At 44.9% G+C, this 63699-nt stretch overlaps 5 protein-coding genes and 1 non-coding gene across 9 annotated transcripts; 5 read left to right on the plus strand and 1 right to left on the minus strand.

The window, feature by feature from the left end:
• The first annotated feature begins 4334 nt into the window (after positions 1-4334).
• On the plus strand, positions 4335-7394 carry LOC115902596 (protein PET117 homolog, mitochondrial). Its single transcript, XM_030946227.1, has 2 exons — positions 4335-4481; positions 7209-7394. Exons 1-2 carry the CDS (start codon positions 4386-4388, stop codon positions 7356-7358), a joined length of 246 nt encoding a protein of 81 aa, XP_030802087.1. The 5' UTR covers positions 4335-4385; the 3' UTR covers positions 7359-7394.
• A 202-nt stretch (positions 7395-7596) lies between these two features.
• Positions 7597-25854, plus strand: KAT14 (lysine acetyltransferase 14). Of its 2 annotated transcripts, none has more exons than XM_030946225.1 (10): positions 7597-7875; positions 9578-9696; positions 12207-12328; positions 13988-14169; positions 14693-15112; positions 16437-17008; positions 17510-17646; positions 18157-18332; positions 21431-21621; positions 24101-25854. In XM_030946225.1, the coding sequence occupies exons 1-10, from the start codon at positions 7620-7622 to the stop codon at positions 24272-24274; spliced, it is 2349 nt and encodes a 782-aa protein (XP_030802085.1). In that variant the 5' UTR covers positions 7597-7619; the 3' UTR covers positions 24275-25854. The 2 variants fall into 2 exon arrangements, with proteins under 2 accessions (XP_030802085.1, XP_030802086.1); XM_030946226.1 differs by having other exon boundaries at positions 14696-15112.
• On the plus strand, positions 21114-21270 carry LOC115902854. Its single transcript, XR_004060648.1, has one exon. It is a non-coding gene; the product is annotated as a U1 spliceosomal RNA (small nuclear RNA).
• Positions 25855-26566: 712 nt separating the features above from the next.
• Positions 26567-28100, plus strand: LOC115902696 (baculoviral IAP repeat-containing protein 5-like). Its single transcript, XM_030946403.1, has 4 exons — positions 26567-26748; positions 26836-26945; positions 27082-27199; positions 27428-28100. The coding sequence occupies exons 1-4, from the start codon at positions 26635-26637 to the stop codon at positions 27506-27508; spliced, it is 423 nt and encodes a 140-aa protein (XP_030802263.1). The 5' UTR covers positions 26567-26634; the 3' UTR covers positions 27509-28100.
• Positions 28101-28366: 266 nt separating this feature from the next.
• DZANK1 (double zinc ribbon and ankyrin repeat domains 1) lies at positions 28367-51351 on the minus strand. Of its 3 annotated transcripts, none has more exons than XM_030946401.1 (21): positions 51259-51351; positions 48647-48771; positions 47856-48009; positions 46688-46805; positions 46302-46398; positions 45433-45545; positions 44784-44869; positions 43378-43495; positions 42601-42714; positions 41551-41643; positions 39531-39653; positions 38631-38792; positions 37800-38028; positions 34211-34314; positions 32969-33040; positions 31958-32054; positions 31064-31152; positions 29921-30001; positions 29256-29383; positions 28842-28916; positions 28367-28681 (listed from the first exon to the last, which is right to left on the minus strand). In XM_030946401.1, exons 2-21 carry the CDS (start codon positions 48753-48755, stop codon positions 28561-28563), a joined length of 2283 nt encoding a protein of 760 aa, XP_030802261.1. In that variant the 5' UTR covers positions 48756-48771; positions 51259-51351; the 3' UTR covers positions 28367-28560. The 3 variants fall into 3 exon arrangements, with proteins under 3 accessions (XP_030802261.1, XP_030802260.1, XP_030802262.1); XM_030946400.1 differs by having other exon boundaries at positions 48647-48786; positions 51259-51322; XM_030946402.1 differs by lacking the exons at positions 28367-28681; positions 28842-28916; positions 29256-29383 and having other exon boundaries at positions 31064-31148; positions 48647-48786; positions 51259-51322.
• Positions 51352-51440: 89 nt separating this feature from the next.
• POLR3F (RNA polymerase III subunit F) lies at positions 51441-58330 on the plus strand. The gene is made up of 9 exons (XM_030945547.1): positions 51441-51516; positions 51945-52062; positions 52910-52977; positions 53121-53188; positions 53462-53574; positions 54089-54232; positions 56099-56206; positions 56920-57111; positions 57674-58330. The coding sequence occupies exons 1-9, from the start codon at positions 51461-51463 to the stop codon at positions 57749-57751; spliced, it is 945 nt and encodes a 314-aa protein (XP_030801407.1). The 5' UTR covers positions 51441-51460; the 3' UTR covers positions 57752-58330.
• Positions 58331-63699: the final 5369 nt, after the last annotated feature.

Consider the following 63699-nt stretch of genomic DNA (forward strand, 5'->3'; position numbering starts at 1 on the left):
GTTAGAGATGCACCTTTCCTGCTCCTTGTCCTGGTGCCGGGACAGGGCTGCTGCTTCCAACGGGGACCCAGCGCTGCTGCTGGAGAGTCCCTGCCTGTCCCGGTGTGCTATGGCAGAGCGTGTGCTCCTACACGCCCAGGAGGAGCACACACACACACGGACACACAGACACACAGACACACACACTGCTGGGAATGGCCATGGGAGCGCAGTGGAGCCGCTCCCAGCTGGGCCCCTTTCCTTACAGCTCTGGTTTGGCCGCCGAGGGGGCTCAGAGCTGGCTGCAGCACCCGTGGGTGCCTCTGGCCCCTCCACACACACCCAGATGAGCTCCCCTCTCCCTGCTGCTTCATGGCTGCAGCCCCAGAACCCCTGCTGCCCATGGGAGAGCCCTGGCAGGGTGTGAGCTGGGGGTGCAGCTCACCCTGCTCTGGGGCCAGGACCCCCCACACCTTCCTGAGTTGCTGCAGCGTTAGCCTGCCAGCACTTTGGGTTCTGTGCACAACGGTTTTGATCTCCCAGTGCCTTTGACAATGATTTCCAGGAGAGAACAAGCCCAGCCCTAAGCCAGCAACACCCCTGCCCTCAGTTCCCAGCAGCGCCGCCGCCGTTCCCACCTCCCGTGGGCAAGGGTCTGTGCAATTAGCACCAATATAATGATTACTGCTGGGGTTACATCCTCTCCCGGCTCCCGAGCAGGCAGACTTTGGCCTCTGCCTGCCTTTCATCCCCCTCTCAGGGGAAGCACTGCAGGAGGCAGCCAGGCTGCACTCCCTGGGCTGGGTACCCTCTGCAGCACCCCTAAACGAGGGGCAGGGACCCGCTGTGCCATGGGGAAATCGGGGAGGGATATGGTGGGGAGGCACATCCAGACCCTCCTCCCCACTCCCTCATGCCAGGGAAGGAGCGTGGCGTGCCTGGGGGTCCCTTTCCCCCTCTGGCCAGGGCAATATGAGGCGCTGGTGCTCAGTGGCAGCCCCACAGCTCAGCTGGTTTAGCTGGAGGTGACCCCGGGGCTGGCTGCCCCACTGCAATCACACCAGCCCGGCTGTAAAAGCGGCTCCAGCAGCCCGGAGCTCCTGCCCTCTCGGCTGGAAGGAGGAAGTGCAGGCGGAATTTAAAATCCAAAGTAACTGTTTCAAACTGTTTCACAGGCTGCCCTGCAAATGGAAGGAAAGTTTCAGCGCGCCTCGCTCGTAAAGGATTCTGCCACCTCCCCCCCAAATTTATCTTTACTGCATCATTCAAATCTCAGGACAATCAGATTTTCTTCCCTCCAGCTCCCTGAGAAGAACTATCAGAGAGCCCTGGGGCTTGTCTGAATGGGAGGAGCAACGAAATTCATCCAAATTGCTGGTGAGAACAGGTTCACAGAGCAAGTGCTGAGGGGGTGAGTTCCAAGGGCTTTCACTTCATTCGTGCCCATCAAAAAATAAAACCCACCCAAGCCAGGCAAGCCTCCACCTGCCCAGAAAGGAGGCTGACCTGGTCAAAATAAAGCATTTTTAACACATACATTTCATGAATTTAAACTACTTTTAGTGTTTCTGCGCACAGAGAAGCCTCTGAATTACAGAGGAGGGACACAAAAAGTTACACATTACAATTTTTTCCTCTGCATAATGCACTTTTGATTATAAACAACACCACCCTGGCCAGCAAATCCTACAGAAACATCTCCTGCAGGGCCAGGGTGGCTGCACCTGGGCCACCAGTGCCTGCACCACCACAGGCAGGTCCGTCCCTGCTGCGGAGGGATGGAATAATTCTGTTTCTGGGAGGGGAAAAGGTATCACGGTGAGATAAAAGTGCCTACAACACGGCAATTAGCTCTTTTTGCTGCTATAATTAGCGCTGCCATAAGGAGAAAATCAATGCTAACAGCGGCAGGCACAGCCTGCTCCCCTCCCCAGCTCTGCCTCTTACCCCAGAGCTTGGCAGAGCCGTGCAGGCACCCACACCCACACCCGCACTCAGCCACGCTCAGCTTCACAGGGCAAATGCAATTTGCTGAATTCGGGTTTTGGGTTTTTTTGTCTTTGCCACTGAGGCAGGTGAGCCCCTGTGTCCCAGTGGAGAGCTCTGGGTGTGTGCAAAGTCCCCCGTGTGAGCACACAGACACACAGACAGACACACACTGGGAGGGAGAGCTGCCTCTGCAGAGAGGGAAGGACAGCCAGCAGCTCACCAGAACGCTGAGGGAAAACCCAGAAAGCTTTGTGAAAACGTGCCTTTTAGGACGGTTTTGGAATTTTTTATTATTATTTTTTGTTAGTTTGCAGTTTGATAAGAGAGATTGGTTCCTCACATTACACAGGACAAAGGGAGCAGGAGGGGGCTGTGGTTCAGGACCAAACCTGGAAATATGGGCTGTGCTTGAACTTTTCTCCCTCCCCTTCCACATCTTGCTGGGTTTCCTTAGGCTTCAGTCCTTTTTCTTTTACCACAAGTGAGCAGCCTGTTTTCTGGATTCTCTGGTGGCTCATACAGCCTTGAGCTGACACTGCCACCCCTTCTCCTCACAAAGTGACCACCCCTGACCCAAAGCCTGGCCAGAACTCCTCCTCATCCATCAGAACGGCTGGAACAGGGAAAGCAACATGGAAGTCTTGCTGAGACAGGGCCTGCAATGCCGGGTCACCCTTATCAAAGAGGGTGCCAAACGCCTGTGACAGAGCGTGGAGGGTGGATGAGGCACACGGCGGTTGCACAAGCTGAATTTTCTTTGAAATCCAGGATGGAAATGCCCCCTAAGGATGGACTGCAGATGTTATCCGAGATCATTATCCAGATCTGAGCTGTTTGCCCAGGGGAAAAATGGCCTTGAGCTTTCCAGTCTCCTTCAGGTGTGACCCAACCCTTTTCCGCCCGGCGCTTGGCCCCACCTCCGTGCGCGCCGCTATTCCCAGCTAAGGAGGAGCCAGGCACGGGAAAGAGGGCACCAAAGCTCTGGGCACAGCACAGGTTTCCCCAGCACAGAAACCCTCCTGAGCCGCCTCTCCCTCAGCTTGAGCCCATCCTCTCCCTCTCTGTTTGGGAGTCTCATGGACACAGCCACCAGGCTTGTGTTTGTCGGGCTGAATTCTTCTCTCGTGTCCTGCCCATCGGCAGCTGGGAAGGTTTTTCCCAGCAGGAAAACATCCCCCATTGGTGCACATCCATCCCCTCTGGGCTCCCCTGCCCTCCCACCTCCATCACACCACTTCCCTGCCCCTGCAGCCGGGCTCCGAGAAAGGAAAATGGGATTTAAACCAGACCAGCTGCTAATCTGGGCTTGGGAAAGGTCCCCTCTCATCCCAGAGCATGGAAAAGGGGCAAAGCAGAGGAGCAGGGTCAGGGCAGAGGAGCTGAGCCCTTGGGAGAACGGGAAGGGCAGGGGCACCTGAACCAGCAGGGCAGAAAGTGAGATTGTGAAAGCGCAGCCTGAATGCTCCCTGCTCCCTGGGGATTTTAGCCCCTCCAGGGATTAATGACAGGGTTGGGTAGAGTTGGGGGAGCCGCACCCTTCCCCAGTGCCAGGGCATCTGTGCTGGCTCCCATCCACCAGGCTCGACCCCGTTCCTGGCACTCCAGTGGCCTTGGACCCCTCACAAGCACTTAGGCACAAACCTTAATGAGGGCAAACACAGCACAGCCATGAGACTCCATTGGATATTACCATCCCCACTAATTTCACCTTGCATTTTAATCACGTTCATTCAGCAGAGAGATGGAAAAGATTATAATGAGGAGGGATCAGCCTGACATGTTTGATTTCCCTCTTCCACTGCAGGCAGGGCCGGGGATGGAATAATTCTGTCTTCAGAGCACGAAAACCTGGCAAACACGAGGCCTGCAGGCCACACACTGAACAATGACAAACCAAACAATTGAAGAGCAGCTTTCTCCAGCTGCTTCTCCCATGCAATTCGGGATTTCTGGGCGAGGACAGCGCAGGACTGGTGGTCTTCACTCGACAAAACCAGAAATGTTCTTGCACGCACAAGAAAATTCCATTTTTTCGTGTTGGCCGCCAGGAACCTCCAGGGAGCAGCCCCTGGAGACGCGGGCACAGCTGGTCACCCAATCAATCCCCAGCGGCGCTGAGGGAACAAAGGCCCATTTTTTGGGGTTTCTGGCCGGCAGAGTGCGAGTTTAGCACCCATGGCAGGGTTTCTGGCCGGCAGGGTGCGAGTTTAGCACCCATGGTAGAATTTCTGCCCGGTCCCGCAGCGGCATCTCCGGGAGCCGCTCTCGCCGCCCCGCCCCGCATCGGCGCTCGGCTGCTCGGGCCTGGCTCTCTGCGCTCGGCGCTCGGCAGGGGCGGGGCGCGCCGCCTCACGCTCTCCCGCTCCCCCGGCCGCCCGGCGCTTCCCCCGCCGCGGCCCCGCGCCGCCCCGCCGGCCATGTCGCGGGGCTCCCGCCTGGCGCTGGCCGTGTCCGCGCTGCTCTCCGCCGCCATCGTGGCGGCCGTGCACATCCAGCAGCGCCGGGAGCTGGAGGTGAGTGCGCGCCGCGGGCCGCGGGGGGGAAGAGGCGAGCGGGGCCCTGCGCCGGCCCTCAGTGCGGCCCCGCCCCTCGGCCGGGCAGGCCACGCCCCCTGCGCTCAGACCACGCCCTCTCACCTGGCGGCCCGGCAGGCCCCGCCCCCACCTGCGGGCTCAGCGCTGAGCCACGCCCACTGCGAAAAGCCACGCCCACCGCCAAGCCCCGCCCCGTGCGCGCACCTGAGCCCACGTGTCCCTGCTCCATCCCTCCATCCATCCTTCCTCCGTTCCTCCATCCTTCCTCCCATCCCTCCATCCCTCCCCGCAGCTCCGTGCCCTGCCCACGCCTGAGCTGTGCCCCAGCTTGTGTGAAGCTGTGCTGTGTGGGCAGTGAGTGTGCTGGTTTGGACCCTGCTGATGAGCTCAGGGTTATGTGAGGGCACACAGCTGATCCTTCTCCACTTACATTCAAAAAAAATAAATCTACAAAATGCACACAGAAACAGCCTGTGTTAAATGGCACTGAGGCAGTCACAAGTTACAGAACATCAGAGTTCAGCTTCCCAATCCATAGCTCAGCTGGCTGTTGCTTGGACTTTATGCTGCATTCTGTAATTAGAGGATTATATTTTGTTCCCTTGAAGGGATTGTGTTTGTCAGTGCTTGAGAGGGAGGGAATTTGGAAGATGAGGCTGGTCTGGGTAAGGAAGGAGGCAGGTTTGTGTGAGCAGGAGTTGGAGAACACTCTGAAGGGCACAGGCAGGAGCAAGGAGAGGATGGCTGGGATCTGGAGTGGCAGCCAGCAATGGCTCTGCACTTCCAGAGCTGATGGATGTGCTGGGTGGATCACCTAGCATATTTTGGGTAGATCACATCACATTTTTGTAGCTGGCTGCTCTCTGATTCAGTGTGCCTGCCTTGAGGCACTGAGGATCTGGCAGGAATAGCTGCTAAATGCTCCTAAACCGAGCTGCAGCTGCAATTAATGCAGCTGTACTTTGAACATGTGCAGAATAAACATCACCCTTGGGTGCTTCATGGGACACCTAAACCTCGTGGAACTTTTTGACCTAAATCCCACTATAGGCTAATACCTGTTCAGAAGGTCCAAGGCTCAAAGCTTATGTTTTGTAAATTAAAGCTGAGATTTGCTTTTTATAATTCTTCATGGCCAAGTCAAGCAGTAGTGGCTTCATGTTCAACAGATCCAGTTATTTAGATAACATAATGGAAATAAATAATGTGGATATTTTACAGTCCTGATGTAGAGATTATTTCAAGTTTATTCTTATGCAGATTAATAAAGGTTTGACTTTTATAAATTGATGTGCCAGGCCCAGAGTGCTTTGGGCTTGCACATGCTTTTCATGCCTGCAGAAGACAAGGAGGGCCAACTTCCAAGAACAGAGGAAGATGAGAAGATTAAATTTTTTATTTCAAGTCTTTGTCTCAAATTCTAAAGGTGTCTTTTGCAAAATGTGCATTTTCAAAGTAAATACATCCACCATCTGAAAGATTGCAGTGTTTTGTGGAGGAAAAAGGATTTACATTCTTGGTGCAGTTGATCAGTTAGCTTGTATCTCCTCAAATCTTCATTGTTATTAACTTATAGTAACATAATAATAAGTTTATGAACTTTGTGTTCAGTTTCAAATTACTGATATGTAGTAATCAGTGATTACTGTAATTTGTAGCCTGAGTTCAGTTGATGGAAGCTGGTGAGAAGGAGCTGGTTTTATTAGATTAATTTCTGGAGAGTTTTGATTATTGGCAGACACACGTGGCTGTGCATTTTCTTAACAAGATAAAATTATTTCTTAAACGAAACCTTTCTGTTTTGATCTTGACAGGAGAAATGATTTGAAGCGTGCAGTCATTGGCATGCTAGGTGAGGAATTAAACCCTGTGATAACTTGTTGAATAATAGTCACAGACATCCTCTCAAGTGACTTCAGGGTCAGCTTTCAAATAAATTATTTGCAGGTGCATTTTGGCATCGTTCAGATGGGTCAAAAAATTATTGATCTTTCACCTAATTATTAAAGTATCAGTGTGAGTAAAAATGTCCAGGTAAGAGAGAGAGAAGCAGCTGGGAATTTCTTAGGGCTTTTTCCACCCATTGAGGGGTGGCAGCCGAGATTGAAAGCTGCTGGTGTTGTTGTTGCACGTGATGTATTTATTTATTTATGTGTTATATATTTACATGATTTAGAATGAACATTTTAGGTAGAGGGGATATTTGTGAAGCAAGTGCTTTGCTTTTTCAAGAGTTTGCCATAAGCAGGCTGTGGGTATTTTTTTAAGGTTAAGACACGAGCAGAAAAAGCAAAATGAAGACACATGCCAATTTTTCTTAAAATAGTTTCGAATTTGTCACAAAATTGCCTCTGAGCAGAGGAGTTTTGAGGAGCTTATTCTGATTTGGTAAAGATTTAGGTCAGAGATGACAGGGATTTTTTAGATCACTTCCATCCTGCGTGGCTTGGGAATTACAGGCTCCGAGCATTTATTTGCTCAATAACTTTGTCACTTAGTAAACCCAACCATCTGAAGTGAGTGCAAATAAAGCACTTTTTGGTGTAGTGGTTCTGGATATTGGTGGAGTGATTCTGGATATCCTGAAGATTCCAGCCACGGTGGGTTGCTGTGGGAAGAGCCTTGCGGGAGGGGTGGAGCCCGGGTAGGGTTGGTCCCAGTCTGCGTCCCCCGGGCTTTGATAAACCCTGTCCTTTGTTTTTTCAGAGGCTGCGAAGTGGCGTGGTCAGAGATCTTGAGCGTCAGAATCAGAAAAAGGAGAACGTTCGCCTGTTGGAAGAGCAGATTGCTCTGACAAAGCGGCTCATTGAAGAGAGAGACAAGGCGCTAATGGAAAAACGTTCCCAGCAGCCCTAGGCACTGGCCTGGCTCCTTAGAGGTTTGATTAAAGACGTTTGAAGGTCGTTTGCATCTCGCTCCTTGCAGGTGTTGTAACAAACAGAGGTAATCTGTGAAAGACTGCTTATTTTGTATAAATTATAATCCAGCCTCTGCAGCTTTAGGGCAGGAACACAAACCCCATTTCGTCTGTGATTGGTACTCGCACTGTGGGGGCTTGGCTGTGCCACGTCTGAGGCTGGGGAAGAACAGCTCCTTGAGGGACAGGCTCCTTCTAGGATGGCCAACAACGTTCACATGGGTGGGCTGCTCAGCCGCCACGACGATGAAGCCACCAGGACCTCCACCTCCGAGGGCCTGGAGGAGGGCGAGGTGGAAGGGGAGACTCTCCTGATCGTGGAGTCCGAGGACCAGGCTTCCGTGGATTTATCGCACGACCAGAGCGGGGACTCCCTGAACAGCGACGAGGGGGAAACGTCCTGGATGGAGGAGATGTCCTATTACTGTGAGAAGTGCCAGAAGTGGATCCCAGCAAGTAAGACTGTGTTGTGCTGGCCGTGGTGGTGTTTGCGAGGTGTTTGTGCTGTCCTGCGTTCCTGTTTCACACCTTGGTGGGCTGCTCCCCGTCCTGCCTCGGTGGGTGATGCCTGCTGGCTGGGGCTGTGTTAGACGCTGCAGTCCCAGAGCTGGTGCTTTCCCGAGGAAGTCAAACTGTGTTCTTCAATCACCAGAGAACATCAAAGTTCAGAAATGTGCCCACACTCACAATTCTTGCAGCTGTTTAAGGGCTTGGGCCAAGCGACCCGGCCTCTCGGCTCACTCAGATAATGACCCTTGCTGTAAAGCTCAGGGGAGGAAAAGGACTTTGTGTGTTACTTTCTTTCCCTCCCTGTTGATTTGTCACATCTGTGGAGCATATGGCTTAATCTCAACCTTAATGTTTTCCCAATAATGTGAATTTAAATTCACTTAGAAACATGCCCAGCCTTCAGCAGCCAGCTCTGGGGGGTGTTAGGAGCAAGCTGCAGACTTTGGTGCCTCTCCTCTGGCACTTGACATAAGATATATGCTGTTAGCAGTGTAACAGACAGCTTTACATTCTAAATTCTGGATCATCTGGTCTATTATTACATCTAAGAGCCAGATATTGCTAAACACCTTGACTTTGGTTTTGGTGCTTTTTTTTTTGTTTGTTTGTTTGATTTGATTTGGGGGTTTTGTGGGGTCTGTTTATTTATTTGTGGTTAGAAATAAGGAACTTTTTAGGTGGCACCTGCCTTGCAGATATGTCAGAGCTGCCCTTTTTGCCTTCTTAGGATTTGCCAAAATTTACAGTGTAAAACTCTCCTCTCAAGACGTGTTAGTGAATGTTTAGGTGTTGATGTAATGTAACCAGCATCAAACTATTTAATTACTGCACAGTAAAGGGAAATATTAAATTGAAATGTATTAATAAAAAAAATGAAGCAGAGTTAAAGGTAGCATGAACTATCTCACGTGGAGCACTTGATTTAACACTCTCACTTGCTTTAACACTCAACTTGTTTTATTTTACAAACATGCTCCTCTCTGCAGTTGCTGTGGAACAAATCCAAGGAGCAGAAAAGGCCAGTTGCAAAGCAACGGTAGCCACATACAAATGTGCAGAGTAAACGAGCTGCCAAAGGGAGATACTGTGCTCTTTCCTAATCATTCAGTTCTAGGGAGTTCACATGTCTCATGTGAAAATGGCCAACGTGCTCAGGCAAATAATCACTTTTTTACATTGAATTGCCACTTAGAAATTCTCTTAATTTACCAGATGTGAGGGGTTTTCCCCCAATCAGATGCAGTTGCAACCTGAAGTCTGTAATTCAGTATGGAAGCAGGGTATCCATATGTTAAAAATTATAAAATTATTCAGTAAAAGAGATTACATCCTTGTAGAGAAACATCTTTTGAGTGTGACTTTCCAGAAACACTCTAGTCTTAACATTGTTTCCCTGTCCTCCGGTGTAATTTTTCAATTGTTCATGTTTGTGTAAATTAACTCCTGGTGAGTTTAGAAGCCCTGATTTCCTTTTCCTCTGCTGTAGAAACATGGAATTAAAACCTGTAACTTTGGGTACATGGGGGTTTACAGGTGGTTCTGTCATTTTTGTTCGGACAAGCCTGATTTTGGAAGAAATCCAAATTTTCTTTGCAGCACTTTTTCCTACAACAGAGCAAAAAGATTGATTTCGACCTTTTCATTTTAGGTCAACTGAGAGAACAGCTCAGCTACCTCAAAGGAGATAACTTTTTCAGATTTACTTGCTCTGATTGCTCAGAAGATGGGAAGGAGCAATTTGAACGCCTGAGATTAACATGGCAACAAGTAAGTGAAATGTTTGTGCCATCAGAACAACCGTGGGACTTTCTGAAATTGGTTGTTGTGTACATGCTACCTGGAAAAGGAGGATCAGGTATTGGTAACAAAGGAGCATTTGCATGAACTGCAGAAATTAATTAGCTGAGGATTGCCTGCACATGAGAACTTCGGCATTTGGCAGGGAAATTGAAAGATAATCATACAAACCACATTCCTTTTCTTTTTTTTTTTTGTTCCTTCCCCTTATGTTGCTCATGAGTTCATGGCTTCAAGCAGGTTTGGAAAAGCAAAATAAATGCAATTTGGCTTCTAGGCATGAACAGTGTTTTGTGTCTAAGAAAATGTAAAACTGGTGAGGTGGCAACATAGAAACAGAAAGCTTGCCAGCTCCCTGGGTACAAAGCTCCAACCTGGATGCCTGTGCACTTGCTGGAATTCACTGTTCCAATCATTTGCACACCTGAGCAATCAAAATAACATCTGTTTGCATTCTTTGGGCCTGTCATGGTGTGCTGTCTCATAGAATATCACAGAATCAGCTAGGATGGAAAAGACCTTTGAGATCATGAAATCCACCCCGTGACCTAACACCACCTTGTCAACCAGACCATGGCACTGAGTGCAACATTCAGGGTTTCCTTAAACACCTCCAGGGATGGTGACTCCACCAGCTCCCTGGACAGCCCATCTCAATGCCCAGTCACTCTTTTTGTGAAGAAATTCTTCCTGATATCCAGCCTGAACAGATCATCTGGGGACCTGCCCCTCCTGAGTCCATGCTGTAGGTGCCAAGTGATGGCACTCAGGATGATCTGTTCCATAACCTTGCCAGGCACTGAGGTCAGGCTGGCAGATCTGGAGCTCCCTGGATCCTCCTTCCAGCCCTTCTTAGGGATGGCTGCCACCCTGGCCAACCTCCAGCCATCAGGTACCCTCTTGGTGAGCCAGGATTGATGCTAAATGATGGAGAGCAGCTTGGTGAGCTCTTCTGCCAGCTCCCTCAGCACTTAGGATGGATCCCATCTGGTCCATAGACTTGTGAGCCTCTAAGAGGCTCAGCAGGTCACCAGCTGCTTCCTCCTGAATAACAGGATTATTATTCTGCTCCCTGTCCCCTTCTTCCAGCTCAAGAGGCCACTTGTCCTGAGGACAAGCTGTCAGACTGTTGAAAATATCAGCCTTGTTGGCTTTTCCTTGATTCTTACCCATAGGCACTCAGCCTTATTGTCATGTAAGATAATTTGGGACACTGATTGTAACTCCTGCACTGCTTTCTTGTGGTACCAGTGCAGGGGAGAAGGTTGGTTTAGGCAGGGGTCTGTGCTGGCAGACTGGCAGAGTTTCACCAGGTTCCAGACTGGGAAAGCAAAGGCTGTTGGCATTGCCCAGGTCTCTTCAGAGTGCCATGGGGAAGGGGCAGACAAAATGAAAATGGGTGAGGAGGAAAGCTGTGACCACCTCCATGGGCTTCCAGCAGCCAGAGCTGCTGCTGCTTCTGGGTAAGTGGAATTGAGAGAAATGGTCAAACTAACTTACCTGAAGCAGGAAGAATGGGGACAGTGATTTCTGATTTTTTTTCAGTGTGTGGCCTCAACAGATCCATATCTTTAGTCAGTTGAAAAGAGAATTATTTTTGACATCCTGAGACGTTGTTCCATGTGATTTAAAACCCACAAAATCCTAGTTATCAAACTGAGAGGGGTTGTGAGGTAGAAATATGGTGAAGGAGACATTAAAGCTGTCCATGTTTACTCATTTTGACATCTTTAACAATGCATCCCAGAAAGCCAAGGTCCACTGTCAGGAGACCCATCTCCCTAGGAAAAGCAGATTTCAGGCTCCTCTGAGGGTGAAATGCAAGTTGTGTTTGGAAGTAGTGCCAAACCAAGGCTGTGTCATTGCTGAAAGATGATCCCAGCCTAGCTGATTTTAGTTCTGTTCTAATAAATTAATTGAAATCAATTAAGTAAATGTAATTAACAGTTGGTCACCCAGGATTTACTTGAAGGAGGTAAGATGTTTTTTCAAAGCTGCCCTTTAGTTTGGGTATGTAACAGGTCTGAGTGAATTTGGTTGTGAAGTGTGTGCAAGACCATTGTCACAGTGTTTCTGATGTATTGGATAGCAGGATTACTTGTGACTTTTTTTTTTTTATTTATTTGAAAGACTGTTTCCCTACCTCCACATTACATGCAGACCCCAGCTGTACTGGAATTCATTTATACAATTAATTTATGCACAATTCTTGTGCCTCAGCACAAACCTGCATAACTAGGCAGCTTGTTATTCCCCTGGGATGGAGAAATCTCTGGAAGAATGTGCATCTAACAATAGGAAGACAAGAACAGGCAGCACAAAACCAGGAAGAAGATGGATTGCAGAAGTTGCCTATGAAATGTTGCAAAAATAAGATATTTATGAGGGAGCAAAGATCTGTGTGTGTGTGGCAGCTGTGGGGGTCTGTTCAGCAGAAAAAGCAGAAGGGATTCACTGGTGTCCAACACTTTTTGTTCCAGGTTGTCATGTTGGCAATGTACAACTTGTCTCTGGAAGGAACAGGCCGTCAGGGGTACTTCAGATGGAAAGAAGACATTTGTGCTTTTATTGAGAAACACTGGACTTTCTTATTAGGGAACAGGTAAAGACATGATGTTTTCCTGAGGGTCTGGTTGGTGGGCCAAAGGAATTAAAGCTTGTTATACAGATGGACAAGAATCCTGGTTAATTTGGTGACATCTCTGTTGAGCCTTAAAAGTGATAAAAAGGGAGGATTTAATATTGAAAATCTGAATGCAGGCATGGGGGTACACTTGAGAAAGAATCAGCATTTCTTACTGGGGAAAAACAACCCCAGGAGTGTCACAGGAAAGCAATACAAATGCATGTATTTTGGATTATTTCTTATCTTCCTTTAGGCACCGTATGAACCTGCAAAGAATTGAGTTTTTCTAAACAGTTACAATGGCTGGGCTGATCCTGGTATTGACAAGCTTTAGGGACAGAAATGTGATCCAGCAAAGTTCCTTGTCTATGAAGCTTGCAAAGGACCAAATTCTTCAGAAGAGCTGAGCCTCACCTTTTAGATTGTTTCAGATCTTAATGAAATGGCTCTTATATAGTAGGTGTTAAACAACTGAAACGTTTTTCACACTGTCAAGAGTAGGAGCCTCTCTGGTAGAGGGCAGCCTTCATTTTCCAGGTGAACAGCACATTTCTTCTGAGTGTGCTGAGGCTGTCAAACCCAAGCCTCACTGTTAATGTGTGCTGTGGAGGCGGGGAAGGAACTGAGCAATCCTTGGAAGTTGTAGATTTGATTGGCTTCCCAGCTTCTTTCCTTCCCCAGGGAAATCCCTGGGGGATCTCTGTTGCAAGATCTGGCCTTTCTTCCTAACCAGATTTGGTCTTTGGATTTGCTTTCAGTGCTTGTCTGTGCCTGCTTGCTCTGTTCTCAGAAATGTTAGCATTTTCATCTCTGGAAGCCACAGGGACCCTGACAGGAGGGCAGCTGGTGGCCCATTGTCCCTCATTCAGGGAACCAATGCCTCCCAGAGTTTGCTGCTGCCTTTTGAGACTTGTCCTGGGAACTGGGCGCTCCTTGCTGTGATTAAAATTCAGAGAGTGATTCCTGGCCTCAGACACAGCCTTCCCGCTTGCCTGGACAAGCCACTGAAGGAACAGAGACAACTGAATCGTGTGTGCAGCAGTACAAACTGTGCAAAGATCTTCCTTGGCATATTGAAGTGCAGCTTATCCAGATTTACTGTAACACTCCAGACTCTGAGCTGCAGCAGCTGGGTTTGATCCCCCACCTTTGAGGTTCAGTACCTCAAAATGTGTAAGGGCAGCACCTGGGCAGCAGCGAACACCAACTCAGCCAAGCCTTGGCAAGGACAGAAGTTTCTGCATGAAGGCAAGAAGAAATCCTGAGATTCTGGGCAACTGAGGTTAAACTCTGCTCCATGAACCTGGCTCTCCAGAGTCCAAGGGAGTACCTCGGTTATTGGCTACAAGGGCAATTCTTCAGTTTTTCTCCTCAGCTGTTCCCTAAGTGACGTCTTAGTTAGCCCTGTCCCCAGTTCCTAAAGGAACAAAAAATGCTCAGGTGCTCAGTAAGAGTGCACTGCCCAGCAGAGGGAAAGGCTTAAGTGCAGCTCCCTGCCTCCAAAGAGCCAAATAAATGCTTCAGGAGTAGTTCAGTGATTGTGTGTCAGTGCCTCTGGCAGAAACACTCTGTCCAGGATGGAAGCACAGCTGGTGAGTGGAGACCTAACCCTTGTTTTCCTCTCTCCCACCACAGGAAAAAGACCTCAACATGGTGGAGCACAGTTGCTGGCTGTCTCTCTGTGGGGAGCCCCTTGTTTTTCCGCTCGGGGGCACAGGAATTTGGAGAACCGGGATGGTGGAAGCTGGTTCATAACAAACCCCCAACACTGAAACCTGAAGGAGAGAAGCTGTCAGCATCTGCACTGAAGGCAAAAGGTAACTCTGTCCCCAGTAGTGTGTAGATTCCTTGCTGGGCCAGAGCTGGGAGACGTGAGAAAAGTTCAGTTAAAACCAGTTTGTGTGAATGGACAGCTCCTTAGTTTTGTTCTGCTGTAATGGCTGACTGAAGAGAACTATGGTGCATATACTGTAGTGTGAGAAGCCTGTTATATTTTATTACCCTTTTCCATTGTGCTGACTTACAAGGTTTGAGGCTTGTGCAGAGTGGTTTTCGTTGGGTTATTTTAGCTGAAATCCACAATTTTCCCACTTCTCTTTACCCTGGGAAATGTCTTTTATCTTTTGTCACTAGATGCAAATTCTCCTCTATGTGGAGGAACAAAATTTGGGCTTTAACAAGGCTTTAGTCATACACTGGCTTAATGCTACATGTCCCAGAGTGAATTTCTTGGTCACTTTGAAAACCCCATCTTTTAAGCTCTGTAGTCAGTGTGATTTTGACTGCACAATGTGAATCCAGTGACTGCAGGAGCTCAGAATAAGCAAACTCCTTCTGCAGCAGCTTCCAAGCCCCCGCTGGATCCCATCATTACCGTGGAAGGCCTTCGGAAGCGCGTGAGCCGCAATCCCGTGGAGTCAGCCATGGAGCTGAAGGAGAAGAGGTCCCGCACTCAGGAAGCCAAGGACATTCGGAGAGCCCAGAAGGAGGCGGCCGGCTTCCTGGACCGCAGCACCTCCTCCACTCCCGTCAAGTTCAGCAGCCGCTGCCGCCGGCCCGACATCGTCCTGGAGAAGGGCGAGGTCATCGACTTCTCCTCGCTGAGCTCGTCCGACCGCACGCCTCTGACGAGCCCCTCGCCGTCCCCGTCCCTGGACTTCTCTGCTCCCGGCACGCCCGCCTCGCACTCGGCCACTCCCAGCCTGCTCTCGGAAGCAGATCTCATCCCCGACGTCATGCCACCACAGGCGCTCTTCCATGGTAAGAGCCGCCATGGGTTTCCTGCGGTGATGAACTGTGTGCGGTTTTCTAGGAGTATATTGTAAAAAAGAAGCTCCCAATGAGGTGCAGGATCCTTTCAGGTTGAGATGGAAAGTAACTGGCAGTATTCTGTTGTCTTAGTTGAGAGTGAGAATTGACTGGTTGTCTGTTGCAGCCTGGATAGCTGCTAGCATATTCCAGTTGTGGTGTTACGTTTTAGTTAAGTGGTTTGCTGTGTCTCACCCCTTGAAAATGTACAGTTTATTCCAAGCCTGTGATCCTCCCTTGAAGTATCATGTATCTGTAATCCCAATGGCCCAAGTCTTATTCTGTGCCCACTTTGAATCTCCTGTTAAGCTGTGCAAGGGAGATGAGAAGCCTCTTAGCCCTTCGCTCTCTCTTGGCCCCTTTTCCCCCTAGGTTTTCCCTCTCTCCCTCCCCCTTCCCCTTCCCCCCTTTTCCCTCAGAAACCATGCTGCTCCTGGGGTGGGACCCCCAATAAACCCTCATCTAATTAGCACCCTCAGAAGCTGTGGGGAATCTCCTTGCCTGCCTGCTGCTACTGGCAAACATACAGCTCAGGGAGCCCCCCCACAACGAACTGCATCAGTTTTCCATAGTTTTATCACCAGCTTCTAAGGCCAGAGGAAACCCCCATTGTTGTTTTCTGAGACATCCTGAATAAACAGTGGGTAGACTTCACACAGCAACTGCTGGACCACTCAGCGTAAGAATTTCACTGCAACACAGATAACACTGTTATGTAGCAAGTCTAGTTTTGTCTCAAATGTTTTTCATTGGAGAAATTTTATTCCCATGGTAATATCCCAGTATTTTATAAGTTTGATTGTGCTGATTAATGGATGCTAAATTTCAGTGAGATTGCAGGACAGTGATGCAGGCTGAATTCTCTTAGTTCCTTAAGGAGCCAGTCTTCTGGGTGACAGGAAGAATAGTTGAGGGTATGCTAGCTGAAGATACAGCTCAGCAGCTTGACTTTTTGATTTCCCAACCTTTGGGATGTTTCAGCAGCTTAATTTTCCTCAAACAACATGTGCTTGCAGTTCAAGAGGGGCACTGTTTCCAGATGCCAAACTACAAGACAATTTAGGAGCAGGATTGATTCTGTGTCTTGAAATTGGACTCTTTTCAGCATCTCCCATCCAAAATCAGGAGATCTGGCAGTACACAGAAAATGAAATGTGTTGGTAAACCCACATTATTGTTCCTTAGCAGGAAAATGCTGTGATAACCATTTTGAAGTGGGATTTTGATGTTTAAATTATTTTTTCTTTCCCCTGGATTATTTTGATCTGTTCCACAGATGATGAGGAAATGGAAGGAGATGGAGTCATAGACCCAGGAATAGAGTATGTGCCCCCACCCAGTGGGACAGCTGGTGCTGGCACCATGATAGCAAGCAGGAAAAAAGTGAAGACAGCCGAGCAGATCAAGCAAGAGGTGGAGAGTGAAGAAGAAAAAACAGAACGTATGGAAGGTGACAGTGAAGATCCTGAAGAGTCAAACACACCCTTGCAGGTGAGAGGACGAGACAAGGGGAAGTCACAGCTGGAGAAGGATGCTAAACCCAGAGTTCCCAAGCACACCTCAGTTAGCATCTATGAGGAGAAGCTGCTGCTGAAGAGACTGGAAGCCTGTCCCAATGCTTTGAGCATGACCCCCGAGGCCCGGAGGCTGAGGCGCAAGCTGCTGGTCAGGCAGGCCAAGAGGGAGAGAGGGCTCCCACTCTTTGACCTGGACCAGGTTGTGAATGCTGCACTGCTCCTGGTTGATGGGATTTATGGAGCCAAAGAAGGTGCTGTCTCCAGGTCCCCAGTAGGGCAAGCAACATACAGAACTACTAGCCAGGACTTCAGGATCTTGGACAGATACCAGGTGGGTGTTCCCAAATCTAAGTTAGCTTTTGGCACTGGTTATTTTAAAGCTTTTGCTGCAGCCAGCAGTGTCACATTGAGGTTATCTAACACCTAAAGTGAAAAGGATCATGTGAACAAGACTAGTTTTGGCTTGGGGCTGTGTCCCCACCAATGCTCTCCTAAATCCCTTTCTTCTTGGGACATGCTGGTTCAGCACTGCTATCTGTCAGTGTCAGCACCACAAATGTCACTGTGTTTGTACTCCAGCCCTGCCCAAATGCTGGTGCTGGAGGCCTGGAAGTACCCAGACAGGTGGGTGCTCTTTCATGTGTGTAGGAGGGAGATGACCTGCAGCACTTCTAGGTTTGGGCACCAAATTTGGGAGTGCCCAGCAGAGTCCACAGGTGGCACCACTGTTGTCCAGTCCACCCTGTCACACTGAGAGGCCCTAACTCTCCCTCCATATGTTCAATCTCTGCCTGACCTCCCTGCAATTGTTGTGCATTTTGTGTGCATGCAGACGATGCTGCCCGCCACGAAGGGATACCGCCAGCAGACAAGCAAGTTCCTGTACCGCCTGGTAGGCTCGGAGGAGCTGCTGGCAGACCACAGTATTGTCAGCCCTTACACCTCCCGTGTCCTTAAGCCTTACATCAGGTACAGAGGCTCTGAGCTTGCTCTTGGCTTGTGCACCGCCAGCCCACGGAGAGGACACCTTTCTTGGGCAGTGCTCCTCACTCCTCCTCAAAGTACAACCCAGTGCACCATGGTAACCCTGGAGGGATAGTGTTGGATTTAGCTGAGTAGTGAAATGGATTGCATTGGGAAGGGGACTCTCCAAGAGGGGGCAAGGGCAGAGAGAGCATTGCTGTAGCCATTTAAAGCAAGTTGCACCTGCTCTTGGGTCAGAGCTGCAATTTCCTTGCTCATGCTGTAAGGAAAGACTGGCTGGACATGCTGTGGGTCTGGAAAGTGTCTTGGCCTCTAGGACAAGGGTGTTTTGGCTGAGCGTGGGGCTGCTTCCCCAGCATGTGAATAGAAGACTGTTCTTTATTTCCCTAAAGTTGGGCATGTCAGAATATATTTCATGGGCACTACCCATTTAGCTGCAGTGCAAGTTCTTGTTGCTCACTTGCTTTTTGTGTTTCCTTTTCACGTTCCTGGCAGGCGTGATTATGAGACAAAGCCTCCAAAACTCAGGCTGCTGGCAGAAATCCGGGCAAATCCACACAGGAATGATCTCAACTGGAAGGCTGAGCCAGAAGCACCCATTGATTACTGCTACGTTCGCCCTAATCACATCCCCACTATAAACTCCATGTGCCACGAATTCTTCTGGCCTGGTAAGATTCCTCCAGTGCTTGGCTTTCCAAGAAAGAAGTGGTATTGTTCAGAAAAAAAAATGTTCTTGGGCCAGATTTTATTTCAGTTGGTGTCTGGCTGGTTCTTAGAAACCCATTATCTGATGTTACAGGAATGTATTTGGGGTGGAGGCGTGGGTTTGGTGTCTTTGTCTCTTGAGATTGTATAAAACTGGGCAATTAGGCCCTAATTAGCACAGCACTTACAAAAATAGGTGCTAATAGGAGTAGTAGGTAGGTTTGTAGTTAACTAAGCTTAAGCATCCAGTGAAATGTTTTGCAAGAATCAGGGGTTGAAATAAACAGTTTTATACCAGAGATTACCGGTCATTAACTCTGTGAGAAAGTTTCTTCCTAGCAGCCATAAGCTGCATATTTCAGAGTGAAAGTTGGGAGGTCGTAGGAGGAGTGGCTGAGGTCACTCGGTCTGTTCAGCCTGGAGAGGAGGAGACTGAGGGGAGATCTCATCGTGGGCTGCAGCTCCCTCGGGAGGGGAAGCAGAGGGGCAGGCACCAATCTCTTCTCTGTGATGACAGGGCCCAATAGAACGGCTCTGAAGGTGTGTTAGGGCAGGCGTAGGTTGGGGGTGAGGAAAAGGTTCTTCCCCCAGAGGGTGGTTGGGCACTGGAACAGCCTTCCCAGGGCAGTGGTCACAGCTCCAAGCCTGCCCCCGAGGAGTCTGGACAACACTCTCAGGCCCATGGTGTGATCCTTGCAGTGGTCCTGTGCAGGGCCAGGAACTGGACTGGATGATCCTTGAGGGTCCCTTCCAATTCAGCTTATTCTGTGATTCAGTGAATTGCTTTTACAACTGTAGGGTCTGCTGTGATGTCCTTTATTTCTTCAAGCCTCAGTATTTACAAGGCATGGGAAAGGTTAGGTTTGTATTTTTCTGTGTCCTTTCTGGAACTGCAGGTTCTTTGGGGACAATGGCCACCCTTTCTGGGGGTGGTTACGAGGCTGCACTCTTTAGTTCTTCTGAAATAATAACAGGGATGTTCATCTGCTGCATGCATCAGCTTCTGATCAGCAAACAACGCAGCAGACTAATTTAGAAAAGACCAGTGCAAACAGTACACACCTTTATTCCAGGTAACTGCTGGCGTTGTGTTTTGGTTTGCTGATGGTGATTCAGCAGGGCTGTAGTTCAGCAGTGCCCATGTGCCCCAGTCAGGATGGGAGCTCTTTTTGCTTCTCATTATGCAAATTGCACAGTGTCGGGGGAAACAGCCTGGCACACCTTTCCTTTCACGAGCTGTGTGAGAGCTTGTGAGAGACACTTGCAATCCCAGCAGCGGCTGAACCACTTTGTCATAGTCTCTCCTCTCCTGATAATGCATTTGAAGTTCTGGCCAAGTTGGGTTGCACCTTCATTAAGTTCTTCAGGACTCACCCTGTTTTATTTAACATAAGGAGCCATGGGTGTGTTCCACCCAACTGTGAACTGTTCATCATTGAATCAGAAAGCTGACACCCCCGTCAGTCTCCAAACAGGAATCCAAATCTTTTCCATGGTGAAAACATTCTGATGCTGGGATATGATTGTTGCACCTTGGTTCTGTTTAGCAGGAGAGGGAGGTGAGGAAGTGATAAGGATGTAAAGCCTGGGTGCAGAGGGTTTAGCTGGTATAGCTTGGGGGTGGGAGGCAGAGATATGCAACTGGGTGAGCATCATTAAGCCATCACTTAGTTCTTCTGTGCCTCCAAATCCTCCCTTTCAGGGCTGTTCTTGCCTCTCCCTAGGCAGAGCTAGGTTTCCAGGTAGAGAGGTTTCCAGGTAGAGAGGTTCCCAGGTGTTGTCTCAGTGCCGTGGTGCCCTAACGGGAAACCTCTCCCTAGCGGGGAGTGTCTCCAGTGGTGAACCATCCTGAGCTAAGCATCTCCTACAGGAAAAACTGCACCCCTGCAGAGACACCAGCGCCTGGGGCAGTGAGTGTTCTGTCCAGACACGCTGCCACGCACTCCACAGGCAGGGCAGCCTTGCCTTAATTAACACAGCTCCCTATTGCCAATCGATCCCTCCCACGTCTCGCTCCACCCAGCTTACTCTGGAGCAAGAAAATAACTCGCCCACTTCTCTGTGCCTGGTGCCTTCTGAAGTCTTGCCTCTCATCAGGAGTGATTACTGGAAAACATACTCTGCTGTTTTGTTACCCTGTGTTCCAAATACATTGCAATTGCCAATTTGAGGCTGAAGCAAATGTTTCTGGCACATCTCCTCTATGTCTTGCATCTCATTTAGGGTCTGTCCACACAAATTATCAAGCAATCAGTCTTGAGTGCCTCGAGCTGCACTGCTTGGTGCTGACAGGCTGTGTGGATGCTCTAGGACTGCAGCAGCAGGGTGATTAGGCAAGGTAACAAACTCCCAGTCTGTTTTTGAGTCCAGCCTCTGACTCACAGAAGCACCACTGCCTGAGAGGCTACTTCATCCCCAGATTAGAGAATTTGCATGCTAAAAGCAAGTGTTTTGATAGCGTTGGAAGCTGTGGTCAGGCTCACAGTGTGGCTCCACAACCAGCTGAGTGTGCACAAGAGACAGCAGTAAGAGCTGCAAGGGGGAGGAAAAAGACAGAAACCACAGCAGGCAATGCTACCAAAGCTGAAGCCCAGTTTCATGTATGCTGCTTCTGAAGAGAGTTAAGTTTCAGTTTCATCCCTGAGTCATTTGAAAGGAAATCAGCTTTGTTAGTATTTCCATGCAAGCTCCCCTGCTAGGCAGATACTGTTTTGTCTGTTTTGCTGTATCATCTTTTCCCTTGCATACTCACCTGGCAGGGGAGGCACCAGGATCAGGTTTTCCCAAGGCAGGGTTCATCCCCTGCACTCTGGATGTCCTGACCCCTGGGATTTCCCAAAATGTGGGAAATTTGGCTGCATAATTTGTAGTAACAGAGGACTGCTCTAGCAGGGACCTTGGACTAGTCTATGATGCTGTGGTCTTTTGCTATCACAAATTTGAAATAAAGGTAAAAAGAAGGGATTGAGTGTTTCTAAAAAGCCTTGAACTCCTGGATTTGAGCCACACTTTTATTTTGGTTTCCAGTGCTTCCAACTGCTGTTTCTCTCTTTCTCCCTAGGAATCGATTTGTCAGAGTGCCTGCAGTATCCAGACTTCAGTGTTGTTGTCCTTTACAAGAAAGTTATCATTGCCTTTGGCTTTATGGTGCCAGATGTGAAGTACAACGAGGCTTACATCTCTTTTCTCTTGGTGCACCCCGAGTGGAGAAGAGCTGGGATTGCAACCTTCATGATTTACCATCTTATCCAGGTAATGAAATGAAATCATCCCGTGAATCTGCCAAAGAACCAGCTCTCATTTCTTCCTTGTGTGCCCACATGCAGATTTTAGAGAGTGAGATATTGGAGAACCCTTTTTGTGAGAGTTTATGGGAGGGAATAGCTCCTGCTTTGGAAGTCAAAATGTGTTTAGGAAAACAGCCATCCTGGTCATGTCCTCAGAATTAGAGGGATGCTGCACACTTTAGCTGTCTTGGGGTTAGCTCTGTGTTCTTCAGTGGTCAGTAGTTTGTGTAGAAGGGATACTGTAAATGGGGGTTTAAGGAGTAAATGAGGTAAGAGTGGGCAGGGTCAGTTAGAATTACTGCAGCTTTCTTGACTACACCTTGAGGTCAATTCCATGCATTAAATCACTCATCCTGATCTCTATCACTCACCTTGCACTTTTATCCTCTGGTTCAAATAGAGCTGAGTTCATGATGAAGTGTTTGCAACCTCATTGTTTAAACTGGCTTGCACTGGGCCTTGTTCCACAGGGGTACTTGGGAAAATTAATCTCAGCTAACTAAATGGATGATACTAAAGGAGTTAAACTTCATTAAATCTCTGAATGAATACTGTTATTCAAGTGGCCTTAATTCCACTGACTTTCTTGAATTAAATTGCAGGAAAAGCAGCTTAATTGTGAGTAAAGATGAGTAAGATACATGTTCTTTACAGAGCCCAACTCCATAGTTTTACCACTCCCTGAGCACTCCTGGCAGAGCTGCTGATGGGAAACGTTGTAGTCAAGATGAGTTTCACTAACAAAAACTCACAGTTGGAAACTATTTTATGCTCTTTCTTTCTTGGCTAAAGCAAAGTAGGGAGTGCTGGCAGAGCCTTGGAGAAAGTGATCCCTGCTTTGGAAAAGCACTTTGTGCTCCTGGGCTGCCTGAGGGTAACTCTGCTACCTGCACAGCTCTCTGCAGTGCTGGCACAGGCCTCTCATCAATATTCTTTAAACTCAGCCCTTGCATCTCCCAAGCAGCTCTATGTCAAGTGTTGAAGGAAATTGCCCTTAGCTCAGTGTGTTGATGTGAGATGTCAACACCCAGTGGGAACAGGAGCCAAGGTTTGCAGGGATCCAGCAGGTGGACAGACTCAGAGACTTCCCTCTCCAGCAGTGGGATGCTGGAGTTGGCAAGTCAGCCACAGAAAATCCTCACACCTTTCTGTAGGATGTATCACATCAATTAACGTAATCCTGCTTGCATGAAATTCCCTGTTGAGAAAAGCCAAGCAGATTTGAGAGATTTGAGTCTGATTAGGCACGCTAGCAATGAGAGATCAGCACTGTACGTGTGGCTCACATGAGGTTTGTTTTGCCATTGCTGACTTTCTGACAGAAGGGGTTTAGTCCTGTGGAACAATGGTGGTTGTGACCTTCTGTTCCTCAGTCTCCAGGTTGTAGGTGCTGCTCTGCAGCCTCCTTGGGCTTGGGGTCTCCTCTCTGTAGCTTGAGACACTTGGATGCTCTGCTTGGATTAAGAGTAGGTCACTGACTTTGGGATCAGTGTGCTGAGTTTGGGGCTGAATTCTTGGGAACAGCATAACTTAACAGGAAAATAGTTTGATGCAAATAGCCGTGGCTGGTTTTGGTGTCAAAATTTATCCTCTCATGCATCTGTCCAAGAGGAACGAACTGGATTTTCTTAATGATCTCATTCAAATTTTCTTTTCCCCAAAACAGCTTCCAATTATTTCTTTTTTTCCTTCCCTCCTTAAATTCCTGAGACTTTTCTCCTTGAATATACTATCTTGGAGATTTCCTAGAGGGTATTACTGTTCCCACTTTAGAGTTACCATACACTCAATATACATGGAATGCTATTAAATCACTCGATGAAAGCAGAAAATAAATTATTTCAGCATCTTAATCAGAGTGTTGCTGGTGAGAATAATTTAGGATCTTCAAGGTAACTTCAGCCATGCTATTATTTGCTGTCTGAACTGAATTTCCTGCCTTCTCAGGAGGTGAGTGCTGTGCCCTGAAGGATGGGAGAGGAGCTGGGTGGGATAGGCAGGCATTCCAGCATGACAGCACAGAGGTGCTCAGGCAGTCCCAGAGAGCTCAGCTCTGTTTGCTGACGGGGAGGAGTGCAGAGCCTGATCCTCTGGCATGTTTTGTCTTTTCTTCAGGCCATTGTATTTGAGATCAGGGCTGTACACCAAGATTATTTTTAATTAACAATTACTTTAGTAATTTACAATGGGCATATGACAAATTATAATCCCAGACCTTTCATTGTCAGAGAATCCACATTTCCCAGAAACAAAGGCTCGGAGGAGCAGCAGCAGCCCTCCCTTTGCTGTTGCTATGTGTGGTAACTCTTGTGACTTTTCTCACATTTCCTCAGTACCTTGGATCCCTGAGCTGATGAGTCTGCTCACCTCCGCATTCCCCCAGAGGCTGTCTCGTTCTCTTGCAGTGATATCTCCTTTTTGTTCCTCTCCCCCTCCCTTGGCAGACCTGCATGGGCAAGGACGTCACCCTTCACGTCTCTGCAAGCAACCCTGCTATGCTGCTCTACCAGAAGTTTGGATTTAAGACCGAGGAGTACATTTTGGATTTTTATGACAAGTATTACCCCTTGGACAGCAAGGAGTGCAAGCACGCCTTCTTCCTCAGGCTGCGGCGCTGAGCTGCGGGAGAGCTCTGGGGAAAAGCCCAATCCATCCAAAAAACTCCCCCAGCTTTTGGTGGAGAATGTTGGCTGCCACAGGAGAGCTGCAACACGCTGGTGTGTTTATCCCTAGGACTTTGGATGTCAGCAGTGAGATGTTGTGTGTGGAAAAATGCAATCCAAAAGGATTGATTCCTGTGCTCCAAGGGGAGAGGCCTGGAAATGCCAACTAGGGTACACTGAAACCACTGGAGAATTGAATTATTTATGGGGAATTTTCCAGCCACTGTTACTTTGAAGAGCCTCATTAGCAAACAAAAATACCAAACAAAAAAGTGTTTCTCATTTCAGAGGGGCCCCATGGATTTCAAGTTTTGAAACCTGTCCAAAAAATGTTGCAGGTTTTTTGTCTCTGTTTTTGTTTATTAGCAAAAAATGAACACCTAAATTTAAACCATTCAGTGTTTCTGTGGTTTGATTGCTTTGTTAGGAACTGTCTTGAGTCTGTGAAGGGAAATAAGGTATTGGTGCCTGTAGCTGGATGTTAACGTTAGGAAAGTTCTGCACATGCCAGAACTGTAGTCTGGAACCATGTTTCAGGACTACTGAAGAGCGTGTGGATTCCTGTTATCCCAAGTGGAAGGCTCAGAGGAGACACCTTTGTTTTGCTCCTTCCCTTGCCCTCCTTGCCCCGTGCTCAGTGTGGTTCTCGTAGTGCGCAGTGTTTTGTGTTCAGGAACGGTGTCAGGTGCGTTTGTGTCTAGGCAAGGTAGGGCACCGCTGCTGCCAGATCAGCTCTTTGGAATCCTTCCACCTCTCTGTGGTTGTGGGCCTGCAGATCAGCCCTTTGGGCACACCTCTAGCCACAGAGCAGCCTCACAGGCTCCAGCACCCACCTCCTCCTGGAAGAAGCCCAGAGCAAAAGTCAGCGGGGATGTTTGAAATGCTGATTTGTAGAAGCAGTCTGCTCGAAGCTTGGAGGGAGGAGGAGAGGGCAGAGGTGGCCCAGATCTAGTTCTTGGAAGCACCTAGGCTCACCTAGCAAAGAATAAATAGAAATAGCCAATTTAAAAATACAACCCCAAATGCTTCCTCTGGTAGTGGCTCTTGTCCTTTTCCACAATGTAGCAGCTTCTCTCTCTGCCTGACTTTCAGTGCAGATGGACAGGAAGCTGCACAGACCAAAGGTCAGGCTGGGCATTTTAACTATGGATCACATCCATTGGGATGGTCCTACATCAAGCCCACAGAGAGCTACACACCAAATGTGACTTCTCTGTCCTTAATCTGCTGTGTGTACCTGCTGGCTACCTAACTATAGCAGTAATTGCCTTAGTGGAGTCTTCATTTTGGTAACAGAAGAGAAAGGGACACAAAGTATGTTTTTGTGTAGCCAGTGTCCATCACCAACACAAAACCAGTGGTAGTGGAAAGGAAAACCAGCCCAGCCAAGGGTTATGTGCCCAAACATCCATGCACATTTCTGCCTGTTTCATGACTGTGAAAATTTTCAATGTTCTTATTATGAGTTAGCTGGACTTCAAAAGAAAAGAAATATATGTCTTTATGAATGGAATTAAAGCCCTTCCCTTGGAAAAGCTTGTCTGTAGTCATACTGTTTGTTAAGGTGTCTCTCCATCATCTTATTTCATTGGAATCTAGCAAACTCCAGTATGGCCATAAGAGGATGTGCGTGGGCAGCTGAGCAAGGCAAGAAACTCATTTCCCTACGGGTGCCCCCAGAGAAGACACACACAGGCAGGCCTTAGCACAGAATTATGAAATACAGAGTAGTCTAAAGAAGATGAAGGCGACCATGAAGATCTTGAGGACCATCTTGCTCTGTGGCTTTGTCCCTCAGGGATGGCCAAGTGACAACGCTGTTATACCAGCCCTGTGTCACCTGCTGAGCTGCAGCCAGCTTCTTTTATCCAAGTCCCTCGTTTAACCCCAGATCCTCAAAGGCACTGAAGTGATCCTCGGGGTGGGAGCCGTGGCTTTGTAAGGGGTTTGTTCTTCTAAAGTATGTGGTGAAGCAAGCGGACGAATGGTGTTCCCAGCCCTCTGCTTCCCTCTGGTGCCTCGGGAGCCCGGCTGCTGGGTCACCCGAGCTGCGCTTGAGGAGCCAACACCGCGCTGCCCGGAGGAGCCAAGCACCGCTTAACAAAGCTATCCCGGCTATCCCAGGAATAAAGGCGGAACCTCACCCTTTCCTAACGGGGTAGCAAAGCCCGAGTGTTTCCCTGAGCTCTGATTCGTTGCCACAAGGAAAAGGTTTCCTTTCTCCTGGCTGCGCGGGCGCCCTGAGGGCTCCGCGAGGGCGGCCGGCCCACCCCGCTCCCGCCCTGCCCCGCGCGCGCAGCCGTTTGAACGGGGCCATGGCGGGCCGGGAGCTGCTGCCCGAGGGGTGGCGGCTCTACTTCCACTCCGTCCGCGCCGCCACCTTCCACAACTGGCCCTTCACCGAGGGCTGCACCTGCACGCCCGAGCGGGTGAGCGCAAGGCCGGGGTGGCGGGGCCGGGGCGGCGGGAGCGGAGCGGGGCCGGGCGGGCGCTGACGGCCTCCCCTGTGCCCGCAGATGGCGGCGGCGGGCTTCGTGCACACCCCCAGCGAGAACAGCCCCGACGTGGCGCAGTGCTTCTACTGCCTCAAGGAGCTGGAGGGCTGGGAGCCCGACGACGACCCGCTGTGAGTACCGGGGGGATCCCTCGGCCTCCGCCTCGGCCCGGGGCAGCCGTTGGCGGTGACCGAGAGCGGCTGCGTGTGGCTCGTTGGGAGCTGCTGCCTCCTCTTTTATTTTCTCTTTCTTTTCGCCTCTTTTCAGGGAGGAGCACAAAAAACACACTGCGGCCTGTGGTTTTCTTTCTCTCCAGAAAGAACCTCCTAACCTGACAGTACAGGAGTTTCTGAAGCTGGAAAAAATGCGAATGAGAAAGGCACTTGTACGTACACAGCATCTTGGCTTTGAATTGTTCAGCTGGCCTCGTTCCTTACCACAAGGCTTTGTGCAAAGTGCTTTGTTGCATCCAGGCTCGGGCTGGATCAGCCGGTGTTCCCTTTCCTGTTCTCAGCCATGCTTTATGTGGGGTGTATCCTGCTCTCACCTCGAAGCTGAGTGATGCTCCACTTAGTGGTAGACAGTAACATCATATTACTTTTACTCTTTGCAGAAAAAAGAGATTTCTCAGAAGATGACCAAGGTTGAAGATAAAGCCAAGATCCAGCGCTGTAGTATACAGAATCTGGCCTAGACTGCTGCAGCTTCATAGTTGCCAGTGACACCTGTCTTGTCCACATGCTGTGGCACTGCCTTGTGACTGAATGGCCGTGTTTCCTGAGGCTGCTTCCAGACTGGCTGTCCCTGAGAAGCAGAGGGAATTCTGCTTCACTCCTCTCACTCTGTCTGGGAGGTACCTGGGGTTTGATGCACTGCATACCAAGTCTTTTTCTGCAAGGATTCTCCTAATTTTCCTGCTGGTTTTCAAAGGATTATTATTTGTGGGTTTACTTGTTTTTTTTTTTTTTGTAAATCCACCGGTTTAGAGATATTGCTGTCTCATAAAGATACTAGTAACTCTGGTGCTAAAACTTGTATTTCTGATAGGAGTTGACATGCATTTCCATGTTTGTACTGAATATACCAATGCTTTTAGATACTTTGGGACATAGAAAGGAGAAAGAGTTTTAAAAATACTTTGAGGATTTAGGATTGTGGCTAATAACTTGGAGTTATACCACACCTTAGTGGTATTCTTGTAAACTTCTGTTTGTAGTTGGCTGCTGCCTCGTGTTGATGCATTTATAAATAAAAGCTGAAGGCAGAACAACAAAGTTGTTTTACTCGATTTTCTGGAGGACAAGACTCTGACCTTTACTGCAATGGGCTGCAGTTTTAACATCAAAAAGGAAATTAAGCTCATCAGTTACAGCTTGCAGTGCTGTTGCTCAAGTGTCAGTGTTCATCAGGCATTACAGACATTTCAGAGACATTGAAATGTATTTGTGCCTGGGAAGGTTTGGTTTGTCCCTTTGTTTGGAAAGGAAAAGAAAATTTGCAGAATAGAGTGCAGTCAGAGGGGAATTGTGCTCTGAACTGCTGGAAAGGAATGGGGCAATCTTGGAGAAACTAACTGACTGTTACAGGGCCCAAGCTGATCACACAGGGTCGTGGATTCTGCAGACAGAACTGGACACACTTGGTCAGGTGCTCCCAAAGTCAAAGAACCTTCAGCTTTATTTGGGGAAAAAGTTTGCTGTAATAATACATTGATGAGAACAATGTTCCTGTGTCACTTAAGTTTGTTCAGTGCTCTCTATCCACACTTACTTGGAACAGTGAAATAACCTTATTATCTCCAGCTGCAACAGCCAAATCCAGCGCCGAGTGCCCTGCTGCATTCTTCTTTTGCACGCTTGCATTGCAGCTGTAAATACAGAACACATTGGTTTAAACTGTTTAAATTCAGTGCACTTAGTGATGAAGTGGCTTGTAGGTGAACGTTGATGTGGAGTAACTTTGGAATTTCTGGATGCTGCTTCCCACAGGGACACGGGGCAGGCTCTGGGCCCAGCCACAGTACCTACCCTAACAGGGCTCGGATGCTCTCCTCTCCCTCCAGTCCCAGCAGAACTGCCTCGTGGAGAGCTGTGTTATTGTGCCTGCACAGGAGGAATGAGCAATGCACTTACTTAGCAAATAAAACTTAGGAAGATGAATAGGAGGATACAAAACACACTAGAAGTGTGGTAGGCTTTGGTGATGTTTATCATATTAAGTCGAAGCAGGTGGGGGAAGGAAGTGAATAGAAGAGCAGCTTTTATAACAGAAGTTATGAGAAATCTTCAAAGCTGGCAAATGGAAGAGGGAGTGTGGATATTGTCCTCGAAAGGAACATATTTATGGAGGAGAGATGGGGTTTAGTTCTCTCTGAAACTGAAGTATGTGTGATTTCTTTTGGTAAAACTTGGCAAGAGCCGAGGCAGAGGATCGGAACTCACGGCCCTGACTGCTGGTCAATGTCAGCCCCTTTCTGCACCAGAGGGGAGATGGCTCCTGTGTGCTTGTTCAGGACAGCAACTGTGAGGGCAGGGCGCTCCTCCTGGCTCAGGGAGTTGGGGTCAGCTCCCTGGAACAGAGCACAGGCAAAGGGGGCTGCTAAAACCACACAGATTCTTCAGCTTCCACCTCGCTTTCGTGTTATGCCAGTTCAAGTTAGCAAATGGGCTTTGTGCTCAAGACAGAGAGAGGTTCAAAGTGTATTGTTTTGCTTTCTTCTGAAAATGTTTGTGATCTCCTAGCTCAGAGCCAGAGTTAGTGTGTTAACAGTTGCCAAATGAGATCCCAGAGCAGAAGCACAGAGAGTATGCTTGCTTTTGCTACACAGAGGACTTGATCCTCAATTATAAAACTAATACTTTTTTTTTGTTTGGCTTTGACAAGCCCAGAGAACACTGCCTTATGCACTTACCAAATGGAAATTTGGGGAGATCATCTATAAATGTAAAGCAGGCTCTATCTCCTGTAAAATGCTCTTTAAATCTGAAGCCTGGTATTGCAAGGCTGTTGCCTGCTAATCATCAAGCTGAAGTTGCATTCCAGGCTAATATTCATGCAGTAGACAGCCAAAGAGTTGAAAAAGGAAACTTTATCAAGTGTTACTTACATCACTGAGCAACTGTTCTATGAAGGTGATTCTTCCTTTCCCAGTTTGACCCAGTTCATCCAGCAGCTGTCTGGACTCTGGCTGTGGAGACACACAACAGCCAGGAACATTTCACACAGGGAAAATACAAGTAGGTGGGCCAGATTCTGCCTTGGAATGAAAGTGCAAAATGCACACAGTGGCATGAATTTGATGTATCTGAGCCTTATTGGTACTAATCCCTGACTTCTTTGGGAATGTCTTTCTGAACCTGAGCAAGTGTTGGGTAACCCTGGCTAATATTTCACTACTGAGGTCTTCATTCACCAATGTGTGTCTGCAAATTATTCACTTTATGGCAATGCAGCTCTCCAGGGCTGTACAAAGATCTGCTCAGCACAGTAAAATTAAACATGGCTACATGTTTAGGAGTAAAGTTTGAAGCTTCCAGAACTTGTGGAAGTATTTTAAAAATATGTATGTTTTGCCTCAGTGAAATTAGTTTACTAAATCTTAACAAACAAACAACAAAACCTAAAACCTTTTCCTTTTATTTCTTCTCAGCTTTCAATCTTTTCTCATTTTGAAAGCTTAGTCACTTGACCAAGCATTTTTATCTCTGGACTAATATCACAGAGCTCTGTATCTTCTCCCATCTGTTGCGTTGGTTGACTGATCCAAGCTGAGATTAATGTACATTTCCCTTTTGAAATTTTCCATGTCGTTACTGAAAATCCCTTTAGTAGACAGTACTTTCAGGAAATTTGGTCTCCAGGGAAGTAAATCCTTGCTTCTTGAATTAAACTAGGCCTCTACAAAGTTAAATGTTGTAAAGCCAAGGGAAGATGACAATACCTCCATTTGATGTTGCTTCTAAAAAGTATCTATAAGAGAATCACTGCAACAGTCCTTAGGCCTAATGCAGTGTCAAAATTGAAAGAGTTCAAAAAAATCTAATTAAACTCTTAGTAGAAAAACAAATTAGTTATTTTCAGTTCTGAACTAAAATGTCAGTTCCCAATGTCTAGGTTTTCTATTAAGTTGGACTTTTATCCCCTGCCCCCAGTCAGGGTTAAAACCTTCCTATTTTAATGTCTGGATGCCCTCCTGCATGTCAGTGCTGCTCTATGAATCTATTTTCCTGTATTTGCAGAGGATACTTACAGAGAGTCTAGATTCCTGTCCCATGAGTGTTCTTGACTTGGTTCTCTTTATTTTGCCTCTTGAATAGAAAAGATTAGGATCATCTCTGCCTACCAGAAATGAAAACAAGAGTTAATTCAAAGCAAACTCAGTATCCTAACTAGAACTTGGAGCAGAGATCTGGAAATAATTTAACCAAAATCAAAGCCGTATTTATCAGTTTTCCACATGAGAAAGTGATGAACTACTTGTTGCAGTTCAAACTGGTTTTAACAAAAGGTTTGCACAGCTCCCAGTGCAGTGACTGCCTCTTGCCAAGCCTCAGACTGGAAGCACAAAGTGGATGAAACTTACATGTGAATTAAGTATGTCAAATGATGCTATAGGAATTCCTGAATTGTAATGCTGACTTTACAAGTGGTTGATTTAATGAAAACCTAAGTCCAAAATGAGATGCCCCAAAATGCTGAGCTGTTACTGACACCAGTGGGAGATTGCAGTTAAACAACATCTCTACATGAATGTATTTCATAATTTCTCATCTCTGCCAGATGTGCCAGAGCTGGCAGTCCCTGGCAGAGCTCAGAAGTAGAGATAATATTGATGTTTATGATTCCTATTGTAAAAGAGTATGTGAAACATATAAAGTTTCAGTGCTATAATAAAAGCACTGCTGTGACCTGTGGCTGCAGTTCACTGCTCTTCTCAGCTCTCCAGGGATGAAGTTCCCAGGAGTTTTTGAGGGCATATGTACATTGCTTAAATCTCAACTTGGACACGTTTTGAGACTTACAAGATCAACTTAAATAGGCACAGAATGTTTGCTTGCCTTTGTGTTTGAGCTTCCAAGCACTACTGTATTCCTGACTGATCTATTTATGGTCTACTGTTAAGACAGGGAGGAAAAAATCTCACCAAAATTAGTCTGACTGGCATCCTGTCCATCTGTGGCTTCTGTTCCAGCACTCAGGTAATCATTGCTGAACTTCACTGCTCTGTTAGGATGAATACCCTGTAGAATCATCAAATGCAGGCAGTTACTAAGATTATCATGTAATGCTGCTATAATCTTAGTGGCACAACACTTGCCTATGAGAAAATACATAGGCTTTGAATATCAGTGTCAAATTACCACAAGACATTATCATATGTAATTGAACTCTGTTTTGAGGCAAAATTATGTAGCAATTTTTTCTGAACCTTGTGTTAGGTATTTCTTTTGATTTAGGAAAAAAAAATGATATAACCTCAGTTAATGAAATGAAGATTCTCATCCAAATGAAAGTGTTTCTACCACTTGAGAGATTTCACTTCTGAAATGATGTGATACAGTTTTCCAGGCCTCACATGGCAAGGTAAGCTTTCAAAGATTCCACACAAGATATGCCATCTGAATTTTGGATTTTTGAAATGGTAGATTTTAATCCTGAAAAGCTGGAAATGTGTATGTTGTGTCGTGATTTTTGGAACATGGTAATTCCTGAGATAGAGTTTCCAGATTTTGAATAGAGCTAACAGGAGCTCTGACAAAAGTTATCTCCAAACTATTGAAAATTACTAAGCTTAGTTTTTAAGGGCACACTTTGTAGGCTGAAGAAAATCAGCTTCTGAGATCAAAAGCTAAGGGCTGCTAGAATCATCAAACAACATCAGCTGAAAGAAGAAAGTTAATATTAATAGCAAACTAACAAAATGTGAGATGATAGCAACATAACCATGAAGTCTGGCTTAATCAGATAAAGACACCTGTTCATCCAGCTCCAACAGAGAAACATAAAGATTATTTTCTCTGAAGAGGTAAGTTAACACCCTCTGAACAAAAGCATTTCTTGTTTAGACCTGAATTTAAAATATATCAGCATTACACTGCTCTAGTGACAGCTTTAGAGCAGCTGCCTTTCAATAGGCCTCATCCCCTGAACTGACCTTGTTAACAGCAGCAAAATTCAATGTAATAGTGACCTCATAGTCATCTTTAGAGATGGTGGCATAGTTGATCTAAAAGGAAAGAGCAGCCATTAGTATATCTTGGCAAAAAAAAAACCCCACAGAAGTACTTTAAAGAATAATTCTTGCTGATGGTGTTTCTTGTGCAGCCAATGCCCAAAATCACACACGTGGCCTTTGCCTCCTTGTGATATTGTACCAACACTTCCCATGTCAATGAGAAAGGCCCAGGTGTGTTTTGAGAAACTGGACAATTTCATAACAACTGAAATGCCAAATGAATCCAAAACTGTAATAAGGCTGCATTTCATAGAAGTTCAGTCATTCTCCACTGAGATGTTGTAGCTGCATAAAAGGCTGTGTTGTTCTTGGGACTCCCAGATCCAGGAGAACTGGTGGCTGCTTTAGTGACACCAGTCTGTATTAAAACTTTGGTACCTTTGTGTATCAATCCTTGAGACAGTACTGCTGGCAACAAGTCTATGGAAGTCATACAAAAATGAGTGCACAGGGGATTATAAAGAAGTGGGATGAAGATTATGTTGCAGCTTGTTGAGAATTTTGAGGTAAGGTTGATTATATTTCTAATCCACATGAAAAACTGAAAAAGCAGCATTAAACTCAGATAGTTGCTATCTGCTTTGAACCATTTGTTGCTTCTGGGGGCATTGCTTTTAAGACAATAAACTGACAAAAGGCCAAGAAGCAGCAGGAATAGCCTTCCCTAGGCAATTTTATATTCTTCAGGCCTATCCTTTTGAATCCTCTAGCAGAGGAAATAAGTTTCAATAGACTGCATCTTAACTCTATTAAGCAGATATTCTCTTATAGTTGCACAGCAGCTTCTGAACATCCTGGTGGACAACAGGTCTCAGTGAATACAGAAATTAGATAGCAAGTATCTACTGGAGTATCTATTCCTTAGGAAGGAGTCCTATAAGGTTTGTACCTTGTTACTATATAAAAGCAGCTGAGCAAAGGATTTCTCACTCCCCTTACAGATCTTAGGTGAAAGAATAGGAATTGCCATTGGAAAAAAAGCAGAAAAAAGTCTTCAGGAGAAGACTGACCAAAAAATGGAACAACCAAACAAGACAAATGACAAACAGATCAACATCTAAAGAAAAGGGAGGCATTTACTTTTCCAGTGTTTGTGTAGCAGCCACAATAATCTTTTCATGACCCTCCATAGGGAAATATTACTCACAAGCTCCTTCTTACCTTTCCCATTTGAGGTTCTCCAATCAGTGTTCTGAATTCAAGGTTGTTCTGGGCGTAGCTTCTTAAATGAGCACAAACATGATCCAGCTGTTTTCTCCAGTAACCTGTTCACAGGGAGAAAATTCCTCAAATGTGATTAACATTCCTTCTAGTCACGTGATGGAAGATATAAAAGATAGCACAGTTTCATTGAGATAAAAAAATTAGAAAATTCATCTAATCATGAAAATGAGAAGGAAGTTATACCCTAAAAAGCCAGGTGGAACACTGTTTTATCTGTAGTTATAATTCATCCTTAGGGCCCTCTATTCACAACAAAGCCATGTCTTGGTATGATCCTTAGGAGTCAAAACCGGTTCTGTGTGAAGGGAAAAATCTCACACTTCTCTAGATCATAAGAAAAGAAGTAAAATATTACAATTAAGCAATTATGTGTTATTGAACTGATTTTTAGTTGATTTGGGATAACTGACAGGGAACAACAATCCAAATCTGAAAACTGCAAACACAGAAACTCAGGATACACCGCATTTTGGTCTGTATAAATTATCTTCCAAATAAATTCCTTTCAATTCTATATGTAAGAGCATATTAAAAGCTTAAACATTCCTGCTCTTTTGCCTGTCAGGATTGCTGGGAGAGAGTTAGCATTCCTTTATGCTGACAGAGGGCACAAAACATGAGGGGCTGAATGTACTTGGATTAAAAACTCATCTTAAGCCATTTAGAGCTTTTGCACCTCCTGTCCAGGCAATTCCAGAGCTACATTTTGTTTTCATCAGAGAAAAAAATAAACAGACTTGTTCTGATTTTTAACTGATTGTTTTCAGGATCTGGCTGATTTTCTTTTTTAGCATCCTCATGGTAAATACAGAGAATGATTCATTTTGTTGTAAATAAACTGTATAGGCTTGGTAACCTCATTTAACTTACACAATGCACCTGCTCTAACCTTATCCTTTCCTTCATGTTAAGTGAAGCTTGAAACAGTGAAAAGAGACCAAGCCAGAAGGAAAGAGCTGCTCTGGCTTTTACAAGACAAAGCAAGGGCACAAGCAGTTTTGTGCTTGGAAGACTCAAGGTTGACAAATGATGCTATGACAAACTAAACCAACAAATCTTACTTCTTAAGCAGCTTTAAATGAATAGAAAAAGAAGGATGCACAGAACAACATAAATTGTTCCCAAAAACTAATACAAGCTGAAAGCAGTGTTTAAAACATCTAAAATAGACTACTTGCTGAGTGATCTCTCCATAGAAGTCAATATTATTTGCAATAACGTGGTTCATAACTGGCCCAGATCCCCAGATTTTATTTGAAAAAATTCAGATGGTCAGGAACATATTCTTGCATGGTTGATGTTCCATTAGATCTCGTTATACCTATATCACACTGATTTAACCTTTGTTAGAGTAGAAAAGGGAAGCTCTTTGTAAAGTTTACCTGGTAAATATTTTGATTCCTGTTTAAAACAGACTGAAAGTACAGCAATAAAAGAAATACAGTATACACCAGAGGATTAATGTTTTGGTACTGCTGTTGTTTGCACCTTTCTTAACTGTTTAATATTTTTTTTTAATCTTCACACATGAAAAGAAGGTTAGTTATAGTTAATATGGTCAAGAAATAATAACCTCCACCATTTTATTTAATTGTTTGTATTTAAAAACTTGAATATCAAATGTCTGACCCTATTTTGATTGAAGAAATAATGGTCCTATTTGGCATAAATAAACAAGATTTTCCTGGGTGATAGTGCATGGTCTTGTTGATACAGATAGTTTCAAGCCATGTATATGACTCAGCATGAGTTGATTGTAAGAGATTTATGGAATGAAGTAAGTTCCTCAGTCCTTGGCAGGATCTAAAGGAGAATACATTACACAGTGCAACTTCAACAAAGTTACCTCCACTAAGTGGATAAAAGTGAAAATAATTCAAAAGCAGCTCAGAATTTCTGCCCAACTTTTCCCAGTGACAGTCGTTCTCACTAACAAGTCAAGAGCTGTGCTTCTGACAAAGACATACAAATATTCAGCGTGACTTTGCTTTTTCTTGGCTCTATTAGGGGCCAATCCTGTTTTATCTCTGACTAAATTAAGCTCCCTGACATGTTGAGTCAAGTGTTGTATTTCCTACAGTGATATCTAAGAGAACATGTCACGTTTCAGAGGAAGGGATGAGGAAAACAGATTTCCTCAGTGATTATTTTAAGAATCAGAGTCCATCTGAATACAGACACACAGAGTCAAAAGAGGAATTTCTAACATTCATTAGCAACTTTTACTACCCAATAGAAAATTAATTCTGGTAACAGCCTGAGGGGTTGATCATCTGACTGCTGAAGAGAGCTAGATGAGAAAGTGGATCCAAAAGAATAACTGCTCCTCTAAACCAGGGTTTGGTGCTGTAATGATTTAAAATTAACTCATCCTATGGATTGCCCAGCTGTACTGCCCTGTGAGATTAAAGACAATTTTGCCCACTGAGCCATTTATTAAATCCCTAATTAATACTGATGGACGGTCTTCAAGGGTTTGAGATCCAGAAAGCTGAAGATTTCTCAGGATCGTAAAACTAACACCTCTAAAAATGGCAAGCATTTAATGACAGCAAGCAGCCAAGTGATTCCACAAAGAACAAAGTTGTGGAGGGACAGAATGTAAGAGAATAGTGCAGAAGGTAATCTCGCCCCTGAGGAGTTGCAGCTGTACTAATCACCAAAGATTAGGAACAGGCCTGCCCTTAATAGGCCACAGCTGTGTCCAATAATGATGAGTGCTATAGAAGGGTGGGTTAGCTGGGTGAGAAGAGAGATGGAGTTTGTTGGCTGTGCTGTGAAGAAGAAGGAGTCAGTGCTGTGAGGAGTTGCCCATGAGAACTCACCAAGAAGGTATGGGAGATTTACAATAAGATGACAACACAGAGTAACCACAAAACTCACTGTGAAAGAAAGTTTTCTGCACTACTCATACTGCTCCTACTGTGGTCTGTGAGAGGAAAGACTCTTCAATGAGTGATGTTTTCATAATCCTGTTAAGAATCCCTTCCTCTAGTTTAGTTTTCTTTGCTTCTGAAGCTTCTATCATTTATTCCACAACAGTACCCCAAAAAAGTTGCTCCTGTAGATGAGGTTCATCATATTTTCAGGAGCTCTGATCCCCTGCGTCTCAGAGTTTTGCTTATCAATATCCCTGCAGGTGCCATCACAGCTCTGCCTGAAGTTCACATGGCAGGGGCTGGGGAGGCTGCTGGCAACTGGGAGCTGCTCAGTGGTTTCCAATTCCCATACAGGACATCTGCTTCCAGTCTTGTGGGATCTGAAGAAATCAAACTGCTACCAATTTAGTAAGGCCGCACAGGGCTCAGTAACCCAAATTTTGATATTGCTGGTAGCTTTATTTTAGCTATTGGTGGAGATCAGTAATTGAATTCTAAGGCAATGCATTTACAGGTGACTCGTGGAAATACAGTCTTGTAAAGATGTAAATCAGTGTCCCACTGATGCTGCATTCCATACACTATAATATTCTCAAGAAAAAAAACAAGGTCATAATTTTAGAAATCATAAAATCAGAACTTCTAACCTTTTCCAGGACTAATGGCTGTCAGGAGAGGCTTATGATCACTCATCTTTTCCACCTTTTCTTTTTGTGAAATCAGCTCGAGCTCCTTCTTTTCCAACAGTTTGCTGGATGGGTAAAAAAGTCCAATGGTTTGGGTTCCTTTGTCTTCTCTTTCTATTAGTTCTGCCCTTGATTTGGGTAAGGAAACAGGACAAGTTTGCCAGGCAACTTGAGCCTGTAATAATTTTGCCTGTGGGGGGTTGAGGAGAAGGGAAAATATAAGTAATATAGATATAATTCAATGGCTTACAAGCATAACTAACCAGAACACCAAACTGTAAGGGAATGAAAAAGCTAGCAGGAAGAATAATTACCAATTTAAAAAATTTTAATTACCAGTCTGTAACAACAATGCAACTTATCATAAATATTCGAGCAAAATCCAAATTCTTCATGATTACCAGGAAATGTGTATGCTTTTGTAGGGCAAAAGTGGGCCTTGTTAAGTATTGGGCTCTGTCTTAGAACAGTTTACAAACAACTACTACATTTGTGTGAAAGAATATCTTGTATCAGCAGAGCACAAATAATTCACAGCCAATAAGATAAAACTACTTGAAGAGCTAAGACTTTTGAAAGGCTGACTGTTTCTCACTTTGCCATTTACAAAGGCTGGATAGAGGCCTTGGGCTGAGCCTGCTTTTCAGCAGAAAGCAAACCAAACATTTTTGCCCTCCTTGTGCTCCCAGCCCTCAGCATTGTCCCAAGGAATGGAGCTGTGCTGATCTATCCCCGCAGTGGAGCAGCCTCTCACTGAGCTCAAACCTGGCTTTGTAACACTGTGTGTCCTACCTGGGAGGATGCCAGGGGGTCCCCACGGTCCATGGGAGTGCCAGGAGAGCTCTGTCTGGATGGAGGCTCTATGTACACACCACAGGACACACAGAAGCGAGCATAGGGCTGGTTGCTGGTACCACACTTGGAACAAGTAAAGTAGGATGGAGGAGGTCCAGGCTGGAAAGTTCAATGCAACATTTGTCACTAGAGAAGCATAGGATGAATGACTCAGGGATGATAAGGGCAGAGGAATGAATTAAAAGGAAGTGAAGTACCACCCTGAGTGCCCTAGTACAGTACAGGACTAATGGTTATTTATGCATATAGGGGAGTGTTTCAAATTTTATGTGCATTCAACTCAGAGAATAAATTCTCATTTAGTATAATCTTAGGTAGAAGTATTGTACAAGGGGAAATTGTTTACAGTGATTGTAACTCTACTGAGCAGCAGTTAAGTAAGTTAAGTAAGGCCAAGTGGCCTTACTGAAGTTAAGGAGACCTTCAGTCAAAACAATTGCATGCATCATCTCATATCTGCTAATTGCCTGTATAGGTGGTTATAGGCCAAAGCTGTTATGGGGAAACTTGCATTGGGTCAGCCTGTACTTTAACCTTTAATGCTTAAGCTACTTTGCCTGAGCACAGGGCTGTTGCATCTCAGCTGATGCAATGACCTGGTGCCTGTTGACCCATGATAATTTGTTTGCAGCTCTAAACCCTGGGGTCACAGACTGATGTGGGGTCAGGACGTCATCTAAGCCGTTCATTTTTCCATACCCAAATCCCCTCTGCTCTAAGCAAGTATGTCGATGATAACAGTGTTTACTGACTGGCAGGAGCTTAGCACAGAGCAGTGTGGCACTGCTGCAGAGAAGCAGCCCCAGGTTAGTCCCCACAGGCAGCAGGAGCACATGCCTTGGCCCCACACCAGGCACAGAAGCGGGCGTCGCTCCGGTTCACCCCGCCGCACTTGGAGCACGGAGCCGTCGGCCCTGGCTGGCCCTGCAGAGCTGGGCACCAGTCTCCTCCAAACGTGGGCTGATTGAACAAAACAAGCGTTAGGCACAAAATGCTCCTCATGAAGGAAAGTCCACAAGCCTAATAAAGGGAAAGAGGAAAGCAAGCTGCTCTGGCAACATAAAGTAATATTCAGCCTAAAGGAATTCTTGCAGCTTAGAGTGACTTGCATTTAACCTATAATTTTCATTACAAAACCACAGTAAAATGTAGCATTAATATCTTTGAAAATATTTTTAGCAGAACTAGCACTAAAAAATAACCTTATCAATGGTGTGCTTTTAAACTGAGTATTTATTAATAGGGCTCTATGTATAAGTACAGACGAAATTAAGATGGAGGCTTCTCTATCGACAAACTTGCATTTTCAAATCCAACCCACAATTTTCCTTGTACCTTTCTTTTTAGTAGTATGGCAGGGAGAATGTGTTCAGGCAAGGAGTTTCCTCACAGTTTGGAATTTGCTGCATAAATATTTTTTTGCACTCTTTTGCCTTGTGCAAATTATATATTACCCAACTTTTCTACAATTAACTTATATGAGTAAGGAAAACAGGTTTTTCATCTGAAACTTCCAGAGCTTAAGTATAGATCCCAGTTAGGACAAAGAGGACTTAAAAATGTTTTGCTAGGTTTTGCCTTAAGGCTTATGCAGTTTATTTTCTCTACAAGTCAGGAATGGGTAGGGGACAGAAGCCAAGGAAAATTATTTTGATTACAGCATAACAGCAAGTAAGCAAACACAAAATAGCTCTGTTTTAATCTGTGGCCTGCATTGCAATTTGAATGTAATTTGGAGGTTCAGCTGGAAAATAAAATTTAGCAAAACACAAGTCTAAGTATGTTCTAAATATAAATTATTTAATGGCCATTAATAATGATATCAGCATTATTACTATTATTAAAAATACTATAGTTATCACTAATTAACCACTATTATTAGCAAATGTTCTGATTACTATTAATAATTCTTAGTAAACATTTAACTTTCTCAGCTAATACAGGTCTCACATTTGAGTCACATGCCTAACTACACATGCAGCTACATATTATCTACACACATTTCTGCATTCAGTGAAGCAGCCAAACATACATTTATCTTAGGTAAGTGCAGAATCCTACTGAAATTCACTTTGAAATGACATTCATGTGGCTATACAAGAGACTTTTGCCTCTAGTTATGGACAGTTTTAGAATTCAGGATGTTAGTCATTATAATCAGAAGATTTTAACTTGAAAACCATTATTGTTCTATCATTTTTATATTTACCACGACATGGAGAAGTGAAATGTACCAGACATTTTTCATACAAGATTTTTTCAGAACTGAAAATAAAATTCTTCTAAGGAACCAAGCTAAATGGGGAGTTGAGACAGAGCAATTTTAGGGGTAATATTTCAGTAATATTTCAGTGCTTTTCTCACCTCTGTGCAGAGTCACAGCCAAATACAAGCATGCTAGCTGTATGCATGTAGGAGAAGCAGCAAGTAGAGATAAGAAAAATAATGTAAAAGTGGAGATATGAATAATAATGCAAAAGCATATTCTATTTTCAGAAAATAACTGAAATCAGTGTGAATGTTGCTCCTGATGTATATACTCAACTTTTCTAATGCAATTGAAAGTAATCTGGACACAAACAAGACTCCCTTGGAGTCAAGACTACCCATTTTCTAAGAGCATTCTGAGCTTTCTCAAGGGCATTCACAATCCTGACTTGCTTGTCAGAAACTTGAAGGTACAAGACACTTATGTTTAATTGGACATTTGTGGTGGAGCTTCTGTGGGAGGACTGGGCTTAATTGTGACATTGGGGAGAGAATCTCTGCTTTGGTAACATGGGGATATGACTTCGGTTTTCCAGAGATAAAGGATGTTGTTCTGTGGTTTGACTCACCCAGTGTGATTAATCCTTACCATCTGTACTTCAGGCAGCTTGCTCTCACAAGTTGCACAGTGTTTATGGTGAAGAGGATTCCCTGTGCCACACACCTGACAAATGACTTTGCCCTTTTAAACAGAGAGAAAACACATTTCACAGAGTATTTGAAAACTGTCAACAAAAAGACAAAGAAGAAGACTTGATATTACAAAATGCTGTGGTTATTCAGCCCTGCAGATAGAGGATATCCTTCAAGTCTGGGCTGTTTCACACTTTAGTTAGGTCATGTCGCCTCTCATCACATGGGGACTATTTTTTTTTAAATTATGCTATAGTTTCCTCAGGAGATTCAGTATCAGTAACTCCAGGTCTTTATATACTCTGGTTTCAGTTTGCTTAGTCACTAGCCTCACAAAAACCAGACAGCCCAGTATCTGCATAGACAATTATTAATAATAATATAATACCATAGTACTGTGAGGTGCCTTAAAAGACCTTTGGTGGTGAGTTGACCCTGGCTGAAGACCAGGTGCCCACCAAAGCTGTTCTATTACTCCCCTCCTCAGTTGGACAGAGAAGAGAAAATATAATGAAAGGCTCATGAGCTTAAGGGCAGGGAGAGATTACTTACTGATTACTGTCAGGGGAAAAACAGACTCATCTTGGGCAAAGTTATTGAATTTATTACCAATCAAATCACAGTAGAAAAATGAAGAATCAAACCAAATCTCAAAAACCACCTTCTCCCAACTCCTCCTTCCTTCCTGGACTTAACTTTCCTCCTGATACTCTGTCTCCTGCTCTCCTCAGCAGCACAGCGAAATGGGGGTTAAGGTCAGCCCACCACATCTTGCCTCTGCTGCTCCTTCCTTCTCAAGGGAAGTATGTCCACATCTTTCTTGTACTGGGGAATCCTTAATCCTTTTTTCCATTCAAGCTGTTTTAAATCCCACTAACTCTTAAAGCTGTTCATAATGTAATTATACAAAGCCAGGTTGAATCAAAATATTTGTAATGAAGTCATCTGTTAGAAAAATGCACGCCAGGAGTTAAAACACTATTTTGTTTTACTTATTCTCAATTACCTTTATGCAGATGTTGCTTTGGGGCTGCAGCTGTGGAGCTATTGGTGCCTCACAGATAATGCAAGTGGGTGTATTCATTGGCACAAGATGTCTGCATTCAAGGCACGGCGCCATCTGAAGGAAAAGCCACATCACAGTTATAATAAGGACCACAATGAGATCATTAAGGTTATCATGAGATTTCAGTATTTTCTTAGCTGCTGTCTACATCAGCAGCAAGGTCACTGGAAACATAGCAATTGACAGAAACTGATGCTGATACTGATCCTTAAAAATCAAAGGATCATATTGAGAAAATATTAAGACATCTGGAAAGAGAATGCCAGAAAAGTATTAAGCTAATTTTCAATAAAATGAAAATGATACTATAAATATAGTAGGACTGGCTAGGTGCTGTGGTCCTTGAGGGGATCTGTGAGAAGGCTTTCTTTCTGTTTCCAAGAAATTACAATCCTGTTATTCCACTGTCACCCACTTCATACAGGCAATTGAAATTCTCCTAATTATGAACGTAATCTAAGGAGGTGGTGAATCTCAGTCATTACTTAAAACTACAGCATTGCCCAGACCAGACAACTTTCTGAAGATACAGGAAGGGAAACACACCACTGACTTGTTAGATCAGGTTATGATGTCTTGGGAAGACAGTTACACACACCATTCCAAAAACTTGGTGCATATGCCCACACATGCCACCATTTAAAGTTTCAGGTCTGGTAGTGGATTGCTGTGATGTTTGCAAGGATGGTGTGTGGATTCCTGTGATGTTTTGCTGACCTGTGTTCCTTCGGGGACTGGGAAGCGCTGGAATGGCACAGGGGGGACAGGAGATCCACATTTCTGGCAGAAGTGAGCCAAGGGCTCAGACAGGCGAGGGGCAGAACAATGTGCACATCTGAAAATAAAGCAAACTGGCTGAGTTGAGTTTAGTATTGCACTGCTGCATAATAATGAATAATCTGCAATTGGGTGTGACAGGACTTAGGCTGCTGATTTCTGAGTTGTGGTGGAACACCACACCATGCCCCAACATCCATGATACGGAGTTTTGAACTCCAAATAGCTTTGCAAGGTAGAAAGCTGTCTGGTCTCGGGGGTCTCTGTGCTCCTGGCTGACCCCAAGATGTGCCAGACAGTCTCTTTTCCCGGCCCAGCAGCTGAAGGAGGAGTCAGGATTCTTCTGTTCTGGTTTTCAAGGTTGTTTATTTGCTGTTATCTATAATATTCTTTCCCTGGCCTGCTGAGGTCTGTCTGGCAGGTCGGTTTGTGGCACACTGACTGCCTCAGAGGTGATGTTATCTTTTTATACTAAAAACTATGTGTACATTATTTACAATAATTTCCCAATACCTATCACCTATGTTAGACAGTGTGTTCCTACTCTAAACCAATCCAAAAGTGCCACCATCACCCAGAAGATGGAGGCTAGGAAGAAGCAGAAAAAAGGACAAGGCACACCCAAATTCCTCCATCCTGGGACCACGAGTCCCCATTCTAAAAACCCCAAAATTCTACTTTTCACCCTGTGACAAACTAGCTATCATTCTACTTAAACTTTTGTGGCTTGTAAATCCTCATATAAGGTTGGTAATTTTTTCCATGGCTCAAGATCAAAAGCATAGGGGTCTTGGGCTCTGTGCCAAGGTCTCTGAGCCCCCTGGCAGGTGCTTGAGCCATCCAGGGCAGCCAGAGGGATGTCCTGGGTTCTGACAGTCTGGCTACTATGGAGTTTCATACTTTCCTCCTCATGATGGGAGATAAACAGGTCTCCTGACAGGCAGTCTGTGTCAGGTCTCACTGCTGCACCACAGAGAACCACTGATGTAGATCACAGAACTTTTTCAATCCTGATAAGCATTAATATTACGTGAGACTACTCCAGTGAGCAGTGTTCACCTATAGCACTGAGGGTGTACTATAATTTGAAAAGACAGTTTATCCTCTGATCCTATGGGTGTTAGGAGTTTTGTTTTAAGGGATGATAAGACAGCTGATAACAATTAAAAACTACATTTAAGAAACAGAATTTTCAAAGTCCTATCTAGATGATACTCTCCAGCTATGACCCAGTGTCTGTCTTTGCCTTCCTTATTTTTATAGAAGCCCACAGTATTATCAGCTTGGTTGCAAAAGGATCAGATATTTTCCAGAGGACAAGTGTGTTAAAAGGAGAAGCCACTTACTTAAAGAAATCTGTTTCACTCTGGATCCTTGACATGCGTGTGCTTGCTAAGCTTTTCTGGATAGTCACTGCAGAGGAACTTGTAAACTGAAATAGAGGCAATGCTTTATGCTTTAGTGAGGAAATATTTGCAAAATGCATAGAAAGATAAAAAAATCAGCTAGTGATGCAATTTGAAATAAACTGCACTGAAATGCACTGCTTTGAAGAGTATCTACCATCCTTGCTTCCCCCATTAGCTGAATTAAGGATCCATGGCTTCTTCCAGTAAAAGTAAATCCATGATCCATGCCTTGCTATGTACTTCCACCACAGCATTACTGAATATTGAGTTTTAAATATTAACTTGCCAACAAACAGCAGTAAGTATTTGCTAACTGCAGATTCAGGAATTTATTAGAAAAGAATTAGGAGGAATGCAGCCAGTGTTGATTTCCTTTGCCTGGTTTTATCCATACTGACAACTGTGTCCTGCTTTGGGCATTCCTATTCTAGTGCATCATTACCATTCCATTTAAATCAGGACTGTGGAATCCAGGCAAAGGCATTAATAGCTGAGAGAGATCACAAATCTTCACCTCCTCCTTTTTTTAGACCTCTGTCCTGATGACAGCCTTGCACAGTTTTCTTCAGCCTACCCCTCTGCTCACCTGCAATGACTCCATTGGTTGTGCTGAGGTGGATTCCTCTCTGTGCTCTGTGGCTCCCAAACCACTGGCAAGGAGCTGAGGCCCTTGAGGGGATCTGTGAGAAGGCTTTCTGTCTGTTTCCAAGATTAAAATTACAATCCTGTTATTCCACTGTCACCCACTTCATGCTTCAGTTAATATATATCTGAACAGCAATGTTACATACTCTAGATAAGCATAATTAAAAACATACTTGGCATCCATATTTTGGGTTCAAATAAGCCGCATGGAATTACAGGAAATGAAACTAGAAGAAACCCCACACCTCTCTGACAGAGCTGACTTTTGTGTTTTAATTTATTTACAGTTTTCTTCCTTCCTGCATGCTAAAAAAACCCCAGCTCCTGAGAGTAAATTAATGAGTAAACATTAATACAATTACTTGCTCTAAAACAGTCCCATTGCTGTTGCCATGGAATAAGAGACTTTATCTACAGAGAAAATCTGGGTGAAGCTTTCATTTCTGCTCAGTCTATTTATTTTGGAATCTTGCTGCAAGCAAACATCAGTAGAGAAACTCTGTAAAGGACTTGCAATCCCATCAATTTAACAGCATCTTCTGGCACAGGGGGAAATACACGGCCTTGTTGTGTTGCTGAGAAATTAATGACATTTTAATATGTTTTAAGAAGTCATGTGAAATGTATGGAAGGTAAATTTTGTTCTCTATTTGCAGTGTTGAGAAATCCAAACTGGAATTTCCAGAGAATGTTCTGTCTTCTGAGAGGGTTTTGAAACTACCCACATTTTACAAGTGGTGCAAGAGGAAAACTCTACACTATTTTCTGCTAGAACAGAAGACTATCTCAGTTTTATGAAGTGGTACTTACCTTGAAGGTCTTGAGATGTTTCACCCCAGGCAGGCTTGATTTCCACATTCAGTCTATTCTTCTTAGGTTTTGTAGTTAATGTTCCCCCTTCCTTATTCTAAAATATAATTCCATTTGAATTTCAAACAAAACTTTTGGTTTTCCTCTAATCCTTTCTTGCTATAGTTATTTGTTAAAATTTTAAAAGTACATGCTTAAGGTATTTATTTTCAATGCAAGTATGTTAAAAGGTTGATTTTAATATTACAAAAAGGATCAAAGCAGCAAAGATGGGCAAACAGAGAAAATAGGATATGTGAATAAAACTGGCAATCAGAGCTTAATATCTAAATAATATCATATATACAATATTTTATGCACAAGGGGCTACAATTTCTAAAACTTACCTGTGTGGCCATATCTTTCAGGAAATTCTTGTCATCATCTTCAACAGGGAAAAGGAAGTTTGGTTGCTGGTACTCTACCACAAATACCTTTGTCACAATTGAACTCTCCCTGTAGTCCCTGAAAATCAATATTCACAAAGCTAAGAACCTGCCACAGACCTGTGTGCTGCAACAAGAAAATCACTGATGGATGTGGCTTATTAGGTGGAACATCCCTTCCAAGCTTGCCAGTCATTACTGCAGTAGGATCCTGAGCAATATTTATTTGATAAAACAACTGCCATTCTCTAATACCTATTAAATTACAGCAGTGGATTGAAGTTGCTGTAAATGTCCAAACCAGTCTTGCAAGATTTATTGTCATTACAGTGAATCTCTGAAAATGTCTTAGTATAAACAGACTGGAAACAAATATTAATCCAGGCAGTGATGGCAAGAAAATAAACCTAGGCTGAGGTTTTGTGTGTTATATAAAGTTGTTGTATTGCAGTGCAGACACAAGCACAGGCTGGCTGCAGGTGCTGCTATCAGGGAACAGCAAACACAAATCTCCAAGTGGAGTGGAAGTTCCTGCCCCCTTGGAAATAAAAGATAATGCAACACAGTCTTCTCTCTGTCTCTGAGCATGAAGTTATTTTGGACAAAGTCAGTGGTCGTGCAGCAAAATCCAGTTTTCTTTCTGTGTATTGTATTTTTGCTTCACCCAATGTTGTACTTGAGCTGTGAGGTTCAGCATTCTGTGATCCTTTGGGAGAAATGAAGCAAATTCCTGGGAAGACCAGCTTCTGTAAATCCACAGAACCACTGGATGACCCCAGAAACACCAGCCTGGTTTCTCTGGTGTTTCTGATGGTCACACTCCAAAGGAGGAGCTCTCAGGACAGTACATCACCTTCTCACCCACAGCCTCTGGGATCATTGGACACCCAGAGTCCAGGAGATAACACCCAAGAGGCTATCCAGCCACACAAAACATGGATATCCATTTTAATGGATAAAAATTATCCTGAGAAAGCCAAGTCAGTGCTATTCATGAAGATCATTTAGATTGCAAACTGCCTGGGGAAAGGCTCATCTCTCACCTGCAGGGTATGGAGTGTTTAAACAACACAGGGATGTCTGTCCCTTTCCAAAACAGGACTAAAATAAAAAAAACCAGGATACTCACTTTGTAACTGCCAGGGCCTTGACCATTATTCTCCCCTCTGGTAATATGATAGGACCCTTATACTCCAAAGTGTTATATGGCCCATGGCCAGGCTTCCTAATGAGTTCTGGTTTACTTCCATCTAAAGTGTAATAAATAGAGGCCTCAGGTGTATCTGAAAGAAATAGAAAAATTAATCCCTCAGACTGTAGGAGCCTTGGGAAAACAAAGTACTCACTAGTGTGCTTGATTCTTCTCACATAAAGAAAATAAAGCAGGTCCATAAGTGACTGAATGTTTGGGATCAAAACTGTTTCTCCCATGAAATATCAGTTACCCAACAAAAACAATTTCATTGTAAGCAATATTTCTGACAGCAAAGTATCTGTGAAATGATTTTGCATGCAAACATTGCAGCAGCTTGTCCATTCCAATGACAGAAAGGGTATTTTCTGCCACAGCAAAAGGTGACAATTCAAAAATTGTAATGACAATGTTGGGAGTGAGCCTGGCACATGATTCTTTCAAGCACTGTTTTTGCAGTCAAAGCCAAATGCAATAGCTTAAAAGTTTGGCCTTGGAAGCAATCAAGACTGCTAACACATATAATTTTTAGGTCAGTAATATTGTTTGGATGCATAAAATTACATGCAAGTATATTTGCTGCATCAAACGTCCTGGTCAATTTTATAAGTTCCTTAAATGCACACTCCAAAAATCATTATTAAATGTGAAAAAAAAGTATAAAGGCCAAATATTTCAAATGGACGCATAAGTACAGGTCTGAGGTGGGGTTAAAGCCTTGTTCATACCTGATTTTATTTCTATGAGAGTATTTGTGTCTATTTCCCGTTGAGCTTTCCCTGGAGGTGGGATTCGAAGTGGGATGATCTGAGGAGCTGAGACAGAGCCAGCTGACATTTTTCCCAGCAGTGACCTTTAAAATAGAAAACTAAAAAGGCAGACAATCATTTCCCTAAAAAGAATGCACTGAGAAATACAGTCTTTTAGCTTGACTCCTGGTCTTTGTTCCTCTTGAAGAGAGAACACTGGATTCTTTAAACCATCCTGTGACTGTGAGTCTATGTGTTTGAGCCAGAACAGCTTCAGCATCTCATGTCAGTGACACATGGAAGGAGTAAGGGACAGGAATCTCCACCCTGACCATGTCAGATGTGAAACCAGCCTTGTCCCTCTATGGCCACCTGAATAAGTGGAAAATACTAAAGAAAACCAGCTATTTCTTAAGTTCATGCCAGTTATCATGTGAATCCAGAATATATCCATGAGACAGGTGCCAAACCTGATTTATCCTGATGTACATAGTCATGATCACGTCATGTAGTTCAAGAATGCAAAATTGCACGTGGATATGATGACATTTTACAAAACAAAGATATTATATTATATTATATATGTATATATATTGTATATATATACATATATATGTATATTATACACTCCAGATCTTGGGAATTGATGCTCAGGGCCAGGAAATACATCTGGGCTACAAGGATTTGGTTCTGTCACCAACCCTCCAGCGCTTCAGGGACACTCCCCACCCTCTCTGGGCAATCTGTCCCAGTGCTCCTTTACAGGCTCAGGGTGAACCTTTCCCCTGGAAACGTGGAACTTCCCGTGCCCCACATTATCTCTGTTGCCTCCTGCCCCATTTTTGGGCACCACTGAGCCGAGCCTGGTCCCACCCACCAACCCCAGGCGGATCAGCTCTGTCCCTGACCTCAGGGGGCGTTCAGCCTTTCCCTGATGCTCCCAGCAGCTCCTGGCATCCCAAAGCTACAGCGGGCTCCTGGGGAAACCCAGAGCATCAGGAATATTTCTCTGTCTGCTCTGGGGTGCCCTGACCCCCAGGGGAGCAATGACTTTGATCCTCACTCATGGAGAAAGTTTCCTAGACTTCCAGATAGACTAGAATCCACAAAAGTGTGAAATGGATTATACAGCATAGTGTATCCTTTGGGTGAGAAATTTAGGGTTTGGGATTTTTAGTGTGTTGTGGATGGAAGCAGGATGGAAGGCACAGGGTGTCGTCCTGAGTTTTTTCTTCATGCTTCTTCTTCCTTCTTCTTCATGGGTTTGGGGGGCATTTTGTAATTGGGCAGAAAAGTCTGCATTGTGGGTTCTTTGGGATCACTTATGTGATTTATGTTATACAATAATTTGTGCTAAAGGAAATTAAAACCACAGCATCTTGTGTGTCGGACAAATAAAGAATGGGGATTCAAACACCAGGAGGACACTGTCTCCAGGGATGTGTATTTCAATGGGTTTTTTCATCTGACAAGACCCAAGCAGGAGGCATGTGATAGTCATCATCAGAAGTTTATGCCAGGAACTTTTCACCTGACAGGATTCCAGGAATTATCCACCGCTTCCAGGAAACACGTCAGCAAAAAAGAAAAACTACATTAATGTGCTAAAATATGCTAAAGAAGAGCCCCTTCCAGAGCCCAGAAGACTGTATAAAACAGATCCCTTTGAAATGACATTTCAGAGACCCACAGGGATTTTGGTGTGATAGAGACCAAATCCTGAGTCTCCCCAACACTGATCTCCTTGCTCAGAGTCGTCTCGCTTGTGGCTTTTTTCCAAATTTATACTTGATAATTTAATAAATTTCCTTAATTATTAAAGTGGAGTATTCATTTATGACAAGTTATTAGGTTAGAAAGGAAAGTAATCTAGGTGTCAGCTCTTGATTGGATGGTTTAGTCTTAAAAGATCTCGTAACAAGAGATAGTTTGTCACAGACATGTTTTATGGAAAATCCTTTCCTTAGGATTTTTCCCCCTGAGAAGCTGAGAGGCCTCAGGAACAAAATGTAAACATTGGTTATCTGCTGCTGTGGAATGCAACAGGTGGATCTGGGATTGGTCTCATGTGGTTGTTTTTAATTAATGGCAAATCACAGTCCAGCAGTGTCTCTCTCTGGTCAGTCACAGGATTTTGTTATTCATTCTATTCTTTCCCTTTCCTTGCTAGCCTTCTGATGAAATCCCTTCTTCTATCCTTTCTTTAGTATAGTTCTGATATAATATATATCATAAAATAATAAACCAGCCTTCTAAACATGGAGTCAGATCCTCGTCTCTTCTCTCGTCCTGGGACCCCTGTGAACACCACTACAGTAGTTGGCCATTTTGTGCCTTCTTATGAAAAGCTGCCGAAATCACAGTAATGATATTTTTTTTACTAATAAGAAATAATAAACACCTGAGTCCGAACACCAATTACTGTCTCAAGTGCCTTCAACCTAAATCCAAAAAACCCAACAACTAACACCCCACAGACTCGCTCCGGCCTTTTGGGATCGCATCCCTGGAACGGGGACGGCCCCGCCGGCACCACGGCCCGCGGCCCCCGCACCTCGCCCCGCTCCAGCCCCTGTCCAGCCCCTGCTCACCCTCTGGATCCCGCTCGATCCCTCTGGATCCCCCTGGATCCCGTTCAATCCCTCTGGATCCCTCTGGATCCCGCTCCGTTTCCAGGGACGCCGCTCCCGCCGCTCCCGCCCCCCATTGGCCGTTGCCCGGCAACCGGCCCCGCCCGCCCCCTCCGTCGCGCCGTCTCTGACGTCATATCTGCGCGCCAGGGCCAGCCGCGCCATGGCGGAGGTGAAGGTGAAGCCGGAGGTGCCTGACCCCATGGACATCGAGAGCAGGTGCTGCGGGCGCCCGCAGGCAGGCAGGGGGTGGCTGTGTGGAGGCCACGAAGGGCGGGTTTTGGGGCCGGGGGCAGCAGGCGTGGCGGGGCATTGTCGTTCAAGGCCTGAGGGGAGTGGTTTGACGCCCGAGTGTTAATGAGGAGACAGATGCTGAAGGAGAGGATGGTTGGGGACACGGAGATTTTCTTTCTGGGAGGTGCTTAGAGGGCACTAGGGGTTGAGTCAGGTCACTTTCGGCTGTCCTGGGGTTTTTCTGGTCTTGGAAAGGGAAATGGTGCCCAGGGAGTTGGTGCCGAGCTGCCTGAAGAAGCAGTTAATGGATACTTTTCTCCCGAGTTGCTCCTGTCGCTCTCTCCCATCCTGTCTCCAGTGCTGTTTGGATGCAGCAGAACACGAGTTTTAAAGTAGCTTCTCTCCTCCTGCAGGATCCTTGAGCTGTGCCAGCAGTTCCCCCATGGCATCACGGACCAGGTGATCCAGAATGACATGCCTCACATGGAAGCCCAGCAGAGAGCTGTGGCCATCAACAGGCTGCTCTCCATGGTAGGGACAGCCCGCCTTCCTCATCTTCCTCAGCACATTCCTAACCACAAGGCTCATTAGGGATGGGGAGTTAATTAGCTGTAGGGGAAAGGAGGGATGTGTGCCCATGCCCTCGTAGGTGGGGGTGTTCTCTGAACCCCCCACGAAATCCCAAGCTTGTGGATTGCTCTGAAGGCACACAGGAACCTGCCAAACCTGTAAGAACCAAGGCTGTAACTGCAGGAAAGGATCAGCTGGCAATAAGAGAGTGAATATTAATTAATGCTGTTAATACACCTTACACCCTTAGGCTTGTCCAGCTGCTTTCCTCTTCAAAATAGGAAATAAGGACTTTGCCTGGCCACAAGCATGCAGAGCAGAACAATCTCTTTGCCAGCAATTTGCTTCTAAGAGTCACTGCCCATCAGAGCTGGCAGTTTTCCAGTGATGGCCACTTAGTAGAAAGCAGAACTTTGCTGCTGGAACTTGGAATTGTTCCAGAGCTCCACTGTGATTTGCCATGCAAATGAGTGCTTTGGTGGAAACTGAGAGCAAAGTGTACAAGAACTGGATGTCCCTTGTGCCATGGGAAAGTCAGGAGAAATAACAGGAATTGTGTAGATGTTGTGGGAAGGGTCAGGAACTGTTATTTCTGACAGCTAATGATAAGTGGGAATTTGTCAGGGGAAAAAAAATGTCCTCAAGGTTGTTGTTGTTTCCAGTGGTTAGAAATGTTAGTTTTCATTTTTCTTTATTTAGTTGACATTAAACAAGGTTTTTATTTTAGAATTTCAGAATATTCTTCTAAAACACCTTCTGAAACAAGCAGTTTGAAGGGAAGTAAATGCATTGTGCCCATCTCTCCTAGGGGCAGCTGGACCTTCTGAGGAGCAGTGCAGGTCTCCTGTACAGGATCAAAGATTCCCAAAATGCAAGGTAAGCTGTGTCTGCTGGGGAAGTATGTTGGGAACACAATTCTTGTTTAAAACAAATCAAACTTCAATTCTTGTTTAAAACAAATACAACTTCTTTCAAATTTTAGACCTTTCAAAAATCCTGATGTCTGTCTTGTTTGACAGTAAAATGAAAGGTTCTGACAATCAAGAGAAGCTGGTTTACCAAATCATAGAGGATGCAGGCAACAAAGGTACTTTAAATTATCACTGTGAATGGTACTAACTGTTTGCTTATGGAACCATCCCTGTCCAAAGTCACAAATGCTTGCCCAGACAATACAAATATAAAATCTAATGCCCCATACCTGCTTGTTTTCCACCAATCCCTTCTGTCCACTCCTTCCTTTTGCTGGGAGTGGCAGGCAAGCAACCCAAGCAGTGTTCTGATGTGACTTTTGCTTGGTATGTATGGAAAAAAATGGTTTCTTCTATTTATTTCTGTTCACTTCTCTGTTTTTTAACAGGTATTTGGAGCAGGGACATTCGGTACAAAAGCAATCTGCCTTTAACAGAGATCAACAAGATACTGAAAAACTTGGAAAGCAAGAAATTAATTAAAGCAGTTAAATCTGTGGCAGTGAGTATTTTGTGACCTTTTTAAACAATTTCAAACAGCTGCTGCATGCTTTGTGTGCTTTTAACAGGGGCCTGGGGGCAGAGAAAGCTGAAGGCAAAATGAGTTTTCTCTTTGACTGTGTACCAGTGTTTGACTCTGTGCCTTTAGTGTGCAGGTTTGAGGTGCAACAGATTCGGGCTCCACAGGTCAGCTTCTTGCTGTCTGTCTGCAGTTACCTGGTTCTTCCTGGGTCTGGTAAAGCAGATGGGGGTAGAGAAGTTGGACACAGCAAAGCAGTAGCTTTTTTGTGTTTATGTGAAAGATGCTGGCTTCATCTGGTCTGTTATAAAATTATTAGGAATCGAAATGGGTTGATCTTCTCTTTTTCTCTGTGTTACCTGAGAGTCAAACAGGTTGAGGATAGCTGGAGTCAGGTATAGGAGTAACAAACCTCTTCTGCAGATTATCTGCTTATATATCCCTTCCTTATGAAGGAGGGACATGTTGTTGAGAGCTGTACCTTTCCCTCCCCCAGGCATCCAAGAAGAAGGTCTACATGCTGTACAACCTGCAGCCCGACCGCTCCGTCACTGGAGGGGCCTGGTACAGTGACCAGGACTTCGAGTCTGAGTTTGTGGAGGTGTTAAATCAACAGTGCTTTAAGTTTCTGCAGAGCAAGGTGAGTGCCTAAGTCACCTGCCAGGTGCCAGGCAAGGCTTTGGTTTTCCATAGGTGTTGGCCATTATTGCAGCTAGATTGGCAAATCCATACTGGACTATTATTTTTGTCACAGTAGGTGTGATGGTGTTGCACTTAATGATGGATATTTTTACACTCTGGACAAGGAGGGAAGGCTTTTATCTCTGATGTCCAATGACAAACTGTCCTAGGTGACCCAAAATTGTGTATTCCTAAGACCCAGCAACCCGGGAAAGAGGAACTCGTGTGTTTTATCCTGGAAGGGGGGGTGCAGGATCCCTTTAAAACTAGAAATGGACACGAGGGGAACACCTGGAGCGGGTCTTCAAGTCATACCTGATGTGAAAAATGCCAGTCACTTGTTTTTAAAATTTTAAAAGTTTAATAGTCATAAAATTATTATTAAAGTAGTGATATAATTAGAGTAATAAAAATCTGGACAGTTAGGATTTAGGACAAGATGAGACAACAGAAACAAAGAGTTATGGACAGTCCGGGTACCTCTTTCTGGGCAAAATAAGCCCGAAAAAGGACCCACGTTAACAGAGGATTAACCCTTAAAAGCAACAGCCTATTGAATATTCATACACCTCACACATGATGCATAAATTCCATTCAAACACAGGATTCTGTCTGGTCAGTGTCAACTTCTTCCTCTGAATCCTGACAGCATCTTCAGGGCTGAAGCAAGGCAGGAAGAACCCAATGAGAGAGCAAGAAATTCTTTTTCTTTGAAAGATTTAGGTGTCCTGTGGCTGCTATCTCAGTGCAAGTCCTCTCTTTAAAAAAAGTATCTTACATAGCATAGTTTCTATTTTAACATTGTTATAACCTAAAACTATATTTAACACACTCCTTAAGAAAATTAATACAGCATAACTTTCTAACATAACACATATAATATTCATTTTAATATTTGCAAAAATCCAATCATAAAATATGCATTCTTCATACCCAAGAAGCTGCATTTTGCAGTCCAGACCTGCACCAGAGGGAATTTTGCACTACCTTTTCCAGCTGAGGAGGAGTCAGACTCTCTCTCCACGATTTTCCAGCCACCTGCTGTTTGTTTGTTGAGGAGGGGGCAGACCTGCAACTTGCCAGGAAGGTTTTTCCAGTGTTTTTGGCAGCATTGGAGCCTTTTGGCCAAAAATTTTTGTCCAGATTTTGTTTTGTCCCTGTACCCCTGTGATTGTTGTTTGTGGAAGCTCTGGAACCATGGAGGCTGCTGTCTTTTATTTGATATTTTTTCCCTTCTGTCTTCTCCCATTTTGTCTCTTATTGGTGGGAGGAGATTACTCATTTTGGAGTCTCCACCCCATATAATTGTCTTAAACTAAGACACAAACCAAGCAGCAGAGACCACAGGTCCAAAAAATCTAGGAAAAGTCACTGTGGTTTCTGCAGAGCACCTCGTTTCTGAGAGGGTGTAAGGCAGCAGTCAGTCAGGTAGCTTTGCCTTGAACACAATTGCCCCTCATCTAAATTGTCCCTGGTTCATTAAATATGTCTGCAGATTCTAGCATTTGTCTATTCCATTACAATATATTTTGAGTTGGCTCTAGGTACAGCAGAACCTTTGTTTTTGTCAACAAAATGCCAGATGCTGGTATTCCTTCATATTAATCTGAATTACAGTATAAATTTCATGTCATTTATTATAAAATTATATTTGATTGTGCACTGCATTGTCTCACATACAGCAGTTTTAAGAATGTGGCTTTAAATGCTAAACGTGTCCCAGTAATGGAAAACAAGTTTTGTTTTTGAGTCTGCCTGAAACTGAACCATGAAGGAGGCTCCTGGCAGTGAGTGCTGACTCTAACCAACCTTTGCTTTTTCTCAGGCAGAGGCAGCTCGAGACAGCAAACAGAACCCCATGATACAGAGGAACAGCTCGTTTGCCTCATCCCACGAGGTGTGGAAATACATCTGTGAGCTGGGCATCAGTAAGGTCAGAACAGATTTATCACACTGTTGTTCAAATTGTCAGTGCATGATTAGCTCTAGGAGCTGGTTACTGCAAACTTGCTGAAGGTGTCATAAGTGTCTTAGCACCCCATAGCTTGTGTAGTGGGGGTGAGCTTTGTGGCTTCATTGCTTCTTTGGGAGGGTCATTGATACTGCCTGGCATACCAGGATAGCTTGTGCACGTGGGTTTTCAGAAATGTGTAAAAGAATTAGCATTCACATCCTTGTTAACTGTCTCAGCTGGTTTAGATTTCATCATTTCTCTTAAGTTTACATATGCACTTCAAGGAATTTTAGGGGAGGGGAAAAAAGAAGGGGAGAAATACCCCACCATTACTGGTCACCATCAACAAGTATATCTTTAGCAGTCTGTTTCTTCTTTCACAATTGTTTTCCTGCAAAACTGGAACTGTATTGTGCTAGGCTGATGGAGACATCTCAGGTGCACAGGGAAGTTCTTTTTGGTAGGACCAAGGCTAGTGCAAATCAGAAATGCTCAGGAGGTAGGAGGTATTAGTATTTGCTTTTCTTTTTGCATCTGCACAACTCCATAAAGTTCCCAGTGAGACTGGTGTCTTTTTCTGGGCTAGGTTAGAACTCTATGGATTTGTTACTCATGGTGTTTGCTCCTTTCCTCCTTGCAGCACTCACTGGCACACATCTTTCCTAACATCTATTTCACAAATTGTTTCTTAGGTAGAGTTGTCAATGGAAGACATTGAGACCATTTTGAACACTCTGATCTATGATGGCAAAGTGGAGATGACCATTATTGCTGCCAAGGAGGGGACAGTGGGCAGCGTGGATGGGCAGATGAGGCTGTACAGAGCTGTCAGTCCTCTCATCCAGCCCACTGGATTGGTCAGGACACCCTGTGGACTCTGCCCTGTGAGTAATTAGTTCTGTGTATCATTAGTGGTGCATGCAGCTCTTGAGCACAGGCCTGCAGTGGCCAGATGGCACAGGGCAAGTTCTGCCCACGAGTCAGCCTTGGGGCTGAGCCAGCTGTGCTTCAAAGCTGCCTGTGAGGAACAGGTTCTGTATTTGGTCTGAACACCTGCTCTGCCAGGTGTTCCCCACTTCCAGCCTGTCTCTTTACTGGACTCTATGTGAAGATGCTGTCAAGTATAGCCTGTTCCAAATTATTATATTTCTGATCCCAGGTTTGCCTGTGTTTTCACCAAGCTAAATGATTTCTGTCTAGCTTTTGGTCTCTACTCCCTAGTCTCCTTTACCTCCTGTAGGTAAAACTTGCCAGCATGTCCCTTTGTGGTGGGATCTGTTTCTCTCTTCTCCTTCAGAGCTGCCATAAAACTTCCTAGGTTTTGGCCTCTGTTAGACTAATGCTGATCTACTGGGAAAAAGCAGAAAACATGGGAGCATGTTACACACAGCAAGCACCATCCAACTGGAAGTAATTACTCTGCTGACACAGGGCTTTCTTTTGCAGGTTTTTGATGATTGTCATGAAGGTGGTGAGATTTCTCCATCAAACTGTATTTATATGACAGAGTGGTTGGAGTTTTAAAGTGAAAGGAAGCTGTAAACTGGATTCATCCTTCACAGCCAAGGTGACAAAGCACTTTGCTTTTTTTAAAAGCGGACTTCTAAATTTGTAAGCAACTTCAGGACGTGGAGTGACAAACTAGCCATGTGGCAGTTGTGTGAACTATCCTGGGAGTGGACTGGAAGTGGAGTCAGTGCTGAAGATCAAGGCTGAAGTGGAAATGTAGATCCATTCTTCAGTCAAAACTGGAGATGGCAACTAAGGTGGTTAATAAAACAGATTTCTAAGCAACAGTACAAAATAAAGTTCAAACAAGGTTGAGACATTTTAGTCTTAACATTTATCAGTCCCTCACAGCTGATCAGAAAAACTTGTAACAAGTGGTACCAAGAATGAGATCCCAAATTTTGCTTTCAGATTAATGCTACTGATAGATTCTTAAGTTCTAAAGCTGACACTTTTCTCCCACGATAGCTTCCATCTAATTGAAGATTCTGAATCTGATGTGGGAAAGATTCTGAATTTGTCAAACAGACACTGAATATGTCAAACACTTACTGGTTCTTTATTATCTTTCTTACCTGCTTATTTATCATTAAACCCCTGATTTTTCTTATGTACATCTCTGCTTCATTTCCTGTATTGCTGCCTGCTGTATTTATTCCTTCATCATCAAAACTCTGGTGGTGTTTTCTGCAGCTGTGTCACATACCTGGATGTCTCCACTGAAATTTTGAGTAGAGGTGTTCTGGGAAGATATGTTTTCCACAAGAGAAAGGGTTCCTCTGGCCTGATGATACAGAGAAAATTTTTATAGATTCCAGCATCCAGAGTGGCAGAGGGGTGGAATGGCACACGAGGAGGCAGGGTGGGGTGCACAGGGGCTGTGCACAGAGAGGCTGGCCCCTACATCACTTGTTGCCTGTGCCTTCAGCTGCCTCTGGCCAGGCTGGATGTCTCCACAATTACTCAGTATCTTCACAACGGTCTCCCAGCACTGGGGAGCAATCAGGGGGTCAAGCACAACACAGGGCTTGTTGCACCTGGCTATTTTCAAATGTGCCTGGCTCAAAATAAGCCCTCTGGACACTGTGTTGGGAGGATGTTGGGGGAAAGCACCTCTGTGGCTGAGTTAGCAGCATCCTGGGTAACCTGACAGAGGGTTAATGTAGATTTTGGAACAGTTTACCTCATAAAGGTAAGAGATTTTACATCAGCATTTTCAATATTGTCCAGGAGTTTGCACTTTCTAAAAGCAGTCTGGATCACATACGAAAGTGACCCATTCAAATCTTGCTTGATTTCTGTTTCCCTTCTTACACAGTGGATGGAGGACAGAGGCTAATGAGGGTGCTGTGTGAAAAATACAAAAGCCTCCCATGGTTCCTGTCCCATGCAGGGAGGGTTTGGATGCAGAGAGAAAGGCTCCTTGTGTGGGAGCAGTTAGGTGTGTACTGGAGCACACAATGAGCACTGATAAGCTGGCAAGTCCATGGAAGGGCTCTGATTGTCCCAGTGAGGTGAGCACTGCCAGCAGGCTCTCCTTCTGCTGCAGTGTTGTCTTCAGGTGAAAGGGATGCATATCTCTACAGAGGCAGAAGGGCTCTGAGGAAAGAGATGGGGTGAAATGATTGGAGCTTTGTTATTCCTCTGCCCCCTTTAACCACTCAGCACAGAGAAGCCAAGGGGAAAACGCTGCTCTCTTCCCTGGAAGGAGCCTTGGATCAGACATTCTTTATTCCACCCAAGGTAATTTCATTGAGATCTGGGGCTGGGTTGTCTTTGTCTTCCTGTCTTCAAAGGGGACCTGACACAATGGGGTCCTGAGCCTGCTGCTGCAGAGATAACACAATGTTTGTGCTCCACTGCAGCTAGTAGATAACTTCCAGGGAAACAACAGGGCTTTATCATGCAGGTATGTCACTTTATGCTCTATAATCACATTCATTGGCAATAAGAAAAAGGAGAGAAGGCTTCTCCTCAGTGAACAGCTTTAGGAAGTAGATAGATAGTTTATTAAGCTCTTTAAATTTTGGCATTGCGTTTGTCTGGCTTAGATGACCTTTGTGGTATCTGAAACTTCTTAGCATTGAAGCTGTAACAAGCCTTCTCAGATTTGGGGAAAAGCGCCTATAAGGGAAAAGCAATTTCAATTTGGTTTCTTACAGATAGCAATCTGTCTGATCTATTTCTATATGAATCAGAGGAATGATCTTTCTGTCACTCTGGTTCTTCATGAACCTGGCTGATCTGTCAGCCTGACATTCTTATCTGAGAAGGGAGTAAATGCTAAGAGGTAGCATTAATAGTGTCCTGGGTTTTGTCAATCTTTTCCTTGGCAAAGCTGTCCCTACTCCAAACTGGTATGAAATGTAATGTTTTGAGGAAGCTACTACAGTAGCTCCAGTACTCAATATGAAAACACTTATGTGTAGAAAGCTGAATTATCCCTTAAAACATGGATGACAAATAGGAAGCATGATATGATCATTTATTTTCGCAGGCTCATACATGAGGTTAGAGTGCAGCTGCTGCAGGACCATGAGATCCCTCCTGAGATGGAGAGAGCTCATCCTTGTTTTCATGAGCCCTGATACTGCTGCCAACCCTCTTTTGAGTGGTTTCCTCACTAGAAGGAGCCAGCAGTCCGAAGGCAAGTTGGAGGGTGGGCACACCAGATGCCACACGGGATCGAGGGCAAAATTGTGTTTTAATTCCAAGACAAACATTAACCACGGTAGCTGGCTGCATTGAGAATTGACAGTGTGCAGCTGGCAGCTATTGCCTGGCATGTGTAGCATTTACACTCCAAAGTTTAAAACATGAGGATGAATGGCACACTTGAGGCTTTGGTAGTGAAAACATTTTCCTCGTGGCTGAGTGGCTGTTCAGTTTTTTTCCTGGGTTTGGTTGTTTGGCCGCGGGTTTTGAATTTTTACTTTGACGGTAATTGACCCCCTGGAGATGTGATGGTAATTGCTGTTCCTCTGGTGCTGTTAGAGCACCATCTCCTGTCTCTTCCTGGGATGGCTCCCCCAGGGCTCCAACAGGGAAAAAGCTCAGATTTAAGCTATACTAATTTCTTTTTTTGCCTCCATATGCAGAGCAGATTTTGGGGAGAAACTGTAGTGAGTGGAGACAACTGGGTCTCCTATTGCTGCTAAACACTTGATGCTTTGAAACAGGGTATAGACACCTCAAACAGAGCTGTCCTCTGCCACACACAGACCACCTTTCCCTCCTCTTGCTCTGCTTGGCTGGGACTTTCTGTCATTTCACCTGTAAGAAATGCATGGCTAGGCCCTCCTCAGGCACGCTGAGCCCAGCTTAGCTTGCAGCTTGGAGGAGACTAAAAGGTATTGTGACAAGCTCCACAGGTGGTGTCCAAGTTCTTGTTGAAAATATTCACTTCCACCATGAGAAAGCTGGTCATTGCACTTTGCTCACTCTTCACGAGGTCTTCTGGGGAATGGGGAAGACAGGAACCAGAGCTCAAAGCTCTCTTCTCTTTCAGCTGTTAAACACAAACCAAGTTGGGGCTCGTACAGGCAGCCTGTGGTGTTCTCCTTTCTCCCACTTTTTGAGCAAGCTTGTGCTTCTTTCAGGAAATGCTTTGGGGAAAGCTTTTACTTGGGTTATTTGTTCCACAGACAAAGGGCTTTAAGATTGTGTTCCTCTTCCAAACTGCTTTGGTTCAACCCAGCAGACAGGTAAACACCACACAGGTGTTCCCTTACTTCTTCCCCAGTGGGATAGGAGAGACAATTGTAAAAAAAAAAGGAAAGCTTGTAGGTTCAGATGAACACTGTTTAACAGGGCAGAAAAGGAAGGGAAAATAATGGTAAGAGATTATATAAATCATGTGATGAACAATACAGCTGCTCCTCCTCTTGCTGACCATTGCCCAAGGAGTGCCAGAGCAGTGGGCTGGAAACCAGCAGCCAGCTCTCCCCGGTTTTATTGTTCAGCATGACACCATATGATATGGAATAAGGAATATCCCTTGAGCCACTGGGGATCAGTTATCCTGCCTCTGTCCCCTTCCAAATTATTGTGCATCCCCAGCTTCCTGGCTGGCAGGAAGAACCTGAAAAGTCCTTGACTTAGCATAAGAATCGCTCAGCAAGAATTAAATTATCAGGGTGTTATCAACATCTTCCTAATCCTAAATCAAAAAATGCAGCACTAAACCAGGTCAGAGAGAGGAAAATTAACTATAAATCAAAAAATGCAGCACTAAACCAGCTCAGAGAGAGGAAAATTAACTCTGAAAGCTGAAAGCAGGACACAAACTCACAACAGTTGCTCAATATTTTAGTTAATCTAATGTTTGCAGGGGGGTGCAATGTGGCCTTGAAGCCCTGGGTCCCGGTAAGACTCTTTGCTCTTGAGATGTGGCAGTGGGAGGAAGATGTAAACAAACAGGCAACTTCAGAAAACCAGATTTGCCTCCTACTCGGAGAGCCAGTCCTGGGCTGAGAATGTTAGTCCTACACCTGACAATGTTAGCAATACTAGTAATTTGAAATTTACACACTTTAGCATACACACATCAGTAATATGCTTCTACTTTTTTATTCACGCTGTATTTGGGATGTCAGGAAGCTGGGAAGGCAAAACTAAAGTTCATCTCCGACAGCATTTCATTTTTGCTTTGTTTTGGACGTGGAACTGTACTCTGCACATTCCAAGCACAGATTTCTGTTGTATTTAGAAGAAAGAAAACAGGGGAAAAAAAAACCCCAGAGCTGGACATGGGTGAGTAGACTTGATCACAGGGCAATAATTTCCTTTAAGCAATGGTGGAGGGATGCCCCCATGGAAGCCTGGGGATATTTGTAAGCTGACTACTGCTTGAATGTAAGGCAAACACCCAAACTATTAGAAGCAGACTGAGGTATTTCACTGCAATGCCTTTGCACCTCGAATATGTGTGAAAGTCTGCAGGATTCAGGAATGGATTTGCATCCATGCATTCAGATAGGATAAATACCACTTGCATGGCATCACAAAAAGCTGCAGGGTTGGATTGCTGTCTTGGGCTCACAAGGAAAAGGCCCTACCTCCTTGGCTTTGGAAAGAGTCTGGGAAGCAACACAAGATAGAAGCAATGAAAGAGGGACACATATTTGCCTAATTTCAAGGCAGAGACAAATTCTTGGGGCGAGTCAGATGTGCCAAACCTCTACCTCATACCCACAGGCTCCCTGAAAATTGTGTCCAGCCCTGGAGCTGTCCTCTCAGAGGGTCTGGGCACTGCAGGGGTCTCCCCACTAGGCTGGGGTACAGATTTCCTGGCAGAATGGTGAACTGCTGTGGCCTTGAGCAGATGTGGGGGTAAAGCTCAGTTAGGAAACAGAGCTGGAGGAAAATCAATGGATTGTCCCTGCCTTGCTGCTGGAATGGAATGGCCTCACGACTCTGCCCAGCGTGCCCGGGGACAGAACCCTTGGCCCAAGAGAGGAGCTAGGAACTGAGACAAAGGTGAGACTGTGTGAGGCTCGCAGTTTATTTCTTTAAAAAGTGTCTGGGTGTTATTGGTGCAGCATTACTCATAACCCCTTCCCAGTGTGAAAAAAGCCAATTTTAAAATTTTAAAAGTTTAATAGTAATAAAATGGTTATAAAAATAGTAATACAATTAGAGTAAAAATAATTTGGACAATTTGAATTAGGACAATATGAGAAAACAGAAACAAAGAGTTACGGACAAGTTCCAGGTACCTTTCTCTGGGCAAAATAAGCCCGAAAGAGGACCCACGTTAACAGAGGATTAACCCTTAAAAGCAACAGCCTGTTGCATATTCATACACCTCACACATGATGCATAAATTCCATTCAAACACAGGATTCTGTCTGGTCAGTGTCAGCTTCTTCCTCTGAATCCTGATAGTGTCTTCAAGCCTCAGCAAGGCAGGAAGAAGTTCATTTATTCTGATAAGAGAGCAATAAATTCTTTTTCTCTGGAAG

This window comes from Camarhynchus parvulus, chromosome 3 (genome assembly GCF_901933205.1).
Source record: "Camarhynchus parvulus chromosome 3, STF_HiC, whole genome shotgun sequence".
In the NCBI taxonomy this organism is placed as follows: Eukaryota; Metazoa; Chordata; class Aves; order Passeriformes; family Thraupidae; genus Camarhynchus; species Camarhynchus parvulus.

Excerpts from the sequence above, each read along its gene's own strand:
- KAT14 (XM_030946225.1), top strand. The coding sequence starts at position 7,620 with ATGGCCAACAACGTTCACATGGGTGGGCTGCTCAGCCGCCACGACGAT. Across the intron at positions 7,876-9,577 it reads CCAGAAGTGGATCCCAGCAA|GTCAACTGAGAGAACAGCTC; the intron begins GTAAGACTGTGT and ends TTTTCATTTTAG. Across the intron at positions 18,333-21,430 it reads CCACGAATTCTTCTGGCCTG|GAATCGATTTGTCAGAGTGC; the intron begins GTAAGATTCCTC and ends CTTTCTCCCTAG.
- LOC115902596 (XM_030946227.1), top strand. The coding sequence starts at position 4,386 with ATGTCGCGGGGCTCCCGCCTGGCGCTGGCCGTGTCCGCGCTGCTCTCC. Across the intron at positions 4,482-7,208 it reads AGCAGCGCCGGGAGCTGGAG|AGGCTGCGAAGTGGCGTGGT; the intron begins GTGAGTGCGCGC and ends TTGTTTTTTCAG.
- DZANK1 (XM_030946401.1), bottom strand. The coding sequence starts at position 48,755 with ATGTCAGCTGGCTCTGTCTCAGCTCCTCAGATCATCCCACTTCGAATC. Across the intron at positions 43,496-44,783 it reads AGTGAAACAGATTTCTTTAA|ATGTGCACATTGTTCTGCCC; the intron begins GTAAGTGGCTTC and ends CTTTATTTTCAG. Across the intron at positions 41,644-42,600 it reads AAAGCAACATCTGCATAAAG|GGCAAAGTCATTTGTCAGGT; the intron begins GTAATTGAGAAT and ends TCTGTTTAAAAG.
- LOC115902696 (XM_030946403.1), top strand. The coding sequence starts at position 26,635 with ATGGCGGGCCGGGAGCTGCTGCCCGAGGGGTGGCGGCTCTACTTCCAC. Across the intron at positions 26,946-27,081 it reads GAGCCCGACGACGACCCGCT|GGAGGAGCACAAAAAACACA; the intron begins GTGAGTACCGGG and ends GCCTCTTTTCAG. Across the intron at positions 27,200-27,427 it reads TGCGAATGAGAAAGGCACTT|AAAAAAGAGATTTCTCAGAA; the intron begins GTACGTACACAG and ends TACTCTTTGCAG.
- POLR3F (XM_030945547.1), top strand. The coding sequence starts at position 51,461 with ATGGCGGAGGTGAAGGTGAAGCCGGAGGTGCCTGACCCCATGGACATC. Across the intron at positions 51,517-51,944 it reads CCCATGGACATCGAGAGCAG|GATCCTTGAGCTGTGCCAGC; the intron begins GTGCTGCGGGCG and ends CTCCTCCTGCAG. Across the intron at positions 52,063-52,909 it reads TCAACAGGCTGCTCTCCATG|GGGCAGCTGGACCTTCTGAG; the intron begins GTAGGGACAGCC and ends CATCTCTCCTAG.